This window comes from Miscanthus floridulus, chromosome 6, assembly GCF_019320115.1.
Source record: "Miscanthus floridulus cultivar M001 chromosome 6, ASM1932011v1, whole genome shotgun sequence".
Lineage (NCBI taxonomy): Eukaryota > Viridiplantae > Streptophyta > Magnoliopsida > Poales > Poaceae > Miscanthus > Miscanthus floridulus.
The window spans coordinates 124,828,260-124,900,348 of record NC_089585.1 but is presented as its reverse complement, the minus strand read 5'-3'; the positions used below and the strand labels follow the sequence as shown (position 1 = coordinate 124,900,348).

The 72,089-nt window shown below is 44.7% G+C and overlaps 2 protein-coding genes and 2 pseudogenes across 2 annotated transcripts; 3 read left to right on the top strand and 1 right to left on the bottom strand.

Moving 5' to 3' along the window:
- The window catches only part of LOC136461180 (uncharacterized), a 928-nt pseudogene extending 464 nt beyond the window's left edge, over positions 1-464 (bottom strand).
- Positions 465-482: 18 nt separating this feature from the next.
- LOC136461179 (uncharacterized) lies at positions 483-3,159 on the top strand. The gene is made up of 2 exons (XM_066460587.1): positions 483-630; positions 2,426-3,159. Exons 1-2 carry the CDS (start codon positions 483-485, stop codon positions 3,157-3,159), a joined length of 882 nt encoding a protein of 293 aa, XP_066316684.1.
- A 22,062-nt stretch (positions 3,160-25,221) lies between these two features.
- LOC136461178 (flavonol 3-O-glucosyltransferase UGT89B1-like) lies at positions 25,222-36,309 on the top strand. The gene is made up of 2 exons (XM_066460586.1): positions 25,222-25,757; positions 36,078-36,309. The coding sequence occupies exons 1-2, from the start codon at positions 25,222-25,224 to the stop codon at positions 36,307-36,309; spliced, it is 768 nt and encodes a 255-aa protein (XP_066316683.1).
- A 9,973-nt stretch (positions 36,310-46,282) lies between these two features.
- Positions 46,283-61,204, top strand: LOC136461177 (UDP-glycosyltransferase 89B2-like; annotated as a pseudogene).
- The last annotated feature ends 10,885 nt before the right edge of the window (positions 61,205-72,089 follow it).

Genomic DNA, 72,089 nt, shown 5'->3' with positions numbered 1-72,089 from the left:
GCCGCTCGTCCCACCGCCCCTGCTCCAGCTGCTGCTGCTGCTGCTTCCTCCGCTTGAGCATCCGCAGGGACAGCGGCAGCCCGACGCTGCTCGCGCTCCGCTCCACGCTCGCCGGCCACCCGCAGTCGCCGCCGGCGCCAGGGTGCTGCCCCGCCGCGAGCTCCTGGATCCTCCTCAGGAACTCCTCATCGTCCCCGCCGTCGCTCCCGACGCTGTCGATGCTCGCGCTGAGAGCGCGCCTGATCGCGTGCTGCCCGCCGCGCCGCCGGCCAATAACACCGGCGTTCCAGCCAGCCAGCGACGACTGGCTCCTCGCCAGCCTGACGCCCAGAACGGCATGCCGCGGAGACGTGGCAATGGCGGAGGACGAAGGCGACGCCGGAGAGGAAGAGGAGGAGTGGGAAGAGCACGGCGGCGGGGGTCACGACCGCCGCGACCTGGATGCTCATGGGTCTCGGCCAATACCGGCCACCCCCGCAACGATGGTTGGGAATGGCCCGCGGCTCCAGAACTGCGGCGGGGAGGCTAAATGCGGGGGTGGGGGTGTGAGAGGAAAACGAGCGGTGGCCTTATTTCAGGATCCGGAAGGAGTACTGGTCAACCTCACCACGCAGCTCGTGAGAGTAGCTGGTACCAGTGAATGGCGACACCACCTTTAGACAAACTTTATGGACGCTGTTCGCTAGTTGGGTTCTGGATTTATTTAGACTAGCTGATGTTAGTTTGGTGTGAGAGAAAAACACTGTTGGCCAGTTAATTTGGGCTGGCTAAAACCAATAAGCGAACAGGCTGAAACAAGAAGAAATGAATGATATTTGTGTTAGCGGTGATACCTCGCGTCCTGATCGGAGGCGTCCACCCTATATGGTTGGTGGGCCCTGTCACACTGCGCTATAAAGAGAGGTGGGGACCGACGGTCTCTTCACGAGGTTGACCGAGCTACAATTCCCACCGACAAAACCCTAACACCGATCTAGAGAGGGTGCACAGTCAGTGACGGAAAGCCGCCACCATCTTCTCCGCCGGGACACCGCGCCACTGCTGGACCGCACCACCGGACTCCACAGCAACACCGACATCGCCATGGATGACTTCAGCTCTTCCGCCAAGCCCTCCGACGGTCGGTGATGTTTCATCTCTCACCATCTCCTCTCTGTTACTCTATTTTTTCATGTACTTGGATGAACTACATCTTTTATCACAAGTAGAAGAGGATGTACCCGCTAGATCTATGCCTAGTTGATCCTACAATATCTATCAATGGTCATAAGTCGAGCCTAATCTGGGCGTAGATCTAAGCTTTGGGGTAGAAAAGAAGAAGAAATTGGAAGGAGGTGATTCGATTTTTGATCTGGATGAAACCCTAACCCTAACCCAAAGGGGAAAGGATGGAGAAGGGGAGGAACCAACCTGGGTTTTCTTGCCTCTGTCGACACCGTCGTTTGCACGGGAAGAAGACCGCGCCGCTGCTTCGCCGGGGCGCAGGGAGGGAGTCATCGGAGGGCACAGCCTCGTCGCCGCGTGTACCCCTACTGGGATTGGGTGTAGGGCACCGCAGCAAGACCGCTCGACGGCGGCGCGCTCACCCTCGGGTGAACGCGCGCGCCGACGAGGGGACCTGCGGCGGTGCCACCGACCTCATTCCTTCGGCTGCACTGCGGGTGGCCACCGTCGCTACTCTGCTTGATGCTGAGAGAGGGAGAGGAAAGGGAATGAGGCTAGGGTTCGGGGGGGAGAGCGCCGTCGCGCCGTTTTGATTAGCCGAGACGTGCGCTCAGCCGTCGATCTGAAATGGATGGCTACGAGCGCACCGGGCCGGATTCAGCCTAGGCGGGCGAGTGAAATCCCGGCCCAGGCCTAGGTTGCGGCCTGGGCACGGGGGAGCGCGGGCGCAAGCCGCCGCCGCAGGCCAAATTTGCTGCTGGGCCGCGACAGTGCGCAGCGCGCAAGTAGTTTCGGCCCAAGTTGCACAATTACTTTTTTAGTTTAGTTTTTTAATTTTTAGAAGCAAATTTTGATGATTTTTGACTAGTTTAAATCTCTGTCCAAATTTGAACTAACGGGATAATTTTTTCAGAGAGTAGATGAATGCTTCTGAAAAGTAGATAAAGTATTTTTCATATTTTCGCTGCGAATGATGATGTTTATGATCTTCTAATTAAATTCGAACCAACGGGAGGATTTAATTTTGAGGAGTAGTTATAGTTTTCAATAAATTTATGATTTTGCTATTTTCTTACCAAAGTTGTTGATAGGAATATTATAAATGTTTGATTTATGAGTTTATGCATTGATTCTATTTTTTGCCCAACGGTGATGTAGAATAAATGTAGAAGAAGTTGTATGTTTTAATTTTGACCAACGTTAAATTAAGGCATGCAATCATTATGTTATGTTTTCTCACTTTCTATGACACTGTTTTTAGGACTCAATCCTATGTCATTTATCTCGCATATTCTGCCTCTTGAAGGGGGCAACTACAGAGTATGGCGAGAGAAGTATGAGCTCGCACTTGCGCTGTCCGAGAATGACTCAGCACTTACCTCTCCATGTCCTACTGAGCCAGAGGACCCGGTGAGGGTAGAAAATCAGACTGATGTTGATTTCACTGCTCGAAAGCTAGATCATGCAGAAGTTAGAATGAAATACGATCTTAATCGGAAGAAATGGGACATTTTGAACCACAAGTGCTTGATGGTGGCCAAGTCCACTATCTCAGATGCTATAAGGGGATCAATCCCAGATTGTGATACCGCCACCGAGTATCTTAAAAAAGTGGAGAGTCTGTTTATTGGCTCTTTAAAGGCTTATGCAAGCACCTTGATAAAGAAATTATTCAATGAGACATACTCTGGTGGAGGTATAAGAGAACACATATTGAAGATGAGCAACACAACATCCAAGCTCAAGCCAATAAATTTGGGACTCAAAGATGAGTTCCTGATTCATTTAGTTTTTGCTTCCTTGCCGAAAGAGTATGAAACCTTTGTTGTTAACTACAATATACAGCCCGATAAGTGGGACATTGAGAAGCTCATTGCAATGTGTGTACAAGAGGAGAGGCTAAAAAGCTCACAGGGTGACTCTGGTAACCTTGTGAAGGACAACAAAAAGAAAAATTTCAATAAGAATGCCAAACCTCAAGGGAAAACCCTTTAGAATGACCACCATCCGAAGAACAACAATGCTCAAATTGAGAAGAATCAGTGTAAATGGTGCAAGAAGCATTGACATTACCAGAGCGACTATCCAGACTTCCTGAAGAGCCTTCTGAAGAGAGGGATTCCGTACGAGGACCCTGCAAAGAGGAGAAAGAAGAATTAAAGTTGCAAATAGAGTTGAAGCTGAAGTTAAGTCCATTGGAGATATCTCTCTAGAATTAGATGATGATTTTAGACTTTAGCTTTTAGATTGTGGCAGAACCACCTAATCTAATGCCTCCTAGGAGTACTTGTCCTCCATTAGACACTAAGTACTCAAGGGACGACGCTAAATTACACAGTTGCATCGAGCACACCCCAAGGGAGAACCCAAAAATCCATATTTTTCCATCAGGATCACAAATGAGAGAATAAAGCTTTCAACATTTTAGTCATTTCTTACATCCTTTTCCATGCAACATCAGAGTATAATATTTATTGTTTATAATAGCGGAATATGATCATGTTATCAAAGTTATGAACAATTTAATTTAACAGCGGAATATAAACATGTGATCAGACTTACAGCGGAAATAAATATCTATTCATGACACAATGAAGCATTGATATATAAACTATGACAACAGATTATAAAACTTCTATTTATAAAAAAATTAGTGAGAGTTATAAATAAAAACTATGATCGCAGCGTAAAGGAATCCTCGCTGAGCCCACTAGGAGGTTCCCGCACACAAGTGTCAGCTCTAGTATTCGCCTGTCACCTACAACAGGGTAGAACAAACCCTAAGTACTCAATTGTACACCATAAGACTTACCCATCAGGACAAAAGAAAAGACTCCAAGGATATGCAAGGCTATCTGGCTTATGGGTTTATTGCATCTGCAGGAGCATTACTAAATATGCGTCCTTATATTTAATTTTATTACTAGTCATCATTAGTTCATTAACTAACTATTCTATGTAAGCACATGTGCTAGGCTACTTTCAAGCAGGTGGTAAGGATCAGAATCATTTTATCATCTTTCATCTTTTAGTTCTTACTACAGTGCTAGATTGTGGACAAGTCGTACCGGATTACCCGGCGATTCGTGAATCACTGTGCCCAGCTGGGTACCCCGAAACACACGCCCTGCTTGTACCCCAAGCACAAGCAGGACCAACCCACCACTCTCCTATCAAGGGGTCCAGGTCCCTATCCAAACTTAGACTCTAAGCCCCCACACCTGAGTCCCTAACTCGGTGTGGTGCTTAGACCTCCACCATCTCCGTCTCTAATCAGTCGGTCTAGAAAAGAGCCGGAACCCATGACAAGAGAGCAATGAGTCTTCCCTGCTCCCATAAACAAGTATGTGCCCAGGATAATAAATCTGTGACCTGCCTAGAACCCAATGCAACGGCCGGTCCTTAACCGACATAGGCGGAACAAGTGCAATCCGAGCCTCGCTCGAATGCCAAACCAAGTCTAGATCCAAAGTACCATTTCGCCCAGTCTCCAATTATCATTCATATATATTTTCTAGGAGATAATAATATAATAGCAATAATAATATATTTTCTATCTCTCGCGAGTGACAGACAATCACTCAACTTCTACCAAAGTCCTGTAACATAGCAATCTACACGATCCTATAATACTAGTAAGACTCATATGCTAAAATATATATATGTATATATATATATATATGCAAGTGGGTTCCATTCAACTCCTTAAAACTTAATGCACAAACATAATATAAGGTGCAAAAAGTAGGGGTTATGCACCGGGGCTTACCTGGGTAAGATATAACCAAAAGTTAGCATCCCATCATGGCAACACGATCACCAAGGCACCATATTTTTTGCTACTCCTATCATCTCCACGGTCCATCATTGTTGCTATTATGATATACGTGGATGCAACGCATAGATTAAATAATCAACGACAGCCGAAACTCTTAGAAATTCGATTACGCCTCACAAGCTAACAAGATAGCTCTAACGTGCTAGTCTATGTATCCACGTCGTCAAATAAGGCTCGTTCCTGAAAAATGTTTTGGTTCTATAAACCCCCTATTAATTTTGACATTTCATTGATTAAATATATATTAATCTTTTCGTTCTATAAACCCCCTATTAATTTTGGCAGGCCGCTAGCGATGATGAGGGCGGTGTGTGGGGGCCGCAGCGGCCATGGCCGCACACGTGGGCGGCAATAGCTCGACCGGGCATGGCCGGTGAAGCACCCACCACAAGCGACAGCGGCCGAGCGGTAGCGGCCTAGTACGGCGGCAGCAGCGCTGTCGGTGATGGTGCAAGTCGGGAAGGAACGTCAGAGCACCACCAGACTCACATGACTCTAAGGCTATGCTAGGCTTCGATCGAAGATGGCCCAACGCCCTCTGTCCGTGTGCGTGGGCACCGTAGCGGCGATAGCCCAGCGACCACGAGGAAATGGTGGTTCCTAGCGGCACGGACTCCGGCGTGCACATGAGGGGTAAGGAGAGGAGCGAGGTGAAGGTGATGGTGCAGGCTATCAAACACGGGGGGGGGGGGGACAGAATGGTGGGAACAACGGTGGTCGTGGTGGCTTGGCACCGGTGTGGTTCCGGCCTCCACGGGCTCGGCGAGCGCGCAAAGGATGCAGCGTAATGTGAGGCAGAGGGGGGACCAACATAGGGGCAGTGGCGGCCTCTCATGCACCCTTGGAAGAGGCAGCTCGCACCACCGTGGCTCGCAAGGGCACAACCACATGCAGTGGCGTAGGCGGTCAGCGGCTGGCGGCAGTGGGGCTGCCACGCGCATGGTGTCCCAACGGACGAAGCATAGCAGCAGCACGTAGCACTAGCGGGCAAGGACTCGCGGGGCACGCAATCGACATGAAGGCAAAGAAGGACGGCGACTCTGAGCTCAAGCTTGACTCGGCCATGGCGGCCTACGATAGAGAGAGAAAGAGCACGAGGGAGCTCGGAGGCATGGGAAAGTGGTGGCCACGGGAGCTTCCCTGGCTAGGGTGGCCACGCCGTGCCGTGGGCTGCAGAGCAAGGGGGAACACGAGGGGGAGGAAGAGAGGGAAGTAGGTAGCAGCGGCTCAGTCCTCTCCTCATTAACGCACGCGTTGGACAGGGACGAGGTAGGTGAGATGAGTGGCTAAGAGCGAGCGTTGTAGTGACCGAACGACAACGGATAGGAGAACCTCCCAACACGCGTGTGCGAACGGCATTACGGTCGACAGCAACTACGCACGAGTTTTAAAGCGAATAGAAAATTGCTAACGATCATGATTGAGGTTCAACAAATTCCACGACTCTAAGGTTGATCTTATCAACTATCTAACGGAACAATCCACACAACCAAAAGGACTACCCGAGTGGAAGATAGATGCGTGCCAAGATGAGTTTGTCTTCGAAGTTTCAGTTCACGACAGAGCGTTGACACAGAGCTTGCAGCGCGTCCTAATGAACTTAGGCAAATTTTTCCAAGATCCACATGACACTCAACACGACTATAAGCTACACCATTCTTGAGTGCTCACCTTGGGACAACCAACCGTACAAAAACATGAATCTAGTGTTTAAGAAATTTAATCAAAATTTAAATGCCCAAACGACATCATCATTAGGTTTTAGGCTAGATCATTTTAGTTCTGGAGGCTAGAATTAAATTCCAACTTCAATCCTCAATCTATCAAAATACTATCGAACAACATTTATTTACCGAAACAAAAGTTCATTTTCATCTATTAAACTTGCGCTCCAAATTTTATTCAAGTACTAAATACAAGTTATATTTTATTTTGTTTATAAAAATTACTTCCGTGCCAATGTTTAGAACTACTTATTCTACCCTTCGCATTAGGATTTTTCATTAACACATATAGGCATTTACATAACTAACTCACTATAATAATAGATCTATCTCTCCGACCATAATCTTAGTGCTTAGTGAGCTCGTAACACCAGAGGTGTTACAACCAACCCACTAAAAAGAATCTCATCCTGAGATTCGAAGTAAGAATCAGAAGAGGGGAAACATGATTACATTTCATAAATCTAGAATTACATGAAAGATTATACGACGTCGAATGCTAAATTACACCAGGATTTAAGGTTACATGGTTAAGAGCAACCTAGTACAACCAAGGCTTAATCCAGAAGTCGGGATAGACAAGATAATGATTAACCAAAACATGGCGTATGATCAACAGATCCAGAAATAGGAGACTGAGAAGTCAAACATCGTGAACCCTAAGACCACACTAACCAATGGTAGACTTGAACTTCTTTGAAAACCAGATCCCTTCTTCTCAGATTACACCATCACCTCTGTCCGACAAACCTAGTTCTACAATGACGACTAGATCAAGTAGCTCTGCTTTGGATTTGAGAGGGAGGGGGATGAAGAAGAAGAGCAAGGACCAAGGGCATCTTATAGTGGCAAACGGAGGTGGGGCGCAGTGCACTAGAAGTAGAGACGGTATGGATGGGATACACTGCCAGTTTACGCTGTGGGGATAAAGTTGGCCATGGCGCGCTCCCTACGCAAGCGAGCGGAGGGGGGAATAAAGGAGAGGAGAGATGGTTTGCTCGATGAGGGAGGCGTGCGGGCGGTCATGTCCCCAAAAGAAAAAAGAAGGGAGGGGGGTCCGGTACGAGGACAAGGGCGAGGATCAAGAGCCGACTGGATGCTGGGAAAAGGAGAAGCACACAGTGCACGAGGACGGCGAGTGCGACACAATGTCACGGCCATGCGAGGACAGGGTGCTAATGGGCCCAACACTGACGGCGTTCTGGGGCACACGATGACAGCGACTCGGCGTGCGTAGCATGGTTGAGCTAGGCTTAGGACTTGACATCCATTCAGGCTTTTCTAAGCACTCCCTACTACCCAAGGCTAACTTTTCCTAGGTGTTCTTCTTTTTTTTCTTTCCCTTCCTTGACCACATCCGTCTTTCATGTAGACTAAGACCATGTCATACGTTCTTCCTCCAAAACCATGTTCTCTTATTTACCTTGAGTGAACACTATTTCATTAACCCATTGTGCATTTCCCATTCGAACAGCCGAATATTTCCAAGAAGAATATTTTGTATCAAAAGCGGTATGGCGTTATAACTTGGTAAAGGTGCTTGGCCAACAACCTCAATACCAGCACATGCCGATTAGCATCACCATGTGGCAGCTATTCCACAGGGGCCCTCGGTTTCATCATGGCACCATAAGCTATTAACCAGACAACTATTACCAACTTACACATAATGAAGGCATTGGGGTCATAGACCACAGAAGCAGAGGAGTATTGCAAGGGAAGATTTAGGCAACAAGGGATAAGAAATTCAAATCCAACGACAGATTTGATTTAATGGGATTCAAGTGTTCTGTTGGGACATCCACAATTAGTCAATACAGTGTCCTATGTTATCCAATCACAGTGGGTCTGCTGGCATCTGAATGGTAATTTCTCTTGTAACCCACTTAACATCACCCTCGAAAACCCTATGCACGTTTAATGAGACTTAAGGTAGATGGATGCAATAACATAGTGAAATAAATAAAATGCATATTCCAAACATCCTTATGCTGGTACAACATATATGCACTTACTCTCCCATTCTCGACACATCGTTCACCTTTCCTATGATCGGACTACCTCAACGACTATGGATGAAATACAATGGAAAGATTACAATACCGGTGGACAGCGATGAAAGACACTACTAACTATGGGTACATCATCCCAAGGCAACTAATCTACTTTGGACCACACATCTTCACTCCCAGGCTCGACGGATTCTTCTACCGCCCTGGCTATGGATCTACCTCCTCTCTTGGCAATGGCTGAGTGAGAGGAATCAATGGTTCTACTTCTGACACTTCTGAGGATGGAGGTGCTGGCGGTACTGCAACACCGGTTCTTCTTCTTTCTGGCGGGTGGACAGGGATCCCCTCCATGATTAAGGGGTCCTACCGTTCAGCAGCCAGCGTCCTCCGCTTGGCCCTGGTGATAAGGTAGGCCTCTCCTAACAGATGGGCATGTCGATCTTTAGCCTCCTTTAGAGGTTCTGACATGGCAGTCTCTCGACTCTCAGTGGCTGCCACACTGGCATGCGCTTTGTCAAGCTGCACCTAGAGCATCCTAGAGAAGATCTTGGCTTCCTTGGCTCGCCGAAGGCACTTCCTCAGCTCCGAGGCTTGCCGATCATACTGCTCATCCAGAGCAAGCAGGTATGTGGTCAAGTGCACCATGGTAGGACTATCTTCTTGCACATCCTGCCCTTGCAAAGCCTCCATGCAAGCCCTCCATGCCCGTCGATTCTTTTCCAAGGGTGGAAAGAACCTCATAGGGGTACAGTAAATGGGATCTTCAAACATTTGGCAAAGGTAGTGCAAGGCTTTGCGAGACACAACCTGGTAGGTGTCGATGAAGCAAAACCCAGTTGCGATCACATTCTAGGCTTCAGTGATGTCGCAGAACTCTTCACTCTTCCCAATGTAGATGGTAACTTCACATCGCTCCGTGCCATGCTTTTCATACTCATGGCCCTCATACTCAGGACGATCTTTGACTCTGAGCTTTTGTAGGGTGGCATACAGGATCTTGGGAAAACCCTCAGTGTTTAGGCAGTAACTACTAACCCAGGCTCCTACCATTCCTGGCGATGGTTGCAAAGAAGGACTGAGCAAAAAGCTTGCTTAAAAGAAAAAGCTAGGCGAGCTAAAGTGCATCGAGTGGTGGTACCAATGGCTAAGCTAGGCCCTACTTATAATGACAGAGCGGTCAGTGGTCTTGGCGCGGTCCACTAAGGTTCCTACGCGGGCCACTTCAAATGAATCGACCGAATTTTTTGTGCGTTCAAGGCGAGCGATGTCTGAGGCCATTACTGACTAGTACGACTGCAGGACAAGGGTCCAACAAGAGCATAGAAAAGAGTACGGGGAGATGTGGGTCATGTCAGTTGTGAACCACAGGCAAATGCAGAGCATGAAGTCATAGTGTAGAAATAACTTCGGAACAAGGACGGGTTAGCCGTGCACAATACGACACGCGTGACACCTAGGGATGGCGTATCTTCAAGCAATACAAGCACTACAATGCACAAACAGGATATACATGAATGCATGTCATGTACGTCCTTTTACTGTTGCCAACATATAGAGCAACCGCTCTTAGATTTTTGGCACATCATTCTCTCCCTGTAGCTAGTCGATACTATCAAACTATGCTTGGGGTCAGTGTACCTATAGAAAACTTGATTATGCCTATCCAAGTCAGCAGAGTGCCATCTATCCTAGATATATAACCATAGTAATAGAGCTACTTTTATAACTTCGCATGCAACGTCCTAACTTTTTGCAAAAATATGTTGTCAAATTTTAGTTTAGAAAATGATTTTGAAGCTTTATTTTCTTATTTATGCTCTGATACCACCTATGATAGAACCACCTAATCTAATGCCTTCCAGGAGTACTTGTCCTCCATTCGACACTAAGTACTTAAGTGACGACGCTAAATTACGCAGTTCCATCGAGCACACCCCAAGAGAGAACCCGAAAATCCATATTTTTCCATCAGGATCACAAATGAGAGATAAAACTTTCAACATTTTAGCCATTTCTTACATCCGTTTCCATGTAACATTAGAGTATAATATTTATTGTTTATAATAGCGAAATATGATCATGTTATTAAAGTTATGAACAATTTAATTTAACAGCGGAATATAAACATGTGATCAGAGTTACAACAAAAATAAATATCTATTCATGATATGATGAAGCATTGATATATAAACTATGACAATATATTATAAAACTTTTATTTATAAAAAATTAGTGACAGTTATAAATAAAAACTATAAATCCGCAAGACTTACCCGTCGGGAGAAAAGAAAAGACTCTAAGGATATACAAGGCTATCTGGCTTGTGGGTTTATTGCATCTATAGGAGCATTACTAAACGTGCATCCTTATATTTAATTTTATTAGCAGTGATCATTAGTTCATTAACTAACCATTCTATGTAAGCATTGAAAGGTCCTAATATGGCTAGAGGGGGGTAAATAGCCTATTTAAAAATCTACAAATCAACTAGAGCAATTTGATTAGTATAACAAATAGCGAAATGCAAACTTGCTCTAGCTCTACAAGGGTTGCAAGCCACCTATCCAACAATTCTAGTTGCTATGATCTCTAGACACACAATTTGCTATGTCACTACTCACTAAGAGCTCTCACACTTGCTACACTAAAGATCTCCGCTAGATGAACTTAAAACAACAAAGCGAGCTCTTAATTCTAATTACACTAAAGAGCTTGCTACAACTAGTTTGCAAGAATATAAATAAGTGAGTAGGGTGATTATACCGCCGTGTAGAGGAGTGAACCAATCACAAGATGAATACTAAATCAATCACCAGGAGAATACCAAAGGGCAAGAGACAACCAATTTTTCTCCCGAGGTTCACGTGCTTGCTGGCATGCTAGTCCCCGTTGTGTCGACCAACACTTGGTGGTTCGACGGCAAAGAGGTTGCACGAACCTCATCCACACAATTAGACACCGTAAGAACCTACCCACAAGTGAGGTAACTCAATGACATGAGCAATCCACTAGAGTTACCTTTTGGCGCTCCATCGGGGAAGGCACAAGACCCCTCATAATCACCACGATCGGAGCCAAAGACAATCACCAACCTCCACTCAACAATCCTCGCTGCTCCAAGCCATCTAGGTGGCGGCAACCTCTAAGAGTAACAAGTGAATCCCGTAGCGAAACACAAATGCCATGTGCCTCTAGATGCAATCACTCAAGCAATGCACTTGGATTCTCTCCCAATCTCACAAAGATGATGAATCAATGATGTAGATGAGTGGGAGGGCTTTGGCTAAGCTCACAAGGTTGCTATGTCAATGCAAATGGCCAAGAGAGTGAGCTTGAGCCAGCCATACGGCTTAAATAGAAGCCCCCATGAAATAGAGTCGTTGGCTCCTCAGTCCACTGAAAAATGGAATGAACGGACACGCAGGTCAGATCGACCGGACGCTGGACCCTAGCGTTCGGTCGCACGATGTGTGCCATGTGTCCCCTGCTTCAAACGCTGATCGTTCGATCTCAATGGTCATTAGTACATTTAAGTTGTGATCGGACATGTTGCTTCGAAGTGACCAGTAAGCATCCAGAAGCAAAAAATCATGCCTGACCGAACTCACTCATCGTCTGGTCACTCAATGTCTCCCCTGTGCACCGCATATGTCATCATACGTCATACTGACCGGACTTAGCCCCTGAGCGTCCGATCAAGAGACCGAGGGTGGACTTTACTGCGCCATTGACCGGACGTAGGACCCCGGCGTCCGGTCCCTGCGCCACTAGCGTCTAGTCACTCTATGAACCCCTGTCTTTTCTATATAGGGCATCGGTGGCACTATCAGACTGTCCACACTCTATGGGCGAACACTCCACCGGTGGAGTTTCGAACCCTTGCTCCCAAGTGCTAAACACAATGTGTATCACTTTGTGCATGCGTGTTAGCATATCTTCACAAACATTTTCAAGGGTGTTAGCACTCCACTAGATCCTAAATGCATATGCAATGAGTTAGAGCATCTAGTGGTACTTTGATAACCGCATTTCGATATGAGTTTCACCCCTCTTAATAGTATGGCTATCAAACCTAAATGTGATCATACTCGCTAAGTGTCTTGTTCACCGAAACGAAAATGCTCCTACCACTTATACCTTTGCCCTGAGCCTTTTGTTTTCCTTTCTCCTTTTCTAAGTCCAAGCACTAGATCATCACCATGAAATCACCATCATCATGTCATGATTTTCATTTGCTTCACCACTTGGAATAGTGCTACCTATCTTATAATCACTTGGATAAACTAGGTTAGCACTTAGGGTTTCATCAATTAACCAAAACAAAACTAGAGCTTTCAAGCACCTGTGCTACTTTCAAGCAGGTGGTAAGCAATCAGAATTATTTTACCATCTTTTATCTTTTAGCAATTCATGAATCAATGTGCCCACTTGGGTACCCCAAAACACACGCCCCGGTTGTACCCCAAGCACAAGCAGGTCCAACCCACCACTCTCCTATCAAGGGGTCTAGGTCCCCATCCAAACTTGGACTCTAAGCCCCCACACCTGAGTCTTGGACTCAGTGTGGTGCTTGGACCTTCACCATCCCCGTCTCCAATCAGTCGGTCCGGAAAGAGCCGGAACCCATGACAAGAGAGCAACGAGTCTTCCCTGCTCCCATAAATAAGTATGTGCTTAGGATAATAAGTCCGTGACCTACCTAGAACCCAATGCAATGGCCGGTCCTTAACCGACACAGGCGGAACAAGTGCAATCCGAGCCTCGCTCGAATGCAAAACCAAGTCCAGATCCAAAGTACCATTCTGCCCGGTCTCCAATTATCATTCATATATATTTTCTAGGTGATAATAATATAATAGCAATAATAATATCTTTCTTATCTCTCGCGAGTGACAGGCAATCACTCGACTTCTACCGGAGTCCTGTAGCATAGCAATCTATATATATATATGCAAGTGGGTTTCATTCAACTCCTTAAAACTTAATGCATAAACATAATATAAGGTGCAGAAAAGTAGAGGTTATGCACCGGGGCTTGCCTAGGCAAAATATAACCAAAAGTTAGCATCCCATCGTGGCGACACGATCATTAAGGCACCATCTTTTCTGCCACTCCTGTCGTCTCCACGGTCCATCGTTGTTCCTATTATGATATACGTGGATGCAACGCATAGATGTAAATAATCAACGATAGCCAAAACTCTTAGAAATTCGATTATGCCTCATAAGCTAACAAGATAGCTCTAACGTGCTAGTGTACGTATCCACGTCGTCAAGTAAGGCTCGTTCCCAGAAAATGTTTTCGTTCTACAAACCCCCAATTAATTTTGACATTTGATTGATTAAATATATATTTTCATACTAGTGCTCATTTAGTTATCTTAACAAACTAATTCCTGTGGATCTACAAAAATTACAGTGAGCACCTAATATTGCTAGGCATCTACTGTAAAAATTTTAGACCCATCACTATCACCAATTTATCACAGCAATTCCTATAAGTTTATATTTTGACAATATTAAGTATCTCAAATTAATTATATATCTTCTAAGAATATTATAAAACTATGTGAAGAAAATATACTGGCAGATAGACCATGATTTTAGGATCCTAACAAAATTGGTTTTACTATTTTTAGACGTCTATGCGATTTTATAATATTTACTAGAGATCCGCTCAGAAATAAAATTAACAATCTATTTCTAATTCCTTCTCAAAAGGAAAAGCCAAAACTGGCCCAGCACGGCCCAACCTAGGCGTGGCCCACGGCGAAGACCGGCGGCCCACCCGGCGCTCCCGTGGTAGGCTACGGCCCATGTGGAGCTGAGGCCCAAGCAGCCAGAGCGTCGGCCAACAGCCCAAGTGGCCCAGCAGGCCCCCGCTCCCCACACACTTTTGCGAAACCACCCTTGAACTTTCCCAAAATTAACCCACAGTATAAGAACACTATTCATGTGAGTCACAGTTTTGCATTGGGAACCCTGGAAAAGTTTCTATTCTCACCCCAATGTCATTCTCTGCACCTTGAAGCAGAGCCAACGCAGGGGAGCGTCGGGGCATGACCGATTCAGCGCGGCAGGCCATTGGTGATGGTGAGGGCGGTGTGCAGGGGCAGCAGTGGCCACGGCTGCATGCGTGGTCAGCAACAGCTCGGTCGGGCACGACCGATGAAGCACCCGCCATGCATGGCAGCGATAGTGTGGTGGCGGAGGAGGACCGGTACGGTGGCAGCGGTGCTGCCGGGGATGGTGCAAGCTGGGGATGAGCGCCAGAGCACCACCAGACTCACGCGGCTCCGAGGCTGTGCTCGGCTTTGACCGAAGATGGCCCGAGGCCCTCCATCCGCGCGCATGGGCACCGTAGCGGCATAGCTCGGCAATCGTGAGTAAACATCAGCTCCAGGTGGCGCAGACTCTGGCGTGCACACGAGGGGTAAGGAGAGGAGCGAGGCAAAGGTGACGGTGTAGGCTATCGAGCATGGGGGGAACATAATGGTGGGAATGGCGGTGGCCACGGTGGCCTGGCGTTGGTGCTCGGTGAGCGTGCAAAGGATGTAGCAGAAAATGAGGCGGAGAGGGGACCGACGTAGGGGCAGCGGTGGCCTCGTGCGCACCCGTGGAAGAGGCAACTCACGCCACCGTGGCTCGCAAGGGCATAGCCACATGTAGCGACGTAGGTGGTCGGTGGCTAGTGACAGTGGTGCTGCCACGCGCATGGCGTCCCAACGGACAAAGCGTAGCAATGGCACGCAGCGCTGGCAGGCAGGGACTCGCGGGGCACGCAGGCAATGTGGAGACAAAGAACAACGACGACTATGAGCTCAAGCTTAACTCGGCCATGGCGGGCTATGACAGAGAGAGAAAGAGCATGAGGGAGCTTGGAGGCATGGGAAAGCGGTGATTGCGCAGTGTCGTGGATAGCAGAGCATAGGGGAACGTGAGGGGGAGGTAGAGAGGGAAGTAGGCAGCAGCGGCTCAATCCTCTCCTCATCAACGCACGCGTTGGACATGGACGAGGTAGGTGAGATGAGTGGCTGAGAGCGAGCGCTATAGTGACCGAACGACAACGGATAGGAGCACCTCCCGGCACATGCGCGCGAACGACATTACGGTCGACAGCAGCTCCGCATGAGTTTTAAAGCGAACGAAAAATTGCTAACAATCATGATTGAGGTTCAACTAATTCCACGACTGTAAGGTTGATCTTATCAGCTATCTAACAGAACAATCCACACAACCAAAAGTACCACCCAAGAGGAAGATACATGCGTGCCAAGATGAGTTCGTCTTCGAAGTTCTGGTTCGCGATAGAGCATTGACACAGAGCTCGCAGCGCGTCCTAATGAACTTAGGCAAATTTTTCCGAGATCCACGTGACACTCAACACGACTATAAGCTACACCATTCTCGAGTGCTCACCTTGGGACAACCAACAGTGCAAAAACATGAATCTAGTGTTTAAGAAATTTAATCAAAATTTAAATGCCAAAACGGCATCATCATTAGGTTTTAGGCTAGATCATTTTAGTTCTAGAGGCTGGAATTAAATTCCAACTTCAATCCTCGATCTATCAAAATACTATCGAACGACATTTATTTACCGAAACAAAAGTTGCATTTTCATCTATTAAACTTGCACTCCAAATTTTATTCAAGTACTAAATACAAGTTATATTTTATTTTGTTTATAAAAATTGCTTCCGTGTCAATGTTTAGAACTACTTATTCTACTCTTCTCGTTAGGATTTTTCATTAACACATATATGCATTTACGTAACTAACTCACTATAATAATAGATCTATCTCTCCGGCCATAATCTCAGTGCTTAGCGAGCTCGTAACACCAGATGTGTTACATAGATATTCTTTATGTACCCTCATTGCATAGAAACTTGATACGTGTCTCACGACTTGACGATGATGGTTATGATTGCCATTTTGGTAATGGTAAATGTCGGATTGTGTATAATAATAAGTGTGTTGGTCTTGCCTTCCAACAAGACAAGCTTTATTTATTATCATTTTCTGAGAATGTGAATGCTGTGAGCACTGAGAATGAGAATGCTTCCTCGTTTATGAATGCAAGAAATAAGCGGAAGAGAGTGCATGATGTATCTTTGAAATTATGGCACTGTCGTTTAAGTCATATTTTGAGGGAGAAAATAGTGATTGATTAAGAAATCAATTCTTCCGCCTTTAGAATTTTTAGATTTAGAGCAATGCATTGAATGTATAAAAGGAAAGTACGTTAAGAAAATAAAGAAAGATACCAAATGAAGTGCATGAATTTTAAAAATAGTTCACACATACATCTGTGGTCCTTTTTCTGTGAATAGTATGGATGGTTATAATTTATTTATAACATTCACGGATGACTATTCTCGTTTTGGCTATATTTATTCAATTAAGGAAAGATCGAAAGCATTGGATAAATTTAAGATATTTAAGGCTGAAGTAGAAAATCAGCACAACTTAAAGATTAAGGTAGTAAGGTCCGACCATGGGGGAGAGTACTACGGTCGACACACCCCATATGACCAAGTTTCTGGACCCTTTGTAAGGTTCTTATAGGAAAATGACATAGTTGCCCAGTATTCTACACCGGGCGAGCCTCAGCAGAATGGAGCAGCTAAAAGACGCAACCGTACCTTAATGGATATGGTGAGAAGCATGATAAGCTACTCTACCCTACCGATAAATTTATGGATAGAGGCATTAAAACTACCATTCATATTTTTAATCGAGTGCCAAGCAAGTCAGTGCCCAAAACACCGTATAAGTTGTGGACAGGAAAGAAACCCTCACTTAACTATTTATGTGTGTGGGGTTGTCTAGCTGAGGCAAAAGTTTTTAACCCAAACATAGGGAAGCTAGACTCCAAAACAGTCAGTTGCCATTTTATTGGTAATCTAGAAAAGTCAAAAGATTATCGCTTCTATTGTCCTAACAGACAAACGAAGTTTGTAGAAACAAGACATGTTGTCTTCTTGGAGGATGATATTATCAGGGGGAGCATGGTAGCATGAGAAATTAGTTTTGAAGAGAAGCGGGTATACGTGCCCACTCTTCTGGTTCAAGAGCCATTCTTCACGCTACCTATTGTTGTTGTATCAATAGTGCAAGACATTGTAGTAACAGCGCATGTTGTTAGCTCTCCTGTGGCAACAATGAATGAATATGAGGAGCCTGTCCTTCAGGATCCCCTAGAACCTGTTGTCACACATGAGGAAGAGCAACAACAGTCTCATATAGAATAAGCGTCATCTAACGAGGCCCCTAGAAGGTCTCAAAGAGTCAGGAGATCAGTCATTCCTGATGACTACGAAGTTTATTAATGTGAGGAATTTCAAATGGAGGATGATCCCACCTCATTTGAAGAAGCCATGAGACGCACTCACTCATCCAAGTGGCTTAAAGCTATAGAAGATGAAATGAAATCAATGAAAACCTACAGAGTTTGGAACTTAGAAACAATTCCTAAAGGAGCCAAGACAGTAGGCTGTAAATGGGTCTACAAAACTAAACATGACTCCAAAGGGAATATAGAAAGGTTTAAAGCATGACTTGTGACGAAAGGTTTCACGCAAAGAGAAGGCATAGATTACAATGAGACATTTTCTCTAGTCTCATGTAAGGATTCTTTTATAATCATAATAGCGCTTATAACACATTACGATTTAGAATTATATCAGATGGATGTAAAGACGATGTTCCTAAATGGGGACCTAGAGGAAAATATTTACATGGCACAACCGAAAGGTTTTGCTGTGGAAGGAAAAGAACGTATGGGATGCCGACTAAAGAAATCCATTTACGGATTAAAACAAGCTTCAAGACAGTGGCATTTGAAGTTTGATAATACAATAAGAAAGTTTGGGTTTCAAGAAAACATAGAGGACAATTGTGTTTATGCAAAGTTCAAGAACGGAAAATATATTTTCTAGTCTTGTATGTGGATGACATCTTGCTCACTAGCAGTGATGTTAATCTACTACTAAAAACAAAGACGTTCTTGTCCTCAAAGTTTGATATGAAGGATCTCAGTGAAGCTTCATTCGTCCGAGAAATAGAGATTCACCGAGATAGATAAAAAGGGAGTTTTAGGATTATCACAAAAATCATACTTAGAAAAAGTTTTATAGAAATACAGTATGCAAAATTGTAAGTCTTCATCTGCTCTTATAGTCAAGGGCGACAGATATGGGGAATTTCAATGTCCTAGGAACCAATTTGAGATCTATCAAATGAAAGTGGTTCTATATAGTTCAGCTATCGGAAGTTTATAGTATGCTCAAGTGTGTACTCGCGCTGACTTAGCATTTGTTACCGGGTTACTTGGCAGATATCAGAGTAATCCAGGAATAGAACACTAGAAATTAGTAAAGAAAGTTTTACGTTACCTACAAGGTACGAAGGGTCTCATGCTAACGTACAGAAGATTTGATTCCCTGCACATAGAAGGGTATATAAATTCTGATTATGCCGGAGATGACAGAAAGTCCACGTCAGGATACATATTCACTCTCACAGGAGGAGCTATATCGTGGAAAATCTCAAAGCAAACCGTCACTACATCGTCCACAATGTATGTCGAGTTTGTAGCATGTTATGAGGCCACAAGACAGGTGAATTGGCTGAAGAAATTCATGCCCGGGTTGAAAGTGGTAGACGATATACACAAATCACTCAAGTTATACTGCGATAATAATCCAGCAGTATGTTATGCTCACAACAATAAGTCAAGTGGTGCTACCAAACACATTGACATAAAGTATTATGTTGTAAAAGATAAAGTCCAGGATAATATAATTAGTCTTGAGCATATAAGAACAGAAAAGATGCTCGTGGATCTGCTCACAAAAGCCTTACCACCCAGCGTGTTTAGAGAACACTTAGCCGGCATGGGTTTAAGGGAAAGCCTATGATTCCTGGACAATAAGGACCTAGTTAAGAATCTGTTTGAAAACAGAAAAGTGCATTATAACTGTTTAATCTAATGGCAACTAACCGTGACGATGAGGCACGCTCTATGTACTGATCTGTGATGAAATATGAACGAGATAAAGTAAGTAAGTTAAGTTTAAGTAATAAGATGAGATCAAAGGGGAGATTGTTAGTGGTGATCTCTCCAGCTCGGCCCAACGACCGAGTTGGGTCTTGACCTCGCGCCCTGATCGGAGGCGCCCAACCCTACATGGTTGGTGGGCCCCCGTCACATTGCGCTATGAAGAGAGGTGGGGGCCAACGGCTCTCTTCACGAGGTTGACCGAGCTACAGTTCCCACCGATAAAACCCTAACACCGATCTAGAGAGGGTGCGCAGCCAGTGACGGAAAGCTGCCACCGTCTTCTCCGTCGGGACACCGCGCCACTGCTGGACCACACCACTGGACTCCACGGCAACACCGACATCGCCATGGATGGCTCCAGCTCTTCCGCCAAGCCCTCCGACGGTCGGTGATGTTTCACCTCTCACCCTCTCCTCTCTGTTACTCTATTTCTTCATGTACTAGGATAAACTACATCTTTTATCACAAATAGAAGAGGTTGTATCCGCTAGATCTATGTTGATCCTACTATGTCTATCAATTTGTTGCGTCTGTAAAACAATAGGCCAGGCCAAATTTAGTAGTAATTTCTAATTTGTACTGTCAGGTCGCTACAAACGGAACTGTACTGGATGAAAAATCAAAAGAAAATACTAAATAGAAAGAGAGTTGTTGGAGAAGACGCCGAAGCGTGTTTCGTCTAGCACGAAGAGGCCAGGCCCGCCAGAAGGCAGAGGCAGAGGGCGAGAGCCTATCTATCTCATCCCGGGATGGCGGCATGTGTGCTCGAAGAATCTGTAGACCGCCGCCGCCCGCCTGCCTGCCTCTCTGTTCCGCACGGGCGGGCTCCCACTCCTATATCATCAGGATGTGCAGGGTGTGGCCATCATGAATGACGATAGTTTTCCTTATTCTGTAGGCATACATAGTCCTACGCAAAAAAAAAGCACAAGTATATGTAGATTTTTCCTTGATATGGTGCTGTTAGGGATACATAGTCCTACGCTAAAGAAAAACAAAATGCACAAGAAGTATCTGCACCTACGGGAAGTCTACTAGATTTGTTTTTTTATTTTCCTTTTGTGTGTACACACCACACCAACTTCCATATACAGTAGATGAATTTGCGCCATAAATATCTGCGGTTGCTACGGTAGAACAATTCTAGTTTGTCAGTGTTTTAGCTTTCTGGCCGCAAGCTGTTCGCATGTCGTATCATATAGATGCCGTTTACACTTTAGGCATGTGTTCAGTAGCACTGAAGGAAGTGTTGTGGCTACAGCTTTTTTACTGTAGTCCTTCTCAATGATACATTATGAAAACAGCCGTTGTGGCTTAAATATAGCTCAAGCAAACACAATACTATTTCCCCCCGAAACATAGTGCACAAGAAAAAGCTAGGAAGCCGACAAATCTTCACTATACCACAACCAATCTATAGTGTTGGACAACATAATTGTGTAACACATAATTGTGTATGGTTTGTCAAAATCTAGCCGTGGCTAGAACTAATTATCGTGAAAACATAATTGTGTAAGGTTTGTCAAAATCTATTTTCAGATTTGACATTTTTGAGAAAACATGATCATGTATAGTTTGTCAAAATGAAGCGGATTCCATGTTTACAACACATGCAACATGTTATGAGAGACCATGACTTTAATTAGGTACTCCCTCCGTTCCAAATTATAAGTCATTTTGATTTTTCTGGTACATCGATTTTTCTATATATCTAGATATAACATATGTTTTTTTTACAAACATAGCAAAATCTATGTAGCAAAAAAGTCAAAGCAGCTTATAATTCGAAACAGAAGGAGTAGTTATTAGAAAAAGAAGCACCAGAACTATAAATTTCACAAATTAGTCGAAAAATCTTACTTCTTACACTCAATTTGATTCCAAGGATAGATAAAAGTGCATCTTTTTTTTTGCGAAAACATAAAAGTGCATCTTCGAATATGTTTACACCTGATAAAAGTGCTCTACATGGTTGGTGCTATTTGTACCGCTTTCCCATTTATAGTTCAGTTTAGTTTATCATGCATAAGGCAAAATTATGTAGCATGTCATGGTTTTTGTAATACACACACAACTTAAAATAAATATATGAGTAATACTCCCTCCATTTCAAATTATAAATGCATAAGTAATACTCCCTCCATTATGGCCCTGTCCGGCTTGCTAAAACTTGGTTGAAACTGGCTGAAAAACACTGTTCTAGCTGAATTGTTGTGAGAGAAAAATGCTGTTTCGGCTAAAAAATAAGCTGAATAGTACGGATTATAAGGTAAGCCGAACGTTTTAGCTCTTTTATAGATACATAGTTTTGTATTATGCATATAGATATACATTGTGTGTAAATTCATAGTAAAAATAATGTATCTAGAAAGGTCAAAATGTCATAATTTTAAATAAATGGAGTACATTTTAATGGAGAAATTAATTAATAAAATTAACTCGGCATTGTAGGATGTTTGAAACTGAGACATTGTAAGTGTAAGATATATATGTAAACCTGGTTAAATTAGAGAACTCCCATTTTTAGAATAAAGTTAAAATGAATAGAAATTTAAGACAGATTGAGTAACTATATTTTTTTTATTGCATGGATTAAGCTTTAGGAGTTCCAATAAAAATGCAGGAATTTTATAAAAACTGTAATGTGATTTGACAGGAATATAAGTCTAATTGTTTGGAAAAACACATAAAATAAGAAAATTCTTGTGTTTCAACGAGGGACAAGAGGCAACAAGGACGAGGGAGGGCAACTAGGACGAGACGAGATGGTAGTCTCGACGTGTCACCTCTGTTCAACGTGCCATCACCAGCGGCAATGGTGCTGCAAGCCTGCAAATGCGAAGCCTCCAGGCTTCCCTTCGCTGAAGTTCCCTCCGATCCGCCTGCGTCTCACACGCGTCCGCCATTATGCACCGAGGTGGCAACCGGCGATCAGACAGTGCCACACAAGTCATCGAGCGAGCCTGCATGGGACCTGTCCGGCTGTCCCCACGGAGTGGCATGGCTGCATGGGCTTGACTCCGGGTTCAGTGCTTACTTGCGCCCAGTAGACAGGCACGGAATGAATCACGCGTTGTTTGTTCCATTCACTGTTTTGCCGTATTTATATCATGTTTCGCTTGCCTCGTAAGTGGTATTTTTTCGACCAACTAACATTATTTTTCTCTCACAACAAATCAGTCATGGCTTATTAGTCAAGCGAACAGCGCAATTAAGACGTAAAGTTTCAACCAGCCATACTAGGAGTAGTACTCAGTATCGTTCGCAGTTACTCCCTCCGAGAGAAAGTGTCGCTGTCTAGTTTGAACTGATCAAGTTTTTTAAAGTTTAACTAAATTTATAACAAATATTAACAACATTTATATATTTAAATAAATTTACTATAAAAATATATTCAGCCATCTAATGATAAAATTATGCACTATAAATATTAATATTATATATATATATTGTCAAAATTATAAATATTTGACTTCTCATAAATTTAGAATGATATTTTTTAAGACGAAGGGAGTACATTATATTGTTCGTATCTTAGGGAATCGAGTAAGATGCAAGATAAATTACAATCAAACCCACGACTGCGCTGGTGTTGTGTGCCGCCCTTTGCCGGAGGGTTAGGAAACATGTTTTCCTTTCAACCCCTGGATCTCTGGCGGTAGTCTAGCGGTGGAGCGAGGCAGCAAGGTGGTGGAGCATCGGTGGCCACGAGAAGTGGAAGGCGCCGGTTGGACGGAGCATGAATGAGAGAGGCTCATCGACAACGGATTAGTGGATGATGGGGTTGGCGCGGGTGAGGCTAGACAACAGGCAATGTGGTAAGGTGGCATGTCGCGGGTGACCACATACGATGATCAAAGACTGGTGGGCGAGGTCGCACGACCCATCACGCCGTATGGCGCATTTGGCAGCAAGAAATGTTTCAAATCGTCACTAGAATCATTATATTAAAATCATTGTTGCCGACTACTATAAAGATCGAACATTTTAGGGAGAATTACTTGGAACCGATATTCATTATTTACTAGTTCAGAGAAACACACAAAACCTGGATTCTCCTGGTTATAGTAAATCCAGCAAGCTTGGTAAACAGTTCCACAAAATAATTCTAATTTATGAGAAACATATTTGAAGAGAATTTGAATTCGAAGCATTCTTGCGAAAATCTGGAATCCTTCAAACACACCTTTAATGTAGTCCAAATTAACAAATATAATTGTCACGAAGGAAGAGATCTATTTTCATTTTTCTTACTCCTTCTCGTTTTTAGAAAAAATGTTACACCTATATCAATTTTCTTTTAAAATAATGTTGTGTTGGTTCAGCTTCTGAAAAGTGTAGTTGCAAAAGTGGAATGACAAACAAAAAAATTGAACCTGCTCTTTCAAAAGGCGCACGTGTCATGTAGTACAGTTTTCGTAGGACGTTTAAACTATGGTTACGGCTTTTGGCTTTAGGTTTTTTAAATGGATGAAAATAGAGAGTTTTCCATAGCTATTTTTAACAATGAGGTAGACTTAAAACTCTGCATCCCCTGGTTGCCATTAGGAGAGCGGTTAGCGGCAGTAGATGGGACTGCCGACTGCCGTGCGACAGAGAGGCGGGGCAGCTGGGCGACCCTTATAAATTGGCTGAATGTGGTACTCGTCTTCAGATAGCATTTTATTACCAGTGACCAATCAAAGCAGTCGGGATATTTAACTTTTTACTATTACGACGGACGTCATTTTTTAGATAGCACTCTTAAAATTATTCCTACATATTTACCATCGAGAAAGAAAGATTCATAACTTTAAGCCATTTTTACATACGTGGTAGGACACGTAGGGAAGCCAATATATCTATGGGATGCAAAATGACTTTATTACCTCTCATCTATTTCTTCTTTATCCGTCTTATCCTCGTCGCTCGGTAAAGATGCATCCTCGCGCAACAGAGCGGAAATGAGGCATGCATGATATTATAAACTTCTGAGCTCTCCAAACACGACGACTCCATCGTCTCTCTGTTCTTCCATTCTATTACTTCTGTTCTTCTGATCCCTAATTCCCACAAGGCTCGTAAGTAGAACTGTAACTAGAAGCAATCACCCCAGTCCACGCCGATAATCGTCGATTCGTGCACAAGCTGTAGCAGATCAAGCCCACGCGACGACCGCAGCCACAGTACCCGCATGGCCGCCGCGCAAGCCCCCTCCGGCACCGGCAACACCACCGGAGCACCGCATGTGCTACTAGTCCCGTACCCCGCGCAGGGCCACATGCAGCCGCTCCTCCACCTCGCCTCGCTCCTCACCGCGCGCGGCCTCCGCATCACCGTTGTCGAGACGCCCGCCACGATCCACCTCCTCGCGCCGCTCGTCGCCGAGCACCCTTCCCTCGGTGCGGCCGCTCTTGTTCCCCTCCACCGTTGACCATGACACGTCGGGCCCGACCTCCATCGGCGCCGACTTCCACGCGCACGCTGCCGCCCTACGCGCGCCGCTCGGCGAGTGGCTGCGGTCCCACGCCCGCTCCGACTCCGAGGACGACGACGTCGCCACAGACGGGCGAGTCGTTGCCCGTGATCTCGGATTTCTTCTGCTGGTGGATGCAGCAGCTCGCAGCGGAGGCCGGCGTCCCGTGGCTGGTGTTCGCGCCGTCCGGCGTGCTTGCCACGGCCGCCACGCACTCGCTGTTCCGACGAATGCCAAGGCCACCCGAGGGCGATGCCGGGCGCGGCTACGCCGTCTCGTTCCCGGCGCTGCCCGGTGCGCCGTCCTACCCGTGGCGGCAGATCTCACGGATGTACAGGAGCTACGCGGAGGGCGGACGCGACGAGCACTCCGAGGGGATCAAGGATAACTTCCTCTGGAACATGGAGGGCGCGGCGTTCTTGTGCAACACCTGCCACCCTCTCGAGGGGAAGTACCTGGAGGCGCAGCCGCTTGAGGACCTAGCCAGCAAGCGCATGTGTGTCTGTACCGTCCGAATTAACGCACTTTCGGATACGCTCGTCTTCTACCAGACATTAAACACCTCAAAAATCAGCTATATCGGGCGGATTCCGTCGAGCACAACCCAAGAGAGAACTCGAATAATTCACATTTTTCCTCCAGGATCCAATAATGAGAACCAGTTTACAGTACTTAGTCCATTTCATACCCCTAGAGTTCTTATAAATACATTATTAGAGTACCAAGTTTAGAGTGCGGAAATTAAATAGCAGAATTAAAATAAACATCTATCGATAATATACAAGGATCCGTCTGTGTCCACCAGAAGAATCATTCACACAACAACTACTCCTCAAGCTGCACATACAACAAGGGTAAATAAACTCTGAGTACACAATATACTCGCAAGACTTATCCGACTAGTGGGAATAATTTTTCGACTCCAAAGTATATGCCAAGCTTTATGGTTTGCTAGATTTTCTTTTTGCAGAAAGTAATACTAGTAGTGAATCCTTATGTATGTTTATTATTAACAGTCATGATTAGTTCATTATCTAACCATTCTATGTAAGCACATGTTCTACTTTCAAGCGTGGGTTGAGCAAATAGTTCCATTTCACCACCTTTCATCTTCCAGTTCTTAATACGGTGCTAGACTATAGACAAGCTATACCGGATTGTCCGGTGATTCGCGAATCAATATGTCCAGCTAGGTACCCCGAAACACACGCCCCTCTTGTACCCCAGACGCAAGTAGAACCAACTCACCACTCTCCTGTCAAGGGATCTAGATCCCCATCCAAACTTGGACTCCGAGCCCCCACACATGAGTCCCGGACTTAGTGTGGTGCTTAGACCTCCACCATCTCCACCTCCAATTAGTCCATCCAAAAAGAGCCATAACCCACGACAAGAGAGCAACAAGCCTTCCCTACTTCCATAAACAAGTATGTACTCAGGATAATAAGTCTGTGACTTGTCTAGAACCCAATGCAATGGCCGGTCCTTAATCGACACAGACAGGGAAAACAGTATAACCAAGCTATGCCCCATTGGCCGCAGGACACAACCTCTTAAACCCACCAATACCCAAATCATATCCCTACCCGATCTCCATTTTTCTTTCACCATTTTATCATGAGTAATAATAATAATCACCTATTGTGAGTAACGACAGGTTACTCACGCTACCAAAATCCTAAGCATAGCAGATACTCGACCTATGCTAGTAGGACTTATAGATAGGTATATCTATGCATGTAGTTTCCATAAAATGTCTGTAACATAAATGCATATCATATATATATATATATATATATATATATATATATATATATATATATCAAGTGATCATTCAAAATAAGGATTAATTATGCACCGTGGCTTGACTTGGGCATGCGGGGGTGTCAGCAATTGATGGCTCTGGGGCTCCCTCCTAGACGAGGATCTCCTCCTCATACTCCTCGATTATCTTCTCGTACTCCTGCTTGCCCACAGTCATGAACTCTACCAACTCGTTATCTACATGCATGAAATGATGATGCAACACTTAGTAATACGGCAACAGCAACTCTTAAAATAAGAACACATCTAGCAAGCTACTAAGCTAGCTCTAATGACTAAGACGCTAAGTAACCTATTATTCTCACTAAACAAGTATGAAACATTTCACGTATTATCTTAGCAACTAAAGACATCCTTATTCTTATTACCGATTTAATATATATACTACAATAAGGAGTACTAAGCCACCATATTTCTCAAACTATTCTAACGCTACAAAAATTACAGTGAGCACATAATAATCTAACAAACCTACTATAAAAATTTTATGGCTAAAGATATTACCAATTTGCCATAAAAATTCCTACAATTATTAATCTAAATAACATTAATACTTCCAAATGATTTAATAGACCTTAGCATCAACACAGATATATATAAACTAACCATACTATCAGGTAGACAACGGCGACCACGGCGCATGGCCATGCTAGCCAACCACAGCCACCGCGGGAAGAGCTAGCTAACTCTAAAGCACCACTATCGTACCCTGGTTGTTGCTGTGGTGATGGTTTGACTGAGGATTCCCTGAACCGGGCTGGCCACGTGTGGCGGTGGAATGCGGCGGCGCACTGTGGTGACACGGACACGTTAGTGACGAAGGCGAGCCGGGTAGCGACTAGGCTAAGTTGTGCAGGGCGAAGGAAAGATCAAGGCGAAGATGGTGATACAACGAATTGGGCAGTGGGAGAAGGGTGAGCGAGTTATCCGCCCCCATGGCCAAGTGCGACCTTAATGACTCACCAGGTCAGAAACGCCAAATTGGCGCCCGGCCAACCATCATCAAGGCTACGGGTGGCATAGGCGGTGAGAGGACAAGAGAGCGCAGGTGCAGACAAGACGAATTGAACAGAGGTGACTTATCTCTGGCGCACTCGTGGGCGCAAGGCGACGGCGGCGGTAAGAGAGAAAAGCAGGGGGCACACCGGGTGGACGGGATGCAGCGGGGCTCGGTCATGATTCGACTGGTACGTGTCTTGGCGGGATTGCGGCTGCCATGGCTGAGGGGACCCCTCGTCCCAGAGCGCAGTGGACGAGCGAGTGTGTCGGCGATAGCCATGGCCCGTGTGCTGCGGCGCCATTAATGGTGTAGCGACGGCATGCATGGCCACATGTGGAAGGCATCCACCTGGCCAGGGAGAGGCAGCACAGCGTAGGGCGTGCAGACACGACACGACGACAACGACAGTGACACAGCGAGGCAGAGCGGCCAGACGGTAGTGGATCAGCCAGGTGCATCGGGCCCATGATGGCACCAACACCATGCAGCCAGGCCAAACCGGCCCCCAGCGTCCCACCAGAGCATGGCAGTGAGTGTGTGTGCGTGCGTGCGCTGGATGAGCTGACGCTGTGCGACGCTGTGCCCCCGAGGCACGGTGACTGCACCCACGCGAGGAGGAACCGTCCGAGAGGCATTTTGTGCACGATTTTTAAAGTGTTCGAAAAATCTAAAACATTGATCCAATCGCCAAACCACCTTTGCTATACTTAAGAGGGTATATTAGGCTACTAAAACAAGCCATAAAACAACATCACTCCTAACCCCAATTTCTCTACAAAAAATACCAAACATAGCTTTGTCACTCAGTTTTCAGACTTAAGAAATCGACTAAGTCTTGGATTGGATTTGCTTCAAATTCCATTTCCAAGCTATTAGAAATGTTTAGCTAGTGATATCATTTTTTGGCCGTGGGTATTTCATCATCATCTATAAAATTTGTACTTTAAACTTTATTCAAGTACCACATATATGTTCCAAAGCATTTTTGCTTAATAAAAATTGGTTTTAAACCCTAAATGATATAACATGACTATGGAAATAACTTTCGTTATGCATTTCTGTTGATCGTTTTTAAGTTACGAAAATTGGTCTACACACTATATTACATGCATTAACACATAAACATGATGCTCATGACATGTTTTAGCAAATGATTTATAGGTGTAACCCCAAGGGTGTTACAAATCTATCCCCCATAAACAAAATCTCATCCTGAGATTCCATGTGCCTAGTGTGGGAAAAGAGATTAAAATACATTTCAATGTAAACAACTACCCTAGTGAACTAGAAAAAAGGTAGGGATAATGCTTCAAGTTATAACTTTCTTGTTCCAGCGCGATTGGGAGTGGTAGTGATTCAATTAGGGTTTTGATGTTGTTGCTCTTAGCCTGTAGATGGATACGGGGGGTAGTGGTAGAGACGTTGGAGTTAGGAAAGCACGTCGACGTCGGTGTTGCCGTAGCCAGACCCCGCCGCGGCGCATGGACATGCCATCGTGCAACACCATTCCTATCGATTGTTACCTCGATCTGTTGTGGGTTGCACATAGAGGGTCATGGTGGTGCTGGTCGGTTGCCGGAGAGGTCTGTGCTCGCCGGGTGTTTGGCCGGTAAGGCCACGGCCTCTGTTAGTTCGGCCAAACTAGAGAGCTTAGTATTATGTAGATTAATATTTGTATGAATTTTTATGGTAAATTGGTGATAGCTATATTTATAAAATTTTTATAGTAGGCTCACTAGATTATTATGTGATTGCTGTAAATTTTATAGCCTTAGAGTAAGTTGATAAATAGAGTAGCTATTATCCTTATTTTATCATATATAGATTAAATCAATATTAGGGGTAAGAATACCTTTAGTTGCTATGATAATGTATGTCATGCTTTGTACTTGTTAGTGATAACAGTAGGTAACTTAGTACTTTAGCTGGTAGCACTAGCTAGTAGTTAGACATATGTATTTTTATTTTAAGAATTGCTGTTGCCATTATTACTAAGTATTGCATCATCATTTTCATGCATGTAGATCATGAGTTGGTAGAGTTCGTGCCCGTGGATGAATAGGAGTATGAGGAAGTCATTGAGGAGTACGAGGAGGAGATTCCTCATGCAGGAGGGAGACTTAGAGCCTTTTGGTGCTGACTTTGCTGGACCCGTCGCCTGCCCAAGGCAAGCCCCGGTGCATAACCCCTATTTTATGATCACTATATATATATATATATATATATATATATATATATATAATGAGCATTTAAGTTACAGGCATTTTATAGAAACTACATGCATAAATATATCTACCTATGAGTCCTACTAATATAGTTCGAGAGTAGCTGCTATGCTTAGGATATTGGTTAGCGTGAGTAACCTGTTGTTACTCGTAAATAGGTGATAAATATGTTCACTCATGATAAAATGGTGGAAAGAAAAATGGTGACGGGCAGGCAGGGATATGGTTTGGGTACTGGTGGGTGTAAGGGGTTGTGTCCTGCGACCAATAGGGCATAGCTCAGTTACACTTTGTTTTCCTGTCTGTGTTGATTAAGGACCGGTCGTTGCAATGGACGCTAGGCAAGTCACTGATCTATTATTCCAAGCACATACTTGGTTATGGGCGCAGGGAGAAGACTTGTTGCTCTCTTGTCATGGATCTGGCTCTTTCCGGACCGACTGATTGGTGGCAAGGATGGTGGAGGTCCTTGCACCGCACTGAGTTTAGGACTCAGGAGTGGGGGCTTGGAGTCCAAGTTTAGATGGGGACCTGGACACCCAGGACATGAGGGTGATGGTTTAGTCCTACTTATGCCTAGAGTACAAGCGGGGCGTGTGTTTTCGGGGTGGTACCTAGCTAGGGACATTGATTCACGAATCGCCACCGAGTCAGTATGGCTTGTCTTAACTCTAGCATCGTAGTTAGAATTGAAAGATGGAAGGTGATGAAATGGAACTGATGCTCAACTCTGCTTGAAAGTAGAACTTGTGCTTACATAGAATGGATAGCTAATAAATTAATACGGCTATTAATAATATCATAAGTAAGGATGCACTAATAGTATTGCTTTCTGCCAAAAAGGAAACCAGCAAACCATAAAGCTTATCATCTTCCTTGGAGTTAGAAAATTATTCCCACTAGTCAGATAAGTCTTGCGAGTACATTATGTATTCAGGGTACATACGGCATGAGAAGTACCCCTATTGCAGGTATGGCATGAGAAGTACCATTGTGTGGAGGATTCTTCTGGTGGGCACATACGGGATCCTCATCCCTTATCGCTAGATGATTACTTTTAATTTCCGCTGTTTATTATTCCATACTCTGACATTTGGTAATGTAATAAGGTAATTTTTAAGAACTTCTGATGTATGAAATGGACAAGTATTGTAACTCGTTCTCATTATTGGATCCTTGGGAAAAATATGGATCTTTCGGGTTCTCCCCTAGGGTGTGCCCGACGGATACAACTCGTTGTAGCTTGCTTTTCAGGGTGCTTCGTGTCTAGTGGAAGACGAGCACCTCCGTAAGTGTGTTATTTCAGGCGGGTTCTACCATAAAAGGCCTTCTTTGCTGTCCACATAAGTTTTCTATCAGCTCTGAGCTGCCTTCAAATGACTATGAATAATACTGACTTGCTCTCGAGCTTCTTTGATGAAATCAGGCTCAAAATATGCACGGTCTCCCACTTTCAACCCAGTTAAGTGGTGTCCTACATTTCTTTCCATACAAAGCTTCAAAGGGTACCATACGAATGCTTTCTTGATAGCTATTTTTGTAAGAAAGCTCAGCTAAGTTCAAGCATTCGTCCCACTTCTCAGGAAAAGAAATGGCACAAGTTCTCAATATATCCTCAACTACCTGGTTTACCCTTTCTGTTTGGCTGTTAGTTTGTGGGGTGATAAGCTAAACTTCGGAGGAGACTAGTACCAAGACATTCCTAGAGTTGCTCCCAAAGCGAGAGACAAAGACTGACCCTCTATCAGAGATGATAGTAAGAGAAAACTCCATGCAAGATCACAATCCGATTCAAAATACAACTTGGCATTACTTTCTGGTGGAATATCTGGCATCCACCAGGAGAAATGAGCGGACTTGGTAAGGTGATCCACAATGACCCAAATAGAGTTATAGCTCTTGGAAGTGTGGGGTAAATCCACAACGAAATCTATGGAAATATCTTCCCATTTTCAAACAGGAATAGGCAAAGGCTGCAAATATCCCAGAGTACGCATATGGTCTACCTTAACTCTACCACAAGTATCGCACTCCGCGACATACTTGGTGATATCCTGCTTCATATTGGACCACCAATACATGTGGCGCAAATCATGGTATATCTTGTTACTCCTGGGTGGATGGACAACTTGGAATGATGAGCTTCATTCAAAATCTTTCTTCTAATCTACTCATTTGCCAAAACCACCAATCTATTCTTGAACCTTACTACACCTTGCTCATCAATGCTAAACTAAGGACCACGCCCTTCGGCAATTAATTTCTTGATGTGAGGAATTTCTGAAGTGTCTTGCCTCTGCTCTATAATAATCTGTTCAAGTAAATTCGAGGACTAAGGCAATGTGAGCTAGCACCTCAGCATGGTTGAGAGACAAAGGTATTTCTTCAACCTAATACGATATCCGGCTCAAAGCATCAGCTACCACATTAGCCTTTCTGGGATGGTAATGAACTTCTAAATTGTAATCCCTTGATTAGCTCCAACTATCTCTGTTGCCTCATATTTCACTCGGACCGAGTGGAAAATATATTTGAGGCCCTTGTGATCCGTTAAAAATGTGTACTTTATTTCCTAACAAATAATGCCTCCAAATTTTTTAGAGCGTGCACCACAGCAGCCAACTCTAAATCATAGGTGGGATAATTCACCTCGTGCTTTTTCAGCTGACATGAAGCATAAGCTATCACATGCCCATCCTGCATAAGCACACATCCCAACCCCATCTTCGAGGCATCACAATATACATCAAAGGTCTATCAATATCTGGTTGGGCAAGAACAGGAGCAGTGGTAAGGGATTTCTTTAGAGCTTGGAAAGCTTCTTCGTAAGCCGGACTGCATACAAACTTGACATCTTTCTAAAGCAGCTTGGTCATCGGTTGAGCTATTTTGGAGAAGTTAGGAATTGATGAACGCCGACTAGTATCCAGCAAGACTAAAGAACTGATGAATTTGATACACTGACTTGGGAGAACTTCCAATTTAGCACATCTTGCACCTTGCTTGGATCCATAGAGATACCTTCAGGGTGTCAGAACATGTCCCAAAATGCACTCGATCTAACCAAAACTCACACTTGCTAAATTTGGCATACAACTTGTGTTCCCCTTAATTAAGTCAGTACTATCCAAAAATGTTGGGCATTGCTCTTCCTTGTTCTTGGAGTATATCAAGATATCATCAATTGAATACCACTATAAACTTGTCCAACTCTGGCATAAAGACTGAATTCATGAGATACATAAAGAATGCAGGAGCATGATTGAGACCAAAGGAACATGGCCAAGTATTCATATAACCCATACCTAGTAGAGAAAGTTGTCTTTGGTATATCTTTGTGGTTTCTAATCTTGATTTGATGATAGCCTACATGGAAATCAACTTGGAGAACACCTTGGCACCAGCAAGTTGATCGAACAAAGTATCAATATGAGGGTAAAGGATACTTGTTCTTAATGGTTACCGCATTGAGGAGGGCGATAATCCACACACATCCGAAGAGTGCCATCCTTCTTCTTCACAAAATGGCTGGACAACCCCATGGTGAAGAGCTAGGACAGATTAATCTCTTTTCCAACCTTCTAACTACGCCTTCATTTCAGCCAATTCCTTTGGGGCCATGCGGTACAGGCACCGGGAGATAGGAGCAGTGCTAGGTTCTAACTCAATGGAGAACTCTACATCTCTATCTGGTGGCAACCTAGGTAAATCTTCAGGAAAGACATGGGAACTCACAGACCATAGGAATAGAGGCAAGATTAGGACAAGCTTCAACATGAGCAGCAATTGGTAAGACTAGATCTAAGGGCATAAGAAGAGACATCATATCCTCAGAAGAAGGAAGTCATAACTCAACAACTCTCTACTTTAGATCCAAGACTACCCCATATACACGCAACTAGTTCATTCCTAGAATTGCATCAATGCCTTGCCTAGGCAGCACCATGAACTAAAGGCGGTAAGTGTGAGTGGCTAGCACTAATCCAACTATGTCTGTCTGAGTATTAATGCACAACTGCGCACCCGGAGTACTGATTCTATAGGCAATAGGTATAGCCATAAGAGATATATTGTGCCTTTGTGCAAACCCCATGCTCATGAATGAATGTGATGCACCAGAATCGAACAACACATATGCTGGATGGGAATCAATGGTAAACATACCAGCCATCACTGGTTCATTCTGCAAAATTTTCTCAGCCTCTGTGAAGTTAACTTGCCAGGAGCGGCTCAGGGCACCTTCTTCTTAATAATCGTCCACTTGATCAGACGTGAGTTAGCTAAGGGCTGAGCAAACTATGCAGGCTGATTATGTGGATACTCCTAAGCATAGTTGCCTTCCTCGCCACACTTGAAACAAGCACCAGGCTTATTCCTCTACCCCTAACGAGGTGGGACCTACTATCCTTGGGGCTGCTGTTGTTGCTACTACACCTACTGAGTAGGTGCACGGTACTAGGTGGAAGGTGTCTAGTAGGTCTTCTAAGGCTGACAGAACAAATGCCCACCTGAAGATTGATAGGGCACCTGCTTGACAACCTGTACCTTCAGAGCCTGGGGGTAACTCGAAGACCTAGTAGCCACCCGCTTATGCTTCCACTCAGCATGAGTGTTACATTGTAGTCCTTCCATGTCAATAGCAGCATTCATCATAGCACCAAAGGTCTGATAGTTTCCTATGTATAACTCCTTCTACAGACTGTAGAGAGGCCATGATAGAAACGGTCCCTCTTCTTCTCATCAGTATCGACGTGAGTCCCAGCATACTATGGCAGATGGTTGAACTTGTTTACATAGTCCATCATAGACATGCTCCCTTGCCTCAGGTCTAGAAACCCATTAACTTCCTATTCAGAACACCAGTAGGAATGTAATACTCTCTAAAAGCAGCAGTAAACTCCTGCCAAGTCACACGGTGATCCACTGGCTACATGGCATTGAACGTGTCCCACCATGCACTGCAGAAACCCAATAGCTATTACGCTGCAAAGCGCACCTTCTGCTCCTCAGTTACAATGAACAGCTAAAACTTCTGCTCTAGAATACAAAGCCAATGCTCCGCATCCATAGGCTCAACAGTCGACGTGAATAGGGTGGGTGCATCTTCAAGAAATTCTGGAAACTAATTCCTGTGGATCTACAAAAATTACAGTGAGCACCTAATATTGCTAGGCATCTACTGTAAAAATTTTAGACCCATCACTATCACCAATTTATCACAGCAATTCCTATAAGTTTATATTTTGACAATATTAAGTATCTCAAATTAATTATATATCTTCTAAGAATATTATAAAACTATGTGAAGAAAATATACTGGCAGATAGACCATGATTTTAGGATCCTAACAAAATTGGTTTTACTATTTTTAGACGTCTATGCGATTTTATAATATTTACTAGAGATCCGCTCAGAAATAAAATTAACAATCTATTTCTAATTCCTTCTCAAAAGGAAAAGCCAAAACTGGCCCAGCACGGCCCAACCTAGGCGTGGCCCACGGCGAAGACCGGCGGCCCACCCGGCGCTCCCGTGGTAGGCTACGGCCCATGTGGAGCTGAGGCCCAAGCAGCCAGAGCGTCGGCCAACAGCCCAAGTGGCCCAGCAGGCCCCCGCTCCCCACACACTTTTGCGAAACCACCCTTGAACTTTCCCAAAATTAACCCACAGTATAAGAACACTATTCATGTGAGTCACAGTTTTGCATTGGGAACCCTGGAAAAGTTTCTATTCTCACCCCAATGTCATTCTCTGCACCTTGAAGCAGAGCCAACGCAGGGGAGCGTCGGGGCATGACCGATTCAGCGCGGCAGGCCATTGGTGATGGTGAGGGCGGTGTGCAGGGGCAGCAGTGGCCACGGCTGCATGCGTGGTCAGCAACAGCTCGGTCGGGCACGACCGATGAAGCACCCGCCATGCATGGCAGCGATAGTGTGGTGGCGGAGGAGGACCGGTACGGTGGCAGCGGTGCTGCCGGGGATGGTGCAAGCTGGGGATGAGCGCCAGAGCACCACCAGACTCACGCGGCTCCGAGGCTGTGCTCGGCTTTGACCGAAGATGGCCCGAGGCCCTCCATCCGCGCGCATGGGCACCGTAGCGGCATAGCTCGGCAATCGTGAGTAAACATCAGCTCCAGGTGGCGCAGACTCTGGCGTGCACACGAGGGGTAAGGAGAGGAGCGAGGCAAAGGTGACGGTGTAGGCTATCGAGCATGGGGGGAACATAATGGTGGGAATGGCGGTGGCCACGGTGGCCTGGCGTTGGTGCTCGGTGAGCGTGCAAAGGATGTAGCAGAAAATGAGGCGGAGAGGGGACCGACGTAGGGGCAGCGGTGGCCTCGTGCGCACCCGTGGAAGAGGCAACTCACGCCACCGTGGCTCGCAAGGGCATAGCCACATGTAGCGACGTAGGTGGTCGGTGGCTAGTGACAGTGGTGCTGCCACGCGCATGGCGTCCCAACGGACAAAGCGTAGCAATGGCACGCAGCGCTGGCAGGCAGGGACTCGCGGGGCACGCAGGCAATGTGGAGACAAAGAACAACGACGACTATGAGCTCAAGCTTAACTCGGCCATGGCGGGCTATGACAGAGAGAGAAAGAGCATGAGGGAGCTTGGAGGCATGGGAAAGCGGTGATTGCGCAGTGTCGTGGATAGCAGAGCATAGGGGAACGTGAGGGGGAGGTAGAGAGGGAAGTAGGCAGCAGCTCTCAATCCTCTCCTCATCAACGCACGCGTTGGACATGGACGAGGTAGGTGAGATGAGTGGCTGAGAGCGAGCGCTATAGTGACCGAACGACAACGGATAGGAGCACCTCCCGGCACATGCGCGCGAACGACATTACGGTCGACAGCAGCTCCGCATGAGTTTTAAAGCGAACGAAAAATTGCTAACAATCATGATTGAGGTTCAACTAATTCACGACTGTAAGGTTGATCTTATCAGCTATCTAACAGAACAATCCACACAACCAAAAGTACCACCCAAGAGGAAGATACATGCGTGCCAAGATGAGTTCGTCTTCGAAGTTCTGGTTCGCGATAGAGCATTGACACAGAGCTCGCAGCGCGTCCTAATGAACTTAGGCAAATTTTTCCGAGATCCACGTGACACTCAACACGACTATAAGCTACACCATTCTCGAGTGCTCACCTTGGGACAACCAACAGTGCAAAAACATGAATCTAGTGTTTAAGAAATTTAATCAAAATTTAAATGCCAAAACGGCATCATCATTAGGTTTTAGGCTAGATCATGTTAGTTCTAGAGGCTGGAATTAAATTCCAACTTCAATCCTCGATCTATCAAAATACTATCGAACGACATTTATTTACCGAAACAAAAGTTGCATTTCATCTATTAAACTTGCACTCCAAATTTTATTCAAGTACTAAATACAAGTTATATTTTATTTTGTTTATAAAAATTGCTTCCGTGTCAATGTTTAGAACTACTTATTCTACTCTTCTCGTTAGGATTTTCATTAACACATATATGCATTTACGTAACTAACTCACTATAATAATAGATCTATCTCTCCGGCCATAATCTCAGTGCTTAGCGAGCTCGTAACACCAGATGTGTTACATAGATATTCTTTATGTACCCTCATTGCATAGAAACTTGATACGTGTCTCACGACTTGACGATGATGGTTATGATTGCCATTTGGTAATGGTAAATGTCGGATTGTGTATAATAATAAGTGTGTTGGTCTTGCCTTCCAACAAGACAAGCTTTATTTATTATCATTTTCTGAGAATGTGAATGCTGTGAGCACTGAGAATGAGAATGCTTCCTCGTTTATGAATGCAAGAAATAAGCGGAAGAGAGTGCATGATGTATCTTTGAAATTATGGCACTGTCGTTTAAGTCATATTTTGAGGGAGAAAATAGTGATTGATTAAGAAATCAATTCTTCCGCCTTTAGAATTTTTAGATTTAGAGCAATGCATTGAATGTATAAAAGGAAAGTACGTTAAGAAAATAAAGAAAGATACCAAATGAAGTGCATGAATTTTAAAAATAGTTCACACATACATCTGTGGTCCTTTTTCTGTGAATAGTATGGATGGTTATAATTTATTTATAACATTCACGGATGACTATTCTCGTTTTGGCTATATTTATTCAATTAAGGAAAGATCGAAAGCATTGGATAAATTTAAGATATTTAAGGCTGAAGTAGAAAATCAGCACAACTTAAAGATTAAGGTAGTAAGGTCCGACCATGGGGGAGAGTACTACGGTCGACACACCCCATATGACCAAGTTTCTGGACCCTTTGTAAGGTTCTTATAGGAAAATGACATAGTTGCCCAGTATTCTACACCGGGCGAGCCTCAGCAGAATGGAGCAGCTAAAAGACGCAACCGTACCTTAATGGATATGGTGAGAAGCATGATAAGCTACTCTACCCTACCGATAAATTTATGGATAGAGGCATTAAAACTACCATTCATATTTTTAATCGAGTGCCAAGCAAGTCAGTGCCCAAAACACCGTATAAGTTGTGGACAGGAAAGAAACCCTCACTTAACTATTTATGTGTGTGGGGTTGTCTAGCTGAGGCAAAAGTTTTTAAACCCAAACATAGGGAAGCTAGACTCCAAAACAGTCAGTTGCCATTTTATTGGTAATCTAGAAAGTCAAAAGATTATCGCTTCTATTGTCCTAACAGACAAACGAAGTTTGTAGAAACAAGACATGTTGTCTTCTTGGAGGATGATATTATCAGGGGGAGCATGGTAGCATGAGAAATTAGTTTTGAAGAGAAGCGGGTATACGTGCCCACTCTTCTGGTTCAAGAGCCATTCTTCACGCTACCTATTGTTGTTGTATCAATAGTGCAAGACATTGTAGTAACAGCGCATGTTGTTAGCTCTCCTGTGGCAACAATGAATGAATATGAGGAGCCTGTCCTTCAGGATCCCCTAGAACCTGTTGTCACACATGAGGAAGAGCAACAACAGTCTCATATAGAATAAGCGTCATCTAACGAGGCCCCTAGAAGGTCTCAAAGAGTCAGGAGATCAGTCATTCCTGATGACTACGAAGTTTATTAATGTGAGGAATTTCAAATGGAGGATGATCCCACCTCATTTGAAGAAGCCATGAGACGCACTCACTCATCCAAGTGGCTTAAAGCTATAGAAGATGAAATGAAATCAATGAAAACCTACAGAGTTTGGAACTTAGAAACAATTCCTAAAGGAGCCAAGACAGTAGGCTGTAAATGGGTCTACAAAACTAAACATGACTCCAAAGGGAATATAGAAAGGTTTAAAGCATGACTTGTGACGAAAGGTTTCACGCAAAGAGAAGGCATAGATTACAATGAGACATTTTCTCTAGTCTCATGTAAGGATTCTTTTATAATCATAATAGCGCTTATAACACATTACGATTTAGAATTATATCAGATGGATGTAAAGACGATGTTCCTAAATGGGGACCTAGAGGAAAATATTTACATGGCACAACCGAAAGGTTTTGCTGTGGAAGGAAAAGAACGTATGGGATGCCGACTAAAGAAATCCATTTACGGATTAAAACAAGCTTCAAGACAGTGGCATTTGAAGTTTGATAATACAATAAGAAAGTTTGGGTTTCAAGAAAACATAGAGGACAATTGTGTTTATGCAAAGTTCAAGAACGGAAAATATATTTTCTAGTCTTGTATGTGGATGACATCTTGCTCACTAGCAGTGATGTTAATCTACTACTAAAAACAAAGACGTTCTTGTCCTCAAAGTTTGATATGAAGGATCTCAGTGAAGCTTCATTCGTCCGAGAAATAGAGATTCACCGAGATAGATAAAAAGGGAGTTTTAGGATTATCACAAAAATCATACTTAGAAAAAGTTTTATAGAAATACAGTATGCAAAATTGTAAGTCTTCATCTGCTCTTATAGTCAAGGGCGACAGATATGGGGAATTTCAATGTCCTAGGAACCAATTTGAGATCTATCAAATGAAAGTGGTTCTATATAGTTCAGCTATCGGAAGTTTATAGTATGCTCAAGTGTGTACTCGCGCTGACTTAGCATTTGTTACCGGGTTACTTGGCAGATATCAGAGTAATCCAGGAATAGAACACTAGAAATTAGTAAAGAAAGTTTTACGTTACCTACAAGGTACGAAGGGTCTCATGCTAACGTACAGAAGATTTGATTCCCTGCACATAGAAGGGTATATAAATTCTGATTATGCCGGAGATGACAGAAAGTCCACGTCAGGATACATATTCACTCTCACAGGAGGAGCTATATCGTGGAAAATCTCAAAGCAAACCGTCACTACAATCGTCCACAATGTATGTCGAGTTTGTAGCATGTTATGAGGCCACAAGACAGGTGAATTGGCTGAAGAAATTCATGCCCGGGTTGAAAGTGGTAGACGATATACACAAATCACTCAAGTTATACTGCGATAATAATCCAGCAGTATGTTATGCTCACAACAATAAGTCAAGTGGTGCTACCAAACACATTGACATAAAGTATTATGTTGTAAAAGATAAAGTCCAGGATAATATAATTAGTCTTGAGCATATAAGAACAGAAAAGATGCTCGTGGATCTGCTCACAAAAGCCTTACCACCCAGCGTGTTTAGAGAACACTTAGCCGGCATGGGTTTAAGGGAAAGCCTATGATTCCTGGACAATAAGGACCTAGTTAAGAATCTGTTTGAAAACAGAAAAGTGCATTATAACTGTTTAATCTAATGGCAACTAACCGTGACGATGAGGCACGCTCTATGTACTGATCTGTGATGAAATATGAACGAGATAAAGTAAGTAAGTTAAGTTTAAGTAATAAGATGAGATCAAAGGGGAGATTGTTAGTGGTGATCTCTCCAGCTCGGCCCAACGACCGAGTTGGGTCTTGACCTCGCGCCCTGATCGGAGGCGCCCAACCCTACATGGTTGGTGGGCCCCCGTCACATTGCGCTATGAAGAGAGGTGGGGGCCAACGGCTCTCTTCACGAGGTTGACCGAGCTACAGTTCCCACCGATAAAACCCTAACACCGATCTAGAGAGGGTGCGCAGCCAGTGACGGAAAGCTGCCACCGTCTTCTCCGTCGGGACACCCGCGCCACTGCTGGACCACACCACTGGACTCCACGGCAACACCGACATCGCCATGGATGGCTCCAGCTCTTCCGCCAAGCCCTCCGACGGTCGGTGATGTTTCACCTCTCACCCTCTCCTCTCTGTTACTCTATTTCTTCATGTACTAGGATAAACTACATCTTTTATCACAAATAGAAGAGGTTGTATCCGCTAGATCTATGTTGATCCTACTATGTCTATCAATTTGTTGCGTCTGTAAAACAATAGGCCAGGCCAAATTTAGTAGTAATTTCTAATTTGTACTGTCAGGTCGCTACAAACGGAACTGTACTGGATGAAAAATCAAAAGAAAATACTAAATAGAAAGAGAGTTGTTGGAGAAGACGCCGAAGCGTGTTTCGTCTAGCACGAAGAGGCCAGGCCCGCCAGAAGGCAGAGGCAGAGGGCGAGAGCCTATCTATCTCATCCCGGGATGGCGGCATGTGTGCTCGAAGAATCTGTAGACCGCCGCCGCCCGCCTGCCTGCCTCTCTGTTCCGCACGGGCGGGCTCCCACTCCTATATCATCAGGATGTGCAGGGTGTGGCCATCATGAATGACGATAGTTTTCCTTATTCTGTAGGCATACATAGTCCTACGCAAAAAAAAAGCACAAGTATATGTAGATTTTTCCTTGATATGGTGCTGTTAGGGATACATAGTCCTACGCTAAAGAAAAACAAAATGCACAAGAAGTATCTGCACCTACGGGAAGTCTACTAGATTTGTTTTTTATTTTCCTTTTGTGTGTACACACCACACCAACTTCCATATACAGTAGATGAATTTGCGCCATAAATATCTGCGGTTGCTACGGTAGAACAATTCTAGTTTGTCAGTGTTTTAGCTTTCTGGCCGCAAGCTGTTCGCATGTCGTATCATATAGATGCCGTTTACACTTTAGGCATGTGTTCAGTAGCACTGAAGGAAGTGTTGTGGCTACAGCTTTTTTACTGTAGTCCTTCTCAATGATACATTATGAAAACAGCCGTTGTGGCTTAAATATAGCTCAAGCAAACACAATACTATTTCCCCCCGAAACATAGTGCACAAGAAAAAGCTAGGAAGCCGACAAATCTTCACTATACCACAACCAATCTATAGTGTTGGACAACATAATTGTGTAACACATAATTGTGTATGGTTTGTCAAAATCTAGCCGTGGCTAGAACTAATTATCGTGAAAACATAATTGTGTAAGGTTTGTCAAAATCTATTTTCAGATTTGACATTTTTGAGAAAACATGATCATGTATAGTTTGTCAAAATGAAGCGGATTCCATGTTTACAACACATGCAACATGTTATGAGAGACCATGACTTTAATTAGGTACTCCCTCCGTTCCAAATTATAAGTCATTTTGATTTTTCTGGTACATCGATTTTTCTATATATCTAGATATAACATATGTTTTTTTTACAAACATAGCAAAATCTATGTAGCAAAAAAGTCAAAGCAGCTTATAATTCGAAACAGAAGGAGTAGTTATTAGAAAAAGAAGCACCAGAACTATAAATTTCACAAATTAGTCGAAAAATCTTACTTCTTACACTCAATTTGATTCCAAGGATAGATAAAAGTGCATCTTTTTTTTTGCGAAAACATAAAAGTGCATCTTCGAATATGTTTACACCTGATAAAAGTGCTCTACATGGTTGGTGCTATTTGTACCCGCTTTCCCATTTATAGTTCAGTTTAGTTTATCATGCATAAGGCAAAATTATGTAGCATGTCATGGTTTTTGTAATACACACACAACTTAAAATAAATATATGAGTAATACTCCCTCCATTTCAAATTATAAATGCATAAGTAATACTCCCTCCATTATGGCCCTGTCCGGCTTGCTAAAACTTGGTTGAAACTGGCTGAAAAACACTGTTCTAGCTGAATTGTTGTGAGAGAAAAATGCTGTTTCGGCTAAAAAATAAGCTGAATAGTACGGATTATAAGGTAAGCCGAACGTTTTAGCTCTTTTATAGATACATAGTTTGTATTATGCATATAGATATACATTGTGTGTAAATTCATAGTAAAAATAATGTATCTAGAAAGGTCAAAATGTCATAATTTTAAATAAATGGAGTACATTTTAATGGAGAAATTAATTAATAAAATTAACTCGGCATTGTAGGATGTTTGAAACTGAGACATTGTAAGTGTAAGATATATATGTAAACCTGGTTAAATTAGAGAACTCCCATTTTTAGAATAAAGTTAAAATGAATAGAAATTTAAGACAGATTGAGTAACTATATTTTTTTTATTGCATGGATTAAGCTTTAGGAGTTCCAATAAAAATGCAGGAATTTTATAAAAACTGTAATGTGATTTGACAGGAATATAAGTCTAATTGTTTGGAAAAAACACATAAAATAAGAAAATTCTTGTGTTTCAACGAGGGACAAGAGGCAACAAGGACGAGGGAGGGCAACTAGGACGAGACGAGATGGTAGTCTCGACGTGTCACCTCTGTTCAACGTGCCATCACCAGCGGCAATGGTGCTGCAAGCCTGCAAATGCGAAGCCTCCAGGCTTCCCTTCGCTGAAGTTCCCTCCGATCCGCCTGCGTCTCACACGCGTCCGCCATTATGCACCGAGGTGGCAACCGGCGATCAGACAGTGCCACACAAGTCATCGAGCGAGCCTGCATGGGACCTGTCCGGCTGTCCCCACGGAGTGGCATGGCTGCATGGGCTTGACTCCGGGTTCAGTGCTTACTTGCGCCCAGTAGACAGGCACGGAATGAATCACGCGTTGTTTGTTCCATTCACTGTTTTGCCGTATTTATATCATGTTTCGCTTGCCTCGTAAGTGGTATTTTTTCGACCAACTAACATTATTTTTCTCTCACAACAAATCAGTCATGGCTTATTAGTCAAGCGAACAGCGCAATTAAGACGTAAAGTTTCAACCAGCCATACTAGGAGTAGTACTCAGTATCGTTCGCAGTTACTCCCTCCGAGAGAAAGTGTCGCTGTCTAGTTTGAACTGATCAAGTTTTTTAAAGTTTAACTAAATTTATAACAAATATTAACAACATTTATATATTTAAATAAATTTACTATAAAAATATATTCAGCCATCTAATGATAAAATTATGCACTATAAATATTAATATTATATATATATATTGTCAAAATTATAAATATTTGACTTCTCATAAATTTAGAATGATATTTTTTAAGACGAAGGGAGTACATTATATTGTTCGTATCTTAGGGAATCGAGTAAGATGCAAGATAAATTACAATCAAACCCACGACTGCGCTGGTGTTGTGTGCCGCCCTTTGCCGGAGGGTTAGGAAACATGTTTTCCTTTCAACCCCTGGATCTCTGGCGGTAGTCTAGCGGTGGAGCGAGGCAGCAAGGTGGTGGAGCATCGGTGGCCACGAGAAGTGGAAGGCGCCGGTTGGACGGAGCATGAATGAGAGAGGCTCATCGACAACGGATTAGTGGATGATGGGGTTGGCGCGGGTGAGGCTAGACAACAGGCAATGTGGTAAGGTGGCATGTCGCGGGTGACCACATACGATGATCAAAGACTGGTGGGCGAGGTCGCACGACCCATCACGCCGTATGGCGCATTTGGCAGCAAGAAATGTTTCAAATCGTCACTAGAATCATTATATTAAAATCATTGTTGCCGACTACTATAAAGATCGAACATTTTAGGGAGAATTACTTGGAACCGATATTCATTATTTACTAGTTCAGAGAAACACACAAAACCTGGATTCTCCTGGTTATAGTAAATCCAGCAAGCTTGGTAAACAGTTCCACAAAATAATTCTAATTTATGAGAAACATATTTGAAGAGAATTTGAATTCGAAGCATTCTTGCGAAAATCTGGAATCCTTCAAACACACCTTTAATGTAGTCCAAATTAACAAATATAATTGTCACGAAGGAAGAGATCTATTTTCATTTTTCTTACTCCTTCTCGTTTTTAGAAAAAATGTTACACCTATATCAATTTTCTTTTAAAATAATGTTGTGTTGGTTCAGCTTCTGAAAAGTGTAGTTGCAAAAGTGGAATGACAAACAAAAAAAATTGAACCTGCTCTTTCAAAAGGCGCACGTGTCATGTAGTACAGTTTTCGTAGGACGTTTAAACTATGGTTACGGCTTTTGGCTTTAGGTTTTTTAAATGGATGAAAATAGAGAGTTTTCCATAGCTATTTTTAACAATGAGGTAGACTTAAAACTCTGCATCCCCTGGTTGCCATTAGGAGAGCGGTTAGCGGCAGTAGATGGGACTGCCGACTGCCGTGCGACAGAGAGGCGGGGCAGCTGGGCGACCCTTATAAATTGGCTGAATGTGGTACTCGTCTTCAGATAGCATTTTATTACCAGTGACCAATCAAAGCAGTCGGGATATTTAACTTTTACTATTACGACGGACGTCATTTTTTAGATAGCACTCTTAAAATTATTCCTACATATTTACCATCGAGAAAGAAAGATTCATAACTTTAAGCCATTTTTACATACGTGGTAGGACACGTAGGGAAGCCAATATATCTATGGGATGCAAAATGACTTTATTACCTCTCATCTATTTCTTCTTTATCCGTCTTATCCTCGTCGCTCGGTAAAGATGCATCCTCGCGCAACAGAGCGGAAATGAGGCATGCATGATATTATAAACTTCTGAGCTCTCCAAACACGACGACTCCATCGTCTCTCTGTTCTTCCATTCTATTACTTCTGTTCTTCTGATCCCTAATTCCCACAAGGCTCGTAAGTAGAACTGTAACTAGAAGCAATCACCCCAGTCCACGCCGATAATCGTCGATTCGTGCACAAGCTGTAGCAGATCAAGCCCACGCGACGACCGCAGCCACAGTACCCCGCATGGCCGCCGCGCAAGCCCCCTCCGGCACCGGCAACACCACCGGAGCACCGCATGTGCTACTAGTCCCGTACCCCGCGCAGGGCCACATGCAGCCGCTCCTCCACCTCGCCTCGCTCCTCACCGCGCGCGGCCTCCGCATCACCGTTGTCGAGACGCCCGCCACGATCCACCTCCTCGCGCCGCTCGTCGCCGAGCACCCTTCCCTCGGTGCGGCCGCTCTTGTTCCCCTCCACCGTTGACCATGACACGTCGGGCCCGACCTCCATCGGCGCCGACTTCCACGCGCACGCTGCCGCCCTACGCGCGCCGCTCGGCGAGTGGCTGCGGTCCCACGCCCGCTCCGACTCCGAGGACGACGACGTCGCCACAGACGGGCGAGTCGTTGCCGTGATCTCGGATTTCTTCTGCTGGTGGATGCAGCAGCTCGCAGCGGAGGCCGGCGTCCCGTGGCTGGTGTTCGCGCCGTCCGGCGTGCTTGCCACGGCCGCCACGCACTCGCTGTTCCGACGAATGCCAAGGCCACCCGAGGGCGATGCCGGGCGCGGCTACGCCGTCTCGTTCCCGGCGCTGCCCGGTGCGCCGTCCTAACCCGTGGCGGCAGATCTCACGGATGTACAGGAGCTACGCGGAGGGCGGACGCGACGAGCACTCCGAGGGGATCAAGGATAACTTCCTCTGGAACATGGAGGGCGCGGCGTTCTTGTGCAACACCTGCCACCCTCTCGAGGGGAAGTACCTGGAGGCGCAGCCGCTTGAGGACCTAGCCAGCAAGCGCATGTGTGTCTGTACCGTCCGAATTAACGCACTTTCGGATACGCTCGTCTTCTACCAGACATTAAACACCTCAAAAATCAGCTATATCGGGCGGATTCCGTCGAGCACAACCCAAGAGAGAACTCGAATAATTCACATTTTTCCTCCAGGATCCAATAATGAGAACCAGTTTACAGTACTTAGTCCATTTCATACCCCTAGAGTTCTTATAAATACATTATTAGAGTACCAAGTTTAGAGTGCGGAAATTAAATAGCAGAATTAAAATAAACATCTATCGATAATATACAAGGATCCGTCTGTGTCCACCAGAAGAATCATTCACACAACAACTACTCCTCAAGCTGCACATACAACAAGGGTAAATAAACTCTGAGTACACAATATACTCGCAAGACTTATCCGACTAGTGGGAATAATTTTTCGACTCCAAAGTATATGCCAAGCTTTATGGTTTGCTAGATTTTCTTTTTGCAGAAAGTAATACTAGTAGTGAATCCTTATGTATGTTTATTATTAACAGTCATGATTAGTTCATTATCTAACCATTCTATGTAAGCACATGTTCTACTTTCAAGCGTGGGTTGAGCAAATAGTTCCATTTCACCACCTTTCATCTTCCAGTTCTTAATACGGTGCTAGACTATAGACAAGCTATACCGGATTGTCCGGTGATTCGCGAATCAATATGTCCAGCTAGGTACCCCGAAACACACGCCCCTCTTGTACCCCAGACGCAAGTAGAACCAACTCACCACTCTCCTGTCAAGGGATCTAGATCCCCATCCAAACTTGGACTCCGAGCCCCCACACATGAGTCCCGGACTTAGTGTGGTGCTTAGACCTCCACCATCTCCACCTCCAATTAGTCCATCCAAAAAGAGCCATAACCCACGACAAGAGAGCAACAAGCCTTCCCTACTTCCATAAACAAGTATGTACTCAGGATAATAAGTCTGTGACTTGTCTAGAACCCAATGCAATGGCCGGTCCTTAATCGACACAGACAGGGAAAACAGTATAACCAAGCTATGCCCCATTGGCCGCAGGACACAACCTCTTAAACCCACCAATACCCAAATCATATCCCTACCCGATCTCCATTTTTCTTTCACCATTTTATCATGAGTAATAATAATAATCACCTATTGTGAGTAACGACAGGTTACTCACGCTACCAAAATCCTAAGCATAGCAGATACTCGACCTATGCTAGTAGGACTTATAGATAGGTATATCTATGCATGTAGTTTCCATAAAATGTCTGTAACATAAATGCATATCATATATATATATATATATATATATATATATATATATATATATATATATCAAGTGATCATTCAAATAAGGATTAATTATGCACCGTGGCTTGACTTGGGCATGCGGGGTGTCAGCAATTGATGGCTCTGGGGCTCCCTCCTAGACGAGGATCTCCTCCTCATACTCCTCGATTATCTTCTCGTACTCCTGCTTGCCCACAGTCATGAACTCTACCAACTCGTTATCTACATGCATGAAATGATGATGCAACACTTAGTAATACGGCAACAGCAACTCTTAAAATAAGAACACATCTAGCAAGCTACTAAGCTAGCTCTAATGACTAAGACGCTAAGTAACCTATTATTCTCACTAAACAAGTATGAAACATTTCACGTATTATCTTAGCAACTAAAGACATCCTTATTCTTATTACCGATTTAATATATATACTACAATAAGGAGTACTAAGCCACCATATTTCTCAAACTATTCTAACGCTACAAAAATTACAGTGAGCACATAATAATCTAACAAACCTACTATAAAAATTTTATGGCTAAAGATATTACCAATTTGCCATAAAAATTCCTACAATTATTAATCTAAATAACATTAATACTTCCAAATGATTTAATAGACCTTAGCATCAACACAGATATATATAAACTAACCATACTATCAGGTAGACAACGGCGACCACGGCGCATGGCCATGCTAGCCAACCACAGCCACCGCGGGAAGAGCTAGCTAACTCTAAAGCACCACTATCGTACCCTGGTTGTTGCTGTGGTGATGGTTTGACTGAGGATTCCCTGAACCGGGCTGGCCACGTGTGGCGGTGGAATGCGGCGGCGCACTGTGGTGACACGGACACGTTAGTGACGAAGGCGAGCCGGTAGCGACTAGGCTAAGTTGTGCAGGGCGAAGGAAAGATCAAGGCGAAGATGGTGATACAACGAATTGGGCAGTGGGAGAAGGGTGAGCGAGTTATCCGCCCCCATGGCCAAGTGCGACCTTAATGACTCACCAGGTCAGAAACGCCAAATTGGCGCCCGGCCAACCATCATCAAGGCTACGGGTGGCATAGGCGGTGAGAGGACAAGAGAGCGCAGGTGCAGACAAGACGAATTGAACAGAGGTGACTTATCTCTGGCGGCACTCGTGGGCGCAAGGCGACGGCGGCGGTAGAGAGAAAAGCAGGGGCACACGGGTGGACGGGATGGCAGCGGGGCTCGGTCATGATTCGACTGGTACGTGTCTTGGCGGGATGCGGCTGCCATGGCTGAGGGACCCTCGTCCCAAGCGCAGTGGACGAGCGAGTGTGTCGGCGATAGGCCATGGCCCGTGTGCTGCGGCGCCATTAATGGTGTAGCGACGGCATGCATGGCCACATGTGGAAGGCATCCACCTGGCCAGGGAGAGGCAGCACAGCGTAGGCGTGCAGACACGACACGACGACAACGACAGTGACACAGCGAGGCAGAGCGGCCAGACGGTAGTGGATCAGCCAGTGCATCGGGCCCATGATGGCACCAACACCATGCAGCCAGGCCAACCGGCCCCCAGCGTCCCACCGAGCATGGCAGTGCGTGTGTGTGCGTGCGTGCGCTGGATGAGCTGACGCTGCGACGCTGTGCCCCCGAGGCACGGTGACTGCACCCACGCGAGGAAACCGTCCGAGAGCATTTTGTGCACGATTTTTAAAGTGTTCGAAAAATCTAAAACATTGATCCAATCGCCAAACCACCTTTGCTATACTTAAGAGGGTATATTAGGCTACTAAAACAAGCCATAAAACAACATCACTCCTTAACCCAATTTCTCTACAAAAAATACCAAACATAGCTTTGTCACTCAGTTTTCAGACTTAAGAAATCGACTAAGTCTTGGATTGGATTTGCTTCAAATTCCATTTCCAAGCTATTAGAAATGTTAGCTAGTGATATCATTTTTTGGCCGTGGGTATTTCATCATCATCTATAAAATTTGTACTTTAAACTTTATTCAAGTACCACATATATGTTCCAAAGCATTTTTGCTTAATAAAAATTGGTTTTAAACCCTAAATGATATAACATGACTATGGAAATAACTTTCGTTATGCATTTCTGTTGATCGTTTTAAGTTACGAAAATTGGTCTACACACTATATTACATGCATTAACACATAAACATGATGCTCATGACATGTTTTAGCAAATGATTTATAGTGTAACCCCAAGGGTGTTACAAATCTATCCCCCATAAACAAAATCTCATCCTGAGATTCCATGTGCCTAGTGTGGGAAAAGAGATAAAAATACATTTCAATGTAAACAACTACCCTAGTGAACTAGAAAAAAGGTAGGGATAATGCTTCAAGTTATAACTTTCTTGTTCCAGCGCGATTGGGAGTGGTAGTGATTCAATTAGGGTTTTGATGTTGTTGCTCTTAGCCTGTAGATGGATACGGGGTAGTGGTAGAGACGTTGAGTTAGGAAAGCACGTCGACGTCGGTGTTGCCGTAGCCAGACCCCGCCGCGGCGCATGGACATGCCATCGTGCAACACCATTCCTATCGATTGTTACCTCGATCTGTTGTGGGTTGCACATAGAGGGTCATGGTGGTGCTGGTCGGTGCCGGAGAGGTCTGTGCTCGCCGGTGTTTGGCCGGTAAGGCCACGGCCTCTGTTAGTTCGGCCAAACTAGAGAGCTTAGTATTATGTAGATTAATATTTGTATGAATTTTTATGGTAAATTGGTGATAGCTATATTTATAAAATTTTTATAGTAGGCTCACTAGATTATTATGTGATTGCTGTAAATTTTATAGCCTTAGAGTAAGTTGATAAATAGAGTAGCTATTATCCTTATTTTATCATATATAGATTAAATCAATATTAGGGGTAAGAATACCTTTAGTTGCTATGATAATGTATGTCATGCTTTGTACTTGTTAGTGATAACAGTAGGTAACTTAGTACTTTAGCTGGTAGCACTAGCTAGTAGTTAGACATATGTATTTTTATTTTAAGAATTGCTGTTGCCATATTACTAAGTATTGCATCATCATTTCATGCATGTAGATCATGAGTTGGTAGAGTTCGTGCCCGTGGATGAATAGGAGTATGAGGAAGTCATTGAGGAGTACGAGGAGGAGATCCTCATGCAGGAGGGAGACTTAGAGCCTTTTGGTGCTGACTTTGCTGACCCGTCGCCTGCCCAAGGCAAGCCCCGGTGCATAACCCCTATTTTATGATCACTATATATATATATATATATATATATATATATATATAATGAGCATTTAAGTTACAGGCATTTTATAGAAACTACATGCATAAATATATCTACCTATGAGTCCTACTAATATAGTTCGAGTAGCTGCTATGCTTAGGATATTGGTAGCGTGAGTAACCTGTTGTTACTCGTAAATAGGTGATAAATATGTTCACTCATGATAAAATGGTGGAAAGAAAAATGGTGACCGGGCAGGGATATGGTTTGGGTACTGGTGGGTGTAAGGGGTTGTGTCCTGCGACCAATAGGGCATAGCTCAGTTACACTTTTTTCCTGTCTGTGTTGATTAAGGACCGGTCGTTGCAATGGACGCTAGGCAAGTCACTGATCTATTATTCCAAGCACATACTTGGTTATGGGCGCAGGGAAGACTCATTGCTCTCTTGTCATGGATCTAGGCTCTTTCCGGACTGACTGATTGGTGGCAGGATGGTGAGGTCCTTGCACCGCTACTAAGTTTAGGACTCAGGAGTGGGGGCTTGGAGTCCAAGTTTAGATGGGGACCTGGACACCTAGGACATGAGGGTGATGGGTTAGTTCCTACTTATGCCTAGAGTACAAGCAGGGGCGTGTGTTTTCGGGGTACCTAGCTAGGGACATTGATTCACGAATCGCCACCGAGTTAGTACTGGCTTGTCTTAACTCTAGCATCGTAGTTAGAACTGAAAGATGGAAGGTGATGAAATGGAACTGATTGCTCAACTCTGCTTGAAAGTAGAACTTGTGCTTACATAGAATGGATAGCTAATAAATTAATACGGCTATTAATAATATCATAAGTAAGGACTGCACTAATAGTATTGCTTTCTGCCAAAAAGGAAACCAGCAAACCATAAAGCTTATCATATTGTGAGTATTCCCACTAGTCAGATAAGTCTTGCGAGTACATTATGTATTCAGGGTACATACGGCATGAGAAGTACCCCTATTGCAGGTATGGCATGAGAAGTACCATTGTGTGGAGGATTCTTCTGGTGGGCACATACGGATCCTCATCCCTTATCGCTAGATGATTACTTTTAATTTCCGCTGTTTATTATTCCATACTCTGACATTTGGTAATGTAATAAGGTAATTTTTAAGAACTTCTGATGTATGAAATGGACAAGTATTGTAACTCGTTCTCATTATTGGATCCTTGGGAAAAATATGGATCTTTCGGGTTCTCCCCTAGGGTGTGCCCGACGGATACAACTCGTTGTAGCTTGCTTTTCAGGGTGCTTCGTGTCTAGTGGAAGACGAGCACCTCCGTAAGTGTGTTATTTCAGGCGGTTCTACCATAAAAGGCCTTCTTTGCTTGTCCACATAAGTTTTCTATCAGCTCTGAGCTGCCTTCAAATGACTATGAATAATACTGACTTGCTCTTGAGCTTCTTTGATGAAATCAGGCTCAAAATATGCACTGGTCTCCCACTTCAACCCAGTTAAGTGGTGTCCTACATTTCTTTCCATACAGAGCTTCAAAGGGTACCATACGAATGCTTTCTTGATAGCTATTGTTGTAAGAAAGCTCAGCTAAGTTCAAGCATTCGTCCCACTTCTCAGGAAAAGAAATGGCACAAGTTCTCAATATATCATCAACTACCTAGTTTACCCTTTCTATTTGGCCTGTTAGTTTAGTGGATGATAAGCTAAACTTCGGAGGAGACTAGTACCAAGACATTCCTAGGAGTTGCTCCCAAAAGCGAGAGACAAAGACTGACCCTCTATCAGAGACGATAGTAAGAGAAACTCCATGCAAGGATCACAATCCGATCAAAATACAACTTGGCATACTTTCTGGTGGAATATCTGGCATCCACCAGGAGAAAATGAGCGGACTTGATAAGGCGATCCATAATGACCCAAATAGAGTTGTAGCCCTTGGAAGTGTGGGGTAAATCCACAACGAAATCTATGGAAATATCTTCCCATTTTCAAACAGGAATAGGCAAAGGCTGCAAATATCCCAGAGTACGCATATGGTCTACCTTAACTCTACCACAAGTATCGCACTCCGCGACATACTTGGTGATATCCTGCTTCATATTGGACCACCAATACATGTGGCGCAAATCATGGTATATCTTGTTACTTCCTGGGTGGATGGACAACTTGGAATGATGAGCTTCATTCAAAATCTTTCTTCTAATCTACTCATTTGCCAAAACCACCAATCTATTCTTGAACCTTACTACACCTTGCTCATCAATGCTAAACTAAGGACCACGCCCTTCGGCAATTAATTTCTTGATGTGAGGAATTTCTGAAGTGTCTTGCCTCTGCTCTATAATAATCTGTTCAAGTAAATTCGAGACTAAGGCAATGTGAGCTAGCACCTCAGCATGGTTGAGAGACAAAGGTATTTCTTCAACCTAATACGACTTCTGGCTCAAAGCATCAGCTAGCACATTAGCCTTTCTAGGACGGTAATGAACTTCTAAATTGTAATCCTTGATTAGCTCCAACCATCTCCATTGCCTCATATTTCACTCGGACTGAGTGAAAATATATTTGAGGCTCTTGTGATCTGTAAAAATGTGTACTTTATTTCCCAACAAATAATGCCTCCAAATTTTTAGAGTGTGCACCACAACAGCCAGTTCTAAATCATGGGTGGGATAATTCACCTCGTGCTTTTTAGCTGATGTGAAGCATAAGCTATCACATGCCCATCCTACATAAGCACACATCCCAACCCCATCTTCGAGGCATCACTATATACATCAAAAGGTCTATCAATATCTGGTTGGGTAAGAATAGGAGCAGTGGTAAGGGAATTTCTTCAGAGCTTGGAAAGCTTCTTCGCAAGCCGGACTGCATACAAACTTGACATCTTTCTGGAGCAGCTTGGTCATCAGCTGAGCTATTTTGGAGAAGTTAGGAATAAAACGCCGATAGTATCCAGTAAGACTAAAGAACTGATGAATCTGATGCACTAACTTGAGAGACTTCCAATTTAGCACATCTTGCATCTTGCTTGGATCCATAGAGATACCTTAGGTGTCAGAACATGTCCCAAAATGCACTTGATCTAACCAAAACTCACACTTGCTGAATTTAGCATACAGTTTATGTTCCCTTAATCGAGTCAGTACTATCTAAAAATGTTGGGCATGCTCTTCCTTGTTCTTGGAGTATATCAAGATATCATCAATAAATACCACCACAAACTTGTTCAACTCTGGCATAAAGACTGAATTCATGAGATACATGAAGAATGCAGGAGCATTGGTGAGACCAAAGGAGATGACCAGGTATTCATACAACCCATACCTAGTAGAGAAAGTTGTCTTTGGTATATCTTGTGGTCTAATCTTGATTTGATGATAACCTAACGGAAATCAATCTTGGAGAACATCTTGGCACCAGCAAGTTGATCGAATAAAGTATCAATATGAGGTAAAGGAATACTTGTTCTTAATGGTTACCGCATTGAGAGGATGGTAATCCACATACATCCGAAGAGTGCCATCCTTCTTCTTCACAAAAATGGCTGGACAACCCTATGGTGAAGAGTTAGGATGGATTAATCTCTTTTCCAACAACCCTTCTAACTACACCTTCATTTCAGCCAATTCCTTCGGGGCCATGTGGTATAGGCACTGGGAGATAGGAGCAGTGCCAGGTTCTAACTCAATGGAGAACTCTACATCTCTATCCTGGTGGCAACCCTAGGTAGATCTTCAGGAAAGACATCCTGAGAACTCACAGACCATAGGAATAGAGGCAAGATTACGATAAGCTTCAACATGAGCAGCAACTGGTAAGACTAGATCTAAGAGCATAAGAAGAGACATCATATCCTTGGAACAAGGAAGTCATAACTCAACAACTCTCTACTTTAGATCCAAGACTACACCATATACACGCAACCAGTTCATTCCCTAGAATTGCATCAATGCCTTGCCTAGGCAGCACCATGAACTAAGGCGGTAAGTGTGAGTGGCTAGCACTAATCCAACTATGTCTGTCTGAGTATTAATGCACAACTGCGCACCCGGAGTACTGATTCTATAGGCAATAGGTATAGCCATAAGAGATATATTGTGCCTTTGTGCAAACCCCATGCTCATGAATGAATGTGATGCACCAGAATCGAACAACACATATGCTGGATGGGAATCAATGGTAAACATACCAGCCATCACCTGGTTCATTCTGCAAAATTTTCTCAGCCTCTGTGAAGTTAACTTGCCAGGAGCGGCTCACGGGCACCTTCTTCTTAATAATCGTCCACTTGATCAGACGTGAGTTAGCTAAGGGCTGAGCAAACTATGCAGGCTGATTATGTGGATACTCCTAAGCATAGTTGCCTTCCTCGCCACACTTGAAACAAGCACCAGGCTTATTCCTCTACCCCTAACGAGGTGGGACCTACTATCCTTGGGGCTGTTGTTGTTGCTACTAGCACCTACTGAGTAGGTGCACGGATACTAGGTGAAAGGTGTCTGGTAGGTCTTCTAAGGTTGATGGGAACAAATGCCCACCTGAAGGCTGATAGGGCACCTGCCTAACAACCGATACCTTCAGAGCCTGGGGTGACTAGAAGACCTAGTAGACACCCGCTTACTGCATCCACTTCAGCATGAGATGTCACACTTACAGTCCTTCCATGGCAATAGCAGCATTTATCATAGCACCAAAGGTCTGATAGTTTCCTATGTATAACTCCTTCTACAGACTGTAAGAGAGGCCACTGATAGAAATGGTCCCTCTTCTTCTCATCAGTATCGACGTGAGTCCCAGCAGTACTATGACAGATGGTTGAACTTGTTTACATAGTCCATCACAGACATGCTCCCTTGCCTCAGGTCTAGAAACTCCTGTTAACTTCCTATTTAGAACACCAAGTAGGAATGTAATACTCTCTGAAAGCAGCAGTAAACTCCTGCCAAGTCACACGGTGATCCACTGGCTACATGGCATTGAACGTGTCCCACCATGCACTAGCAGAACCCAATAGCTATTACGCTGCAAAGCGCACCTTCTGCTCCTCAGTTACAATGAACAGCTAAAACTTCTGCTCTAGAATACAAAGCCAATGCTCCGCATCCATAGGCTCAACAGTCGACGTGAATATGGGTGGGTGCATCTTCAAGAAATTCTGGTAAGAACAGGGTCCCTTGGGACCGCGGGCACCACCCCCGTTCCCACCATTGCCTCCGTGGCCTCCACGGGTGAAGCCACCAATAGCCTATGCTAACAGCTCCATGGCACGGGCTGACTCACGACGAACAGCCAACATCTCTGCCATCATCTCCGCATGAGTCATCAGAGGTGGAGGTGGCGGAGGAGGAGGAGACAGAAGTGGGGCCTCATGGCTCTCCCTATTGTCGTTCTCATTGCCCCGTCCACTTTCACCTTGGCCTTCGCCAAGACCATGGCCCGCTCCAGCACTAGTGCTCCCATGGCCAGACCTCAGGTTCATCTACAAACAGATAGGAACCAACCCTTAGGGACAACCCTCCAAATAAGGAATAAGAGACTAGAAAAATGATAAGATGTTTATTAAAGCACTCCTTTTAGGTTATCCTATCAATTCACTAATTGAAACTATACATGTAGGGGGAGTTTAGTTAAAGCAAGATTCTCCTTTCATGATGCATGCATCGGCCTACCCGTTCACTCAAGCCGGAATATAGCGTCATTTGCAAAAAAAAATTGGCACATCGTACACTCATCACCGCATTCTAGTCGATTCTTACGCAACGTCAGTTAGTATACCTACAGAAACTTGATTAGATAAAACTAGTGCCGCTATCCTAGATAGACCATATTACTAGGGCTTATACTTATTTACATAATTTCATCACATCCTACTTTTCGCAAAACTTTTATTGATTAAATTTTAGGTTTTGAAAGGAGTTACAAAACTCGTAGGTCATTATTGGCTCTGATACCACCTATGGCAAAACCACCTCAATTAACACACCTTCAGAGGCGCTCGTCTTCCACCAGACACTAAGCACCCCAAAGGCCAGCTACATCGGGCGGATTCCATCGAGCACACCCCAAGGGAGGACTCGAATAATCCACATTTTTTCTCCAGGATCCAATAATGAGAACGAGTTTACAATACTTAGTCTATTTCATACACCTATAGTTCTTAGAAATACATTATTACAGTACCAAGTTCAGAGTATGGAAATTAAACAACAGAATTAAAATAAACATCTATCGATTATATACAAGGATCCGTCTGTGCCCACCAGAAGAATCCTTCACACAACAGCTACTCCTCAAGCTGCACCAGCAACAGGGGTAAATAAACCCTAAGTACATAATGTACTCGCAAGACTTATCTGACTAGTGGGAATAATTTCCTGACTCCAATGGATATTACAAGCTTTATGGTTTGCTGGGTTTTCTTTTTGCGGAAAGCAATACTAGTAGTGAATCCTTATGTATGTTTATTATTAGCAGTCATGATTAGTTCATTATCTAACCATTCTATGTAAGCACATATTCTACTTTCAAGCAAGGGTTGAGCAAACAGTTATATTTCACCACCTTTCATCTTCTAGTTCTTACTACGGTGCTAGACTGTAGACAAGCCGTACTAGATTACCCGGCGATTCGCAAATTAATATGCCTAGCTAGATACTCCTAAAACATACGCCCCTCTTGTACCCTAGGCATAAGCAGAACCAACCCACCACTCTCCTATCAAGGGGTCCAGGTCCCCGTCCAAACTTGGAACTACAAGCCCCCACACATGAGTCTCGGACTCAGTGTGGTGCTTAGACCTCTCCTATCCCCGTCCTCCAATCTAGTCGGTCTAGAAAGAGCCAGAACCCACAACAAGAGAGCAACAAGCATTCCCTGCTCCCATAAACAAGTATGTGCTCGGGATAATAAGTCTGTGACTTGCCTAGAACCCAATACAATGGCCTGGTCCTTAATCAACACAGATAGGGAAAAACTAGTATAACCAAGCTATATGCTCCCATTGGCCGTAGGACACAACCTCTTACACCCACCAATACCCAAACCATATCCCTACCCAGATCTCCATTTTCCTTTCACCATTTTATCATGAGTGATAATAATAATCACCTATTGTGAGTAACGACATGTTACTCATGCTATCAAAATACTGAGCATAGCAACTACTCGACATATAGCTAGTAGGACTCATAGGTAGGTATATCTATGTATGTAGTTTTCATAAAATGCCTAGTAACAGTAAATGCATATCATATATATATATATATATATATATATATATATATATATATATATATATATATATATATATATATATATATATATATATCTAGTGATCATTCAAAATAAGGGTTATGCACCGGGGACTTGCCTTGGGCAGGCGGGGTGTCAGTAAAGTCAGCAACTGATGGCTCTAGGGCTCCCTCCTATACGAGGATCTCCTTCCTCATACTCCGCGATTATCTCCTTCGTACTCCTGCTCGCCCGCAGTCATGAACTCTACCAACTCAGTTATCTACATGCATGAAATGATGATGCAATACTTAGTAATACGGCAACAACAACTCTTAAAATAAGAACACATCTATCAAGCTACTGAGCTAGCTCTAATGACTAAGATGCTAAGTAACCTATTATTCCCACTAAACTAGTATGAAACATTTCACTGTATTATCTTAGCAACTAAAGGACATCCTTATTCTTATTACCGATTTAATATATATACTACAACAAGGAGTACTAAGCCACCATATTTCTCAACCTATTCTAAGGCTACAAAAATTATAGTGAGCACACAATAATCTAACTGAATCTACTAGTAAAAATTTTATGGCTAAAGCTATTACCAATTTGCCACAAAAATTTCCTACAATTATTAATCTAAATAACATTAACACTTCTAAATGATTTAATAGACCTTAGCATCAACTCAGATATATATAAACTAACCATACTATCAGGTAGACAACGGCGACCACGACGCGCAGGCCATGCTGGCCAACCATAGCCACCGCGGGGAGAGCTAGCTAACTCTAAAGCACCACTATCGTACCATGATTGCTGTTGTGGTGATGGTTTGGCCGAGGACAAGAGAGCGCAGGTGCAGACGAGACGAATTGAACAGAGGTGACTTATCTCTGGTGCACTCATGGGCACAAGGCGATGGCGGTGGCAGAGAGAAAAGCAGGGGCACGCGGTTGGACGGGACGGTAGTGGGGCTTGGTCAGGATTCGACTGGTGCGCGTCTTGGTGGGATGCGGCTGCCGTGGCCGAGGGATCCTCGTCCCAAGCGCAGTGGATGAGCAAGTGCGTCGGCGATAGGCCATGGCCCACGTGCTGCGGTGCCATTAATGGCATAGCGACGGCGTGCATGGCTACGTGCGGAAGGCATCCACCTGGCTAGGGAGGGGCAGCACAGCGTAGGCGTGCAGACGCGACGCGACGGCAGCGACAGCGACACAGCGAGGCAGAGCGGCTAGACGGCAGCGGATCGGCCAGTACGTTGGGCCTGCGATGGCACCGACACCGTGCGGCTAGGCCAACCGGCCCCAGCGTCCCGCCGAGCATGGCGGTGCGCGTGTGTGCGTGCTTGCGCTGGACGAGCCGACGCTGCGACGCCATGCCCCCGAGGCACGGTGACTGCGCCCACGCGAGGAAACCGGTCGAGAGCATTTTGTGCATGATTTTTAAAGCGTTCGAAAAATCTAAAACGTTGATCCAATCGCCAAACCACCTTTGCTATACTTAAGAGGGTATATTAGGCTTCTAAAACAAGCCATAATACAACATCACTCCTTAACCCAATTTCTCTACAAAAAAAATACCAAACATAGCTTTGTCACTCAGTTTTCAGACTTAAGAAATCGACTAAGTGTTGGGTTGGATTTGCTTCAAATTTAATTTCCAAGCTATTAGAAATGTTAGCTAGTGATATCATTTTTCGACCGCGGGTATTTCATCGTCATCTACAAAGTTTGTACTTCAAACTTTATTCAAGTACCACATATATGTTCCATAGCATTTTTGCTTAATAAAAATTGGTTTTAGACCCTAAATGATATAACATGACTATGGAAATAACTTTCGTTATGCATTTCCGTTGATCATTTTAAGTTACGAAAATTGATCTACACTCTATATTCCATGCATTAACACATAAACACGGTGCTCATGACATGTTTTAGCAAATAATTTATAGTGTAACACCGAGGGTGTTACAGCGTGTGGGCAGTGGGACCGGTGGCGCCCCCGCCGGTTAGCACAGACGAAGGCGGCCCCGCCAGCGACGTCAACGCGTGGCTGGATGCATTCCCAGACTCGTCGGTGGCGTACGTGAGCTTCAGGACCATGATGGTGCCACGACGCTCGCTGCCGTGCTGGAGCGCAGCGGCACGCCGTTCGTCAGGGCCGCGGCGACGACGACACTCCTGGATGGGTTTGAGGACCGCGCGGTCGCGGCGGGGACTGGGCTTGTGCTCCGTGGGTGGGCACCATAGGTGGCCGCGCTGCGCCACCGCGTGGCCATGGCCACGAGCTGGGGCGGGTTCGGCGTGGTCCCGGAAGCCGACGAGCTCGCACGCGCGTTGGCGCAGGTCATCGGGGAGGCTGGCGCTGGCATGAGGGCGTGCGTCGTGGAGATTCACCATGGGCACTTTTCAGCCGAAAACCGATAACCGAACCGACCCGAACCGAACCGAGCCGAAGTTTCGGTTTGTTCGGTTTTCGGTTTGATTCTCGGTTTTGCACTCATCAAAGTTCGGGTGTCGGTTTCGGCTTCGGTTTCAGCATGGAATTGAACCGAAGCACCGAATTCATCTCCCCTGTCCCTGTGCTACTACTCTGCTTCTCTCTGTCCCACCCTCCCACCTTGGCCCGTATAGGCCCAACCCAACCTCGCAGTTGCAGCCCATCTCACAAACACAAGAGCCTTATCCGTAGGAGCTCTCCCGTCCTGGTCTGTCTTCCACGAGTTCGTCCGTTCCAATAGAAAATGCAGCAGCGGCGCCGGTGCCAGGGGCGGGTTGCGGGGCTACAGCAGTCGACGAGGCATCCTATGGCCGGCGCGGCACGGTCGCGTGAGCGAGCTTGCGGGCGGCGGCGCGAGGGCGAGGCGAGGTCTCAGCGACGGCGGTGCGAGCGCGAGGCGAGGTCTCAGCGGCGGCGGCGCGAGCACGAGGCGAGCTCGGGGCTTCGGCGGCGCGGCCGTGACCGTGAGGCATGCTAGCAGCGACTAGGTGAGCGGCGCGGTGAGCGACGGACCCTGCGGATTTGTTCTTCCCGGTTCTGGCGTTTTCCTTTTCCCTTTCAATTTGTTCTTCTCTGTTCTCACTTCGGTTGGATCGGTTGAACCAAAAAACCGAACCGAGTAAACCGAAGCCGAAATCGTCGGTTTTCGATTCTATAGAACACCGATCGGTTGCTGATTTCTGGAAACCGAAGTTCACGACAACCGAACAAACCGAACCGATTTGTCGGTTAACACCGAATGCCCACTCTGAGTGGAGATCGCCACCGGAATGGCGGAGGCGATAGGCGAAGGTGGCAGCTCGCGGCGGGAGCTGGATGGGCTGGTGCAGGAGCTTGGGCGCGGGAGATAAGCCAAGCAGTGTCGTCGATCGAGTGAGCTCTAAGCTTTCCACGCAAAAGAAAAGAAAAGAAAGAGATCAAAGTATTGCTGTTCATTCGGCCATCCCTGGCTGCCTCGCCCCCCCCCCCCCCCCCCCAACTTCCTCTATGTCCTGTCAGCCGCCGCCATGGACCCCATCGTCGGCCATGGCTGGAGCTCGAGCGAGGAAGGGATAGAGATAGAAGAAATAGATGATGGACAAAAATGTCATTTCCTGTGGCCGGTCTATACTGTCAGGTCGAGTTGGCGTGCCACGTCAATGAAAATGGCAAAAATATATCAAATGCTCTTTCTCAATTGTAAATATATATGAGCAATTTAAGAATACTATTTAAAGAGGTCCTTTGTAACGATAAGAAGTTAAATATCCGCCGTTCCGGCGCTCCCAGCCCACGCCACCGTGTCCGACAGGAAATATCCCGCAACGGACGGCCGCGACGCAAAGACGTCGAGCGGGGCCCGACCCCGATGGGCGCCACGTTCCCATCCGCCGGCGTCCGGTTCGGCCCTGCCGAAGATCTCCCGCACCGAATCAGCTGCTAGCTTTCCGCTGCGAATTCGACGGTCGAAACGGGCTCTAGGCTGGGGAAAGAGGCTGCGTCGCTACGGAGCGAGGAGAGGACCAGTGCTTGCAATGATCGATCGATGGTGCACCCGGTGGCGCCTGGGCCTGTGGGCCACCCCGGGCCCCCAGCGACGGGTGAAGTGTCTGCCGGGGGCCTGGCCAGGCCGGGGCAAGCTGCCAAAGCTAGGGAGCGCAAGTAGCATCGCCATCACTGGCGCCTTACAGAGCGGCGCGGTGTGCCGACCGCTTAGATGTGCTCTCTCCACTTGACGTCGATGCTTGTCTGGTTCTTCCTCCTATGATTCTATACCAAGTATTTCTTGGTTTCAAATTTTTGAGGCGTTGGTGTGCTGACAGTACCCTGTAGGATTGTGCTCCAGCCAGTGCCTAGTGTGGAAAATTCTGAAAATGACCTTAGATGGCAACTTCACAGCACAGGGTACGCGATAGACAATGGCAGAGACGAGCGTCGGTCAGCCTGTTCGGTTGGCTGGTTCGTATCATTGCTGGTTCGTAAATAAGTACTGCTGGCTGGTTTGTGTGAGAGAAAAATACTGTTCCGGCTAGAAATTTACGATCGTTTACGACAAGCGACAGCCAAACGAACAGGCTGAGTGGTGAAGAAAATGGCAGAGATGAGCGTCAGCGGTGAAGCTAGAGATAATTAGAGGGTGGTGTGCTTCTCTTGTAGATGTGAAAATATAAGCAGCAACTATGGTGAAAATTTGATTTTAGTTGTGTGTTTTTTTCATTTTTTTGTGGGCGTAGCTTCGTCACTCATGAGCGTCATGTCTTTTTAGTTTTTTCCTCCAAATGGAGTGAAAAGGAGAGAAAGAAACAGAAAGGGAGTAGTATGCCCCCCCCCCCCCCCCCCCCCCCCCCACCTGTAGTGCCTTCTCTGTCCGAATCAATTGTTTGGGCTAATAAGGAGACCTGAATCTACCAACTGATCGAGTATACTGCTATAGTGTCTGAACTCTGACCGTAACGCTGTGTGTCTGTGTCTTGAACTATGGACGTACAGAGTTGCATTCGCTCTAGATACGTTGATGTTCTTTCTGAACAGACTTTTGGGCAGCTGCTATTCAAGCCAGCAAGGTGTTCAGCTATTTTGGAGAGTTTACAGGCAAACGGTCGGTACTGCTATAAGCAAGCTAAGTCATCAATAGCCAAGTTTAGAGCCTGATTCATGCAACAACTAGTCTTTTCCCCTACTTTAAATACTGTTTTTTATTTAGATGGGAACGGAAGAGAAGAGGATGGCATAACTGTGTGAGGCACATTACCTGTAAAGTAGTCTCCGCCTCCGTGTTGCGCCGATCGACGGAAGCAGCGACAAGCTCGGCACTCCCTCCTCCATCTCGGCCAGGCAGCTGACGTGGTGGGCGGTACGCCCATTGCTGTATCTGCCCTAAAGATGACTGTTCCAACATTGTGTGGTCAACCACTAACGTTTTCTTCCAATTGAGCGTTTAGATCTCAACATCTGTGGCTGTAAAGATTTTGATATGCCTGCATCTCCTGCTGTTTTTGGCAGCAAGTCCAGACAGTGAAACAGCATCAACTCGGTAGATACCAATGAAATCTCCAACGACATCCACATGTTCAGAATCAAATTGGTTCTGCTAAATGGTCCCAAACTACAAAGCAAATCTGAATGGTCTCCACTTAGTCTACTACTACGTCAAAATTCTGAAATTACTGAGATACGGAGTATTGCCAAATTGTCTCAACTTGGCACTGAACCTGTCAGTCTTCCACACTAGTTAATTGAATTCTACATGCGCTGTTCCCTCTAAGAGGTTGCGTCGTGACGTGGAATTTTTGCATTTTGGTCCCTTTTTAAAATATTTTTACAAAAAGACCTCTGCCAAAACTTTTGCTACAAATAGACCATTTTTAAGCGTCTTAGGAAATCACGCCGAGGTATGAAGGCCGGCGTCGACTGACACGACGCCGAGTCCTTGCCACGTCACCGACGACTCCGGGGCTGGCGCATGGGGCCCAGTACGTCGGCGTCGTGTCAGCCAACGCCACAGGCCTAACTTCGGCACGGTGGGGAGTCACGCCGAGCTCTTGGCACCATCCGGCGCGCGGCCCAGGCGGCCCAACAACGCTTCGTGGACCAAGAGGTCGGCGTGCGATCAGCTGACGCCGAGACGCTAACCTCGGCGCGGCCCGACTCAACGCCGAGGTTCGGTCAGTTGAGGCCGCGCCGTGGCCCCCTTCTTCCTCCTCCCTCCATTCAGAACCAACAGGTGGCCATTTCCCACTCCCTCTCTCTTCCCACGAACCCTAAATCCTAAATCCAGCTCTTGGGAGGCCAGATCGAGGGTTTTGACGTTTTGCCAAGGTACTCCTCTTTCCCTTCTTTCATTTCATCCATTTAGATTCGGTTGTTTGTGTTTTTTTTTGAACTTGGCATTATAGGTTTGGTTCATGTCATTCGTGCAATGTATGGTGGTTCAAATGATTGAATGACCCAAATGTATGGTTGTTGTTGTTGTATATGTTCTGGTTTATAATCATTGAGTTAAATTTTGTGTTTGTTGGGATTCAAAATTGCTTAGGGTTTGTAATGAAAAGCTTATTTAGGAGGTATGGTGATTTAGTGTTAGTAGCTTTACATTCGTTGCAAGGTACTTTGGATTGATTTTTTTCTACGTAATGTTAGGATGCCTAAGGCATGGTAAAGCTCGTATTCCAAGGTAATCCTAATGTTTATTCATTATTTGTGCAACAAATAGAAAACCCTAGGTTTAGGTTTGGTTCTCCGTTAATATGACTAAATTCTTTCAATTGTAGCTATGGTCACTAGAGAGCAAATCCCTACGACCTAAAGCCTCTCCCTGAAGGTGTTCATCTGCAACAGTGCTTTTGTGGTGATCCTTGCAAGGTAGACATCTCTGAAGATGAGGAAACATATAGACAGAGGTACTGGACGTGTCCCAATTATGCATGGGAACCTACAAAGCAACAGCGCCGTGCATCGATTGTGAGAAATTTTTATTGTATGTTAATTAATTTTCTTGTGATATTAAGTATTGCTTATTTATTTGTTTTGTAACAATTTGTTTTTCTTACAGACCGTTCCACCACTGTGTGACTTTGAGCAGTGGATTGACACTGAGATCAAGGAGTCGGACAAGCAGCATCTAGAAGGCCTGAAGGAGTGGGATGCGGAGGTTAAGGAGAGGTTTGAGCAGAGACGCAGACAGGAGGCTATAGAAAAGGAGCATAAGGAAGATGAGGAAAGGAGGCGTGTTGCTGCGTACAGGGCGGAGAGGGAGAAGAAGCTTGAGCATGTGCGCCGAGCGAAGGCAGCGATGGAGGAGAATACCGATGCCCAGAGGAAGGGAAAGTGGCCTCGTTGCACTCAGTAGGTATTTGGTTTATTCATGAGCGATGTCGTATAGCCCTGGACTTTTTTTTACTATGTTGTAATGCACTCTGCTTTTATTTCAGATAAACTTATTCCCTAGACTTTTTTTTATTATGCTGTAATGCACTATGCTTTTATTTCATATGGTCTTATGCCCTATACTTCGTTAACTATCCTAGGACTGTAGTGCTACTGTTTGTATCACTGAAAAGGCTACTTGTGCTGTTGCAGTCACTGAAAGGGCTACAAGTACTGTTGCAGTCAATGAAAAGTCTATTTGAAAACTCACTAAAAAGCCTAGATTCGTTTACTGTTGTATCCGTATACGCAATGAATTAATATCAGAGTGATGTACTGCATTTAGATGAAGTGACAAAACATAGGTGTAGCCTTTTCAGATGAAATGACCAGTCATGGTTGTAGGCTTTTCAGATGAAGCATCTAGCCTTTGCAGATTCAATAAATGAGTACGCACACAAGTTTTTTGTCAAGTAGCATTCATGGTGAACCTGCCTTCATCTCTATATATAGTGCTCCATGTCTTGCTCCACATCCACACAACTTGTTTTCTGGTTTAGTTTTAGCAAATGTCGAGCGGAGGTTCCTCGAGTGGAAAGGGTTTCGGCGGAGGGAGAGGAAAGGGGGTGAGGAAGGGACCTCCGATTGTGTGGGAGGGTTCTCTGGGTCCTAATTCTTTTGAAGAACCAATAGAGGAATTTCCTTTGGAGAGGAAGAGTGACTTCACCCATGAGAGACCTTTTAGATCATACGACAAGCGCATTGAAGATTGGCCAAAATGCCGCCACGGTTTGGATTGCGTTGTGCAGATGTACAACGGCTATGATGGTGGAGGCCGTCGTTTCTTCAGATGCCCGCGAGGATTTGTATTTCCTTTGAACTCTCTCCTTTTTAGATTTGCATTTGGTTTGTAGTAGTACTTATTGGTAGATGGGTTTTCAGGATTCAAGCTGTCCAGATAACTGTGGCTTCACTAGATGGGTCGACCCTCCTTCTATCTATCTCCATCAACAGTACATCACATATCTACAGGGACGCATCTTTGACCTAGAGTATGGCCCTGGAAGTGGTAACAGGGACAAGTCGGACGACGACAACAACAATGATGCAGAGGAGGCACTATGCAATAATTCGTACTGCCAGTGCCTGTACCATAAGAAGCATGGGCCTCCTTCTCCACCGCCACTGCCGCCGTCAACTGGAGGATACTATGGGGAAGGCGCAACTTAGTTCAATATGTGGGAGCATTATTAGGACCAACCTTTGTTAGTCAATCCGAATGTGGAATGCTTATATGAGTTGTTCTTTTCAATCTCCTAAGGCATGCTAGGTTTAGTTTGCAACATGCCATTGTTAGTTTTCATGTGAGTGTGTAATCGTAGTACCTTTGCAACGTCTGTATCACTTGTTTCTTTCAATCCCCTAAGGCATGCTAGGTTTAGTTTGCGATATGCCATTGTTAGTTTTGATGTGAGTGTAATCGTTGTGCATTTGCTATTTCATAAATTGTAGTTTACCTATCTCTAAGTTTCATGTACTATGGTTGATTCCCAAACTAAAAAAAGATTTGACTCTCTCTAAAAATAGGGGATTGAAATCGAACTAACCTTCGGTTTTTTCTGTAGGAACAAACATAAATATAGCATGTCTACTCTTATTAGTATAACTCGTGTTAGTAGAAGAGGAATCATTGAGAAAGATTTTTCATTTGAATCATGCAAATAGGATTTCAACCTATACCAAAGGTTTAGAAGACATCTGTCTTTAATACTTTATTCTTTCTTTTTTATGATTTATAGGCTCGGTGTCAAGTCGGACGACGCCGAGGTAGACCATGGCGTTGATTCGGCCCACGCCAACCCTAGGGTTTGGTTCGGCCGTTTACGTGAAGTGTTGGGCTAAGGCTCGGCGTCGAGTCGGCCCATGCCAACCCTAGGGTTTGGATCACCACGACCCACGCCAGGTTTGGGCCGAACCTCGGCGCTGAGTTGGCCCACGCCGAGATCGGACAGTTAGGCGCCGAGTCGAGCCACACTGACGTTTGGGCCACGGGCGTCGTCGGGTCAGCCCACACGCCTACCTCAACATTTAATATTTTCATGCCAAGATTAATGGCTCAGCGTCAATTTACAGAACGCCAAGCTTGGGCACCTTGTCGCTTTGAGGCAAAGGATTCCAGTATGCACCAGGGGTCAGCGTCAATTGACTAAACACCGAGGTGCCCACCCTCGGCGTGTGTTCAATTGACACCGAGCTCCTAGGTTCACCAAAAAATAATGAACTGAGCATACACATAACACATAATACACAGAATACATGACAGAATACATGAGCATACAAAATTTCACATAACAAATGACCACACCGACATACACATTCATTCAACATCCATACATACATAAGGTCCAACACATTCAACATCCAACATAGTCCAACACATTCAACATCCATACATAGTCCATACATATGCTTCATCAATCACCCAACACAGTCCAAACATAGTACAAGGTCCATACATAGTGCATTACATAAGGTCCAATGCATACATAGTCCATGCACAAAAGAAGCATATGAAGTCTTTGGTTCTTTTAGCTCGCTCTTCACCAATGGTATATGGTCAGTTTTCCACACGTACACTTGTTCTCATTGATCACTACTTTATGTTTTCGAGCACCCTGGTCTTCACCACCAATGTTAGTTCCACCACCCTCTAGAATCTCATATCCATGGTTAATTGGATCGAAACATGAACCCTTCTGTCGTTTAGACTTTTTCTTTGAGAAAGCTAGTTCCTGAGATGCTAAAAGTGGCCAAGCTTTGCCTGCTGTCCATAGAGACCTCGCATGCTTCTTCTTCGAAATGAACCAAGCATTCAACTTGTAGAAGGTGAATGAGGCAATAGCAGTCACAGGCAGACCACGACAACCTCATAGAAGGCTATTGAACATCTCTACCATGTTACTAGTCATGAAGCCCTATCTCCAACCTCCGGTGTCATATGCAAGTGACCACTTATCCTTCGACGCCATCAACTCGCTCAAGAATTGCCTGCCATCAACATTTGTGGCTAACTTCAGGGCATCTAGCTTGTCTTTGAATAATTGAACCTCTTGCTGCCTGCAAACCTCCTCAAATAATTTGAAGTTGTCCTTTGTGTGATCACGCCTTATAAGATTCTGAGCAAGGTATCTGGTGCACCACCAGTGATGTATTTGGCCGTAACCAGGAATTGCTTGTTCTACGGCATTCAGAATGCCAGCATGCCTATCGGATATCACACAAACATCATGTCCCAGACCAATTAACACTTGTCTTACTAGCCTGAGAAACCAACACCAACTATCCATGTCCTCCTTCCAAACAATCACAAAGGCCAATGCACAAGCTGGTCTTCTGCATCTGTCCCAATACAAACAAGCATGGTGCCTTCAAATTTTCGTGTAAGAAAGGTCCCGTCAATTGAGATGACGAGCCTACAATGCTTGAATGCTTCGATGCTCTGCCCGAACGCCCAAAAGGCCCTTCCAAATACCTGGCTACCATTCCTTGTTTCACCCTCCTTGGGTAAATACTCGAAGTGCACCCCAGGATTTACAGCCCTCATTGCATTCAACATTACAGGGAGGCGCTCATAAGCTTCTTCCTAATTTCCAAATATTATTTCCAGTGCACGCTGCTTTGCCCACCATGCTTTTCCATACTTGACATAGTAATTGTACCGTTGGAAGATGATCTCAACCAATGTGGACACCGTAATGGTTGGCATATGCTTCACCATGGGGCATAACTGCCTTGCAATGAACCTAGAATTGAGCTACAGATGGTTCTCTTCTGCCTCAGCAGTGGCACAAGCATGTGGTTGCTTCATTGAGGTAATCTTCCATTTGCCTGCCTTCATCTTCCTAGCACATACTCTCCAACCACACTGTTGTTCTTCACAAGCAACAGTGTACCTCTTCTTCTTGAATGAATTGATGACCCTAAAAGGTCGGTTGTGTACAATGGAGTACTCTTGCAACCATGTTTTCAACTCATCCATGGTAGCAAACAATATGCCCTTCCGTATGATGAGGCAACCGCTAACATCAGGTACTGTTGTATCACTTGGCCCACCATCAGCTACTGCCCTGTGACCATGGCTAAGGTCCTCGAAATCATCAACTAGTGGATCTCTCTAAGGCAAGACCCTAGACAATATCTCTATTTTCCTAAAATTGAGACGACCAACAAAGCGATCATCATCAGAGTCTTCGGCTATCTCCTCTACGAAGGATTCATCATCTCCAGCTATCTCCATGTCAAAACGGTTCGTAGCCCTAGCATCACCAAAGTTTTCGTCACCACTAAGATCATCTTTGTCGCTAAGCTCATCCTCAATAGAAAAGTCTCCGCTAGCGTCGTCCAAACCTTCTTCTGCATCACCAATTACATAATCATCATCCTTTTCATCACTATCATGATTGCCCTCACCATCGGCAACCGCATTCTCCTCCTCATCTCCACCGCCCTCAAACCAACCTCCATCATGCTCGAGCGATCCAAACACTTCACCACCACCATAGCCTAGTTGTGTGACAAGTATTCCTTCTTCAGACAAAGGAGCATAACCTATGTGAGCGGGGAAAGATGGGCATGCTTCGAAGTTATCATTTCCTAAGCCGGACTCCTTACTTACTACTAAATCCAAAGATCGCACTTCCGAGGCCAATACAACTGCCTTATAATCATTCCATTCAGACTCGCTTGTAATTTTGAGCAATCGCTTAATCCGAGGACCCTTCGACGACCCAACATCTATGACACCTTCAAACTGAACATGCACGTCTCCTTCATTCTAGCCTAACTTAACCTTTACTCGCTCCACTAATTGGGTCAAAGATGGTGTTTTAGAAAAAATCAACAACTCCTCACACATATCCAGAAATTCCAAACTATCATCTCTTGTCCTAACAATACGGCCTCCATGATGCAACCTCACTAATTTATCCATCTACAGCCATCACACAACAAGTAGTGTCACATATCAATATATCATGCGAGTTTCAATCCAATAAGTAGAAACTAAAATATATCATTTCATCTTTTTCAACCCCAACAACATAATCATTTCTAGTCATAAAAATTGAAATCTAATGACCAACAAATAACTAAAATATATACTAACCCTAATGACCAACAAATAACTAACCCTAATGACACCTACAATAAACAAAGAACCCTAATGACCAAAATAACTAGAAACCAAACTAACATAACATGTTCAGCACATAAAACAGTTAAACAACAATGCACTCAATCAACCTAAGCCATACATTTTGCAAATGCAAATACACATATACCAAAACACCATACACCCATGATTCCACACGATTAGAGAAAATGCAAGCACATCTACGCGAATATATTGGAGGAGTGGAGGGACCATTACATCGAGGAAGCTTCGGGAGACGAGATCCGGGCACCTAGGGTCGTATTTGGGGGTTAGGGTTTCGTGGGGGCCGTGGGGGGAGACGAACAGAGAGCCGGCGCTTTCAGAATAGAGGGAGGAAGAAGAAGGGGGCCGCGGCGCGGCTTCAAGAGTCCAGACATCGGCGTTGAGTCGGGCCGCGCCGAGTCTGGTGGCTCGGCGTTAAGTGACCCCGCGCCGAGCTATTGAGCCACGAAGCGTTGTTGGGCCGCCTAGGCCGCGCGCCGGATGGTGCCAATATCTCGGCGTGTAGTCCCACCGCGCCGAGGTTGGGCCTGTGGCGTTGGCTAACACAACGCCGACGTGTTGGACCCCATGCGTCACCGTGTCGCCGTCGACCGGGGTCGTCCGTGACGTGGCAAGACCTCGACGTCGTGTCAGTCGACGCCGACCCTCATACCTTGTCGTCATGTTCTAAGACGCCTAAAAATAGTCTATTTTCAGCAAACGTTTTGGCATAGGTCCTTTTATAAAAAATGTTTTCAAAAAGGACAAAAATG

What these genes read in the sequence shown, in the direction of transcription:
- LOC136461178 (XM_066460586.1), top strand. Translation starts at nt 25,222, where the DNA reads ATGACACGTCGGGCCCGACCTCCATCGGCGCCGACTTCCACGCGCACG. An exon ending in GACCTAGCCAGCAAGCGCAT is followed by an intron (nt 25,758 to 36,077) that starts GTGTGTCTGTAC and finishes ACCTTGAAGCAG; the next exon opens with AGCCAACGCAGGGGAGCGTC.
- LOC136461179 (XM_066460587.1), top strand. Translation starts at nt 483, where the DNA reads ATGGTTGGGAATGGCCCGCGGCTCCAGAACTGCGGCGGGGAGGCTAAA. An exon ending in GCAGCTCGTGAGAGTAGCTG is followed by an intron (nt 631 to 2,425) that starts GTACCAGTGAAT and finishes CACTGTTTTTAG; the next exon opens with GACTCAATCCTATGTCATTT.